Source organism: Eptesicus fuscus, chromosome 1 (assembly GCF_027574615.1).
Source record: "Eptesicus fuscus isolate TK198812 chromosome 1, DD_ASM_mEF_20220401, whole genome shotgun sequence".
NCBI lineage: Eukaryota > Metazoa > Chordata > Mammalia > Chiroptera > Vespertilionidae > Eptesicus > Eptesicus fuscus.
Genome location: NC_072473.1, coordinates 90,477,684 through 90,549,580, shown reverse-complemented (window position 1 = coordinate 90,549,580; position 71,897 = coordinate 90,477,684). Strand labels below are relative to the sequence as shown.

The window sequence follows — 71,897 nt, the reverse complement described above, 5'->3', positions numbered from 1 at the left end:
CATGAAGCCTGGCCCTATGTGAGCTTGCAGTTATGGAAGGCAAATATAGGCTAGCAGAAAGCACCAGAAATATGTAGCTGCATCTACTCAACCTACTAGCTCAGACCCAACTTCCACTCCTCACTGTAATTAAGAGCATTTAATGTGGTCATTAGAGATCCCTATTGCACGTTGCTTCCTTTTCTTCTTCTCATCTTCCATGTCCCCCCCGCCCCCGCTGCCCCCCGATTTTAGTTTTAGAAGAAAGGCTGTTAACTCCAGTTCCCTGGCCAGGGGCCCAGACTGGTTATTGCATTTTGCTAACCTGCACTCACTCTGTGGCATCTGTTCGAAGTACTTTCCCTTTCATTAGAACACATAGGAGAGTGGATGGAGTGGCAGGTGTACCCAGGTCCCCAGCCTCACATTTTGCACGGGGTAGGGTAGGAGTTTGGGAAGGCCCACCTTTGGGAAAGCTCTTGAATAAACTATTTGCTGTATTTACCAGTTTACCAAAAGTTTGTCTCTTTTGACTATAACACAGTTAAAATATTTAACTCTGTAAAAATTCATTTAGGGGGAGTGGTTTTAAGATCTTTTGGAGATTTCTCTGAAGATGTAGTTGACAGGTTTCATTTGAAAAAGTGTGCCTTATGTTTAGTTTTCTTGGGAATACATTAAAATGTGGAAAGATAGATGATTTCATCAGCAACCAAAATTTCAGCATTTTATATGGGAATGTTTCCACTAGTTTTTCTTGAATCCCTTAAAAGCTCTTTTTCTGTTGGATCAACTTTAGCAGTTTGGGATTCTTTTCCCAATTTCTGAAGTAGCGTAATTTTTGTTGTTTGTTATTTCTAGAAATTAGTAGCCAAAATGTAGTATGCGATTTGGTTGCTCCTGTCATTTACTCATTTATTTTCAACGTTAACATTCAGTAAACCAATTCATTTTTATCCTTCACAATTTCATAGTTATAGTTAATGGATAGGAAATTTGGGCAGCTAATTGAACACTACATTAGAGTAATCCTCATTAGCATCTTCACTCTCATTTTGCTGCTTTAAATTTCATTTAATTGATTTTTTTACAGAGAGGAAAGGAGAGAGAAAGCAAAATCAATTTGTTGTTCTACTTATTAATGCACTCATTTGGGCTGAGATCACCCCTGTAAACTTGGCATATCGGGATAACACTAACCAACTGAGCTACTTAGCCAGGGCCTCATTCTGCTGCTTTATTTTATTTATTTACTTATTTTTTTCATTTGTTTTTAAAAATGTTATCTTTATTGTTGAGAGTATTACAAATATCCCCCACTTTTCCTCATTGCCCCCCTCCATCTGGTTCCAACACCCCCCCCACCCTAGGGAAGAACTAATGATGGGAAAAAGACACACTATTGTCTGTGTCCATGGGCTATGCATATATGCATATACATTCTTTGGTTAATCTTGCTTTATTTTTTAAATTATTTTTTGACTGCAGAAACTATATATATTTTTTACTTTAAAAAAATATATATTTTCATTGATTTCAGAGAGGAAGAAAGAGAGATAGAAACATCAATGATGAGAAAGAATCATTGATTGGCTGCCTCCTGCACACCCTTTACTGGGGATTGAGCCCACAACCTGGGCAGGTGCCCTTGGCCGGAATCGAAACTGTGATCCTTCAGTCCGCAGACTGACGCTCTATCCACTCAGCCAAACCAGCTAGGGCGAAACTATCATTTTTTTAAAAAGTTGATTTTAGAGAGAGGAAGGGAGAGAGAGAAACACCAGTCGAACCCGCAACCTGAGTATGTGCCCTGACGGAATTGAACCCATTGCCTTTGGGTATAGGGGATGACACTCCAACCAACTGAGTCATACTGGCCAGGGTTCATTCTGCTGCTTTAAATGGTTTTTACTCTTTCATGAAATCTTCAATAGCTATTAAAACCACCCATTTAATGCAAATTGCTGTAAACTATGATTCACTGGAAGAAATGAAGACCAAGTTTAGGCAGTGAAAAGATTTGCTGTTTGATTACTTCAAATACATAAGCTAACCTTAACCCAGAGGTTTTCAGCAGGGGTGTGGGACTTTTGGCAATGTCTGCAGACATTTTGACATAGCACAAAACTAGATGGAAAGTGTGCTACTGACATCTAGTGGGTAGAGGCCAGGGATGCTGCTCAACATGTAGGCTCTTCTTACAATGCACAGGAAGAACCCTCTGCAACAAAAAATTGTCCAGCCCCATATGCCAATTGTGTCAAGACTGAGAAACTCTGCCTTAAACTAAGAACACTTTACCAAAGTAGAAGTCTGAAGAGGACCACCAGTGTTTTGATCAGCACTGTTCAATAGAAGTTTGTGGTGATGGAAGTTTCTGTGGTTTGCTCTATCTGTGCTGTTCAATACAAGAGCCACTTAGCCATGTGTGGCTATTGAATGCTTGCAGTGTGGCTAGTGTGACTGAGGAGCTGGCTTAAAAAATTTTATATTATCCTCACTAGAGGATATGTTTCTTTATTTTAGAGAAGGAGGGAGGAAGAAAGAGAGAGAGTGAGTGAGAGAGAGAAACATTGATTGGTTTCATGCTCCAACTGGGGATCTATGTGCCTTGACTGGGAATTGAACCCACAACCTTTTGGTGTATGGGACAATGCTCCAACCAATTAAGTGACCCAGCCAGGGCAGGAGCTGGATTTTAATTTAATTTTAATTAACTTAAAGTTAAATAGCCATATGTGCCTAGTGGCTTCCATATTGAACTCAACTTTAGAGGCACTGCAGACTAGTGAAACATGGATCTAGGATCAGACAGTCTTAAGTTTGTGTCTATAGTCTATCAATTCCTAACTTTATGGTCTTGAGTATGTCCTATAAGCCTTCTAAGCCTCAGTTTTCTCATCTATAAAATGGGAGTAATAATGGGACCAATTCTCAGAGGATTATGAATATTCAATGAAATGTTGCATTAGAAATAAGGCATGTAGCAAAGTGGCCAGCACAGTAAGCATTTAAAAGATGGTAGTAATAATTGCCAGAGATTTGTGATTAGTATAGTAATTGTCATCATGTAAATCAGTCTTCAGTAGGGCTTACAAAGGAGATCTCCCATGGGATATTTAAAGGCCACTTCAGAGGTAGAACACTAAGTCTCATCCCTCATAGTGTTACCATAGGCATGTCCCCATGCCTCTTCGGGCCTTGGTTTTCTCATCTGTAAAATAGGAGCAATAATAAAAATAATAAGAAGAATGTTGCCACTTCCCTAAATTCTACATCACAGAATTGTTGGGAGAATCAAATGGCTGCAGAGGAGCTTTGAAGAGGCCAAAGCTCTCTGTAAGTGTAAGGTTTATGTTACAAGTTGGCACACAAGAGTGCATTTTGCATTTATTTAGATTCAGTGCAAAAGTTCTGTCTTAGTAGAATGGTCTTAAATTCAAAATAAGAGTGTCTGAATTGGGAGGTTGTATTAGAGAGCAGCAGGAAGCCAAGAGCTCTTCAATGTCAGGTCCACCTCTGTTCATCATCCAGCCAGTGGTGTTACAGGAGAGCCCAGGCACCACTTTAAAGATGCATGGAAGCTTGGCATTTGGGGTTGGGAAACCAGAGCAGTGTCTGGACCAGCCTGGCTCCCAGGCTGCTAATGAAGGAGCAAGGCATTTGGCCCACTGGGAGGGAAGAAGGCCCCTCCCAGGAGCTTATAGTGTGCTATCAAAGGTCATACTGCCCAAGGGCTCAGCCACTCAGCATAGTGTTTGGCCTGAGAGATACACATGTACACACCCTGAAAATATTTGGCACCATGTAATGGAAAGAGCATGGGGCTTTAGAGTCAGACATAGGTTTGAATCTTCATAATGCTACTTACTAGCTGTGTGGCCGTGGGCAAATGCCTTCATCTGAGCCTTTGTTGTCTCATCTGTTAAATGGAGATAATGATTCCTACCTCAGAGGGTTGTCACAAGGATTAAGTCAAGTAACTGACAAGGACATAGGCTGGTAAACGTGAGTTCCTTGCCACCAAATGCTGATAAACAAAGAGCAACTTTTAACCAATTAATTAGTCATAATCCCATTTCTGTTTCTCTGGGATGGAAAAAGTAAATGAAAGTTTCTGCTGATGGTATGGGAAAACCATATACTAGTAATTCTTTCTTGAGAAGAGAAAAGGGGGGAAAAGGTTCTCCTTGCTGTGCCACTATCATGTCTAGAAGAGCAGTCTGAACTATTTATGGATAGACTAGGTTGGAAGATAAAGCACAGGGTTCTGAGTTAATAACAAATACAGTGTTGTGTTTTTTAAAAGTATATTTTCATTGATTTCAGAGAGGAAGGGAGAGAGGATGGCTGGGGAGAGAATGGATACCTGGAGGAAGTCTCATCCCCTACTTTTGAGAAAGCTATGAAGAGCAGGGAACATAGTACATTAACACCAGGGGAGAGTAGTAATGGTAATAGCTAACATGTATTGAGTGCTTCCTATGTGTTATACTGTATGCCAATAGCTTTATATAAGTTAGTTCACAAAATTGTGAGAGCAGGGACCTTCTCTTTTTTGAGCACTATTCTGATCTCTTAGCACCCAACAGGTACTCCACAAATAGCTATTAAGTGAATGAATCTTCACAGTTAGCCTTTGTTGGAGGTACTACCCTTAGCCCCACTTAATAGATAAGGAAATTTAGGATTTGAACAATTCAGTGACTTGCCCAAGATCACAGGCTAGTAATTGACAAAAACCAGGAGTTAAACCTAGATTTGTCCAACTCATAGCCTAACCATTTTGTAACTATGCTTCATCCTCAGAAGGTCAAAATGACATGATATTGTGACATTCATACCATCTTTATCCTTGGGAGAAGGGAGGAGGTTCATTTTGTGGATAAGGAAACTAAAGCATAAAGAAATCATATGGCCCTAGCTGGTTTGCTCAGTGGATAGAGCGTCAGCATGCGGACTGAAGGATCCTGAGTTTGATTCTGGCCAAGGGCACATGCCCAGGTTGCGGGCTCCATCCTCAGTGTGGGACGTGCAGGAGGCAGCCGATCAATGATTCTCTCTCATCATTGATGTTTCTATCTCTCTCTCCCTCTCCCTTCCTCTCTGAAATCAATAAAATATATTTATATATAAAAAAGAAATCATATGACTTGTCCAAGGTCACACAGCTTGTAATGATATTAATTGGTTAGATGTTCTAGTCTTCAGAAGACTCAGAGTCTGATAGGGAGAGGAAGACTTTCATCTATTGGCTCCAAGGCTAAATGAGAAAAATTTAACGAAGGGTCCCATATTGTTAAAATGGCTTCCTTCAATTTCTTTGATAGTAGAAACATAAACTATTTACTCATCTAATCTGAACATTTGGAACTGTATTCCTTATTACAAACACAACAAATTATAACAACATAGTTCAGTTATTTACTATAGCACATAAGGGAGATGTTCAAAATGAGGAAAGGAAAAAAAGAAGGAAAAGAAGAGATACAAATATGGGAAAGTCTAGATATAGATTTATTAAAAAGTAACAAATGTAGGCACTGTTATTTCAGAAAAGATTGCTACTAAAAACTGGTAAAGTCATTTTGTACTTTTATATCAACAAGGTCATTACGTCCTATTTCTCGTCCTGGGAACTTCATGGGCCAAGGACCAGCCCATCCGATAAGCTGTGGATTATGTTACTAACCTTTCCCTTATTGTATTTACATCTCCCCTTTCCATAAGCCCAACTGTCCTGGAAAAATGAAGAGGAAATTAAGTCAAAGGGAGACTTCTGAGATCCCCAGGGGTTGGAGAAAGGAAAAGGTCCTGGGAGCCCAGGCACATCTACCTGCCCACATTCTGAGCAGAGCCCAGTAGATAAAGCAGGAAAAGTCTACTTTCCCGAATTTGCATAAAGCGTATGGATAGAGATGTCTACATTAGTTCACTATTCATTTATGATAGTTGGACAGGGTCTCCAGAAGTCCTTTAAGAGAAGCAGGTGTGAAAAATATCCCCACTAAACCTCCAAAACCTATTTTTGAAGGACATAATTTTACTTTTCCATGTGAGGAATGTTTATTTCTTCTGTGCTTGTGGTTTCAGAAGCCAAATATCAGTGATCCAAAAGACTTTACCTGATGAAGAAATGCCTGTTTGCTTATTCAGAGTTAGAGGAGGGAGGAAAACCTCTGGGATGAGGTAGTTTAGTTTTCTGATAGAGATGAACTCCTGATTTGAAGAATTTTTTTTTTTTTAAAAATTGCCTTTGAAAGGGAAGAGAAAATGAGTGGGGACTTTTAAGTCAAATCTCCTGAAATCCTGTACATTTCTTAAGTGGGAAAAATAGCTTAGGTTTCTAAACCATCTGAAAGTAGAAGAGTTTTCTAAAAATACTGGCAGGTTTCTGAAGGGCTGCTCTGAAGGTTGGTCCCCTGTTGGCCAACTCAAGCAGGGCTTGTAGTAGGCCTCTGAAAAGTCTGGCCTCTCTGGGAATGAACTGAGAACTTTCAAAGATTGCCTCAGTGACTCCCAGAATCTTAGAACGTCTGGACTAAAGGGAACTTTGGGCTCCAAGTATAGTTCAATCCCTTAGTTTTTAGGTGAGGAAACTGAGGCTTAAAGAAAGGACTTGGTGTGTCTGAGGCCTCACAGCTAATTAATAGCAGAACAGGGGTGTCAAGTCTCCAAAAGTTGAATTGGTCCCATTGAAAGCTCAAGTCTGAGATGTTTATTAAAAAACACACAAAATATCTTCTTTTGTGATCACAATCCTCTCTAGATATCAGTCAAGTTCCTTTTTCTTTACCATCCTTGCCCTGTCACCTATTTTTTAATTTCCCCAACACTTTCTTATGAAAAATCTCAAATATATAGAAAAGTTTAAAGAATTGTATATTATACAATGTTGTACAATTGTACATTGAACACTCCTAACTCACTATTTATTGATTGATTGATTTTTAATATATTTTTTATTGATTTCAGAGAAGAAGGGAGAGGGAGAGAGAGAGAAACATCAGTGATGAGAGAGAATCATTGATTGGCTGCCTCCTGCACACACCCTACTGGGGATCAAGCCTGCAACCCGGGCATGTGCCCTTGACTGGAATCAAACCTGGGACCGTTCAGTCCACAAGCCAACGCTCTATCCACTGAGCCAAACCAGCTAGGGCATAACCCACCATTTAATTTCAACAATTCAAATATAGTTTCAGACACTTAAATGCTTCACATACATATAAACTGAAATTTAATATTTTTTCATTTTCCTTTACAGTTCACTTCTAATATTATTTTGTATTAGAGGCCCGGTGCACAAAATATGTGCACAGGTGGGGTGTCTCTGCCTGGCCAGTGATCGGGGCTGATCAGGGCCATCTCGCCTAGTCCCGGTGGCCAGGGAGGGACCGCGGGAGGGACCACAGGAGGGCTCTAGGGCATGTCCAGCCCAGTCTCACCCAGTCCCGATAGGACGGACCCCCACAGCAAGCTAACTTACCCGTTGGAGCATCTGCCTCCTGGTGGTCAGTGCACATCATAGTGACCGGTCGGTCGACTGCTCAGTCAGACACTTAACATATTAGGCTTTTATATGTATAGATTGTAACTCATGGCGTGGAATGCTCGACACGCACTTTCCCTCTAGCCCCTGGTCTTGGAGACCTCATGTCCTTCCAAAGCTCTGCTCACCCTCTTTATTTTTTTTTAATTATTTATTTATTTATTTTTTTAATATATTTTATTGATTTTTTACAGAGAGGAAGGGAGAGGGATAGAGAGTTAGAAACATCATGAGAGAGAAACATTGATTATCTGCCTCCTGCATATCCCCCGCTGGGAATGTGCCCGCAACCAAGGCACATGCCCTTGACCAGAATCTAACCTGGGACCCCTCAGTTCGTAGGCCAATGCTCTATCCACTGAGCCAAACCAGTCAGGCTCTGCTCACCCTCTTTAGCTGCCGCACAAGTAAACTGCATCGTGTGCGTGGAAACCCTTTGCAGGCTCAATGGGTGTGTCTTTACTTCGCTGCAGTTCCAATTACCCCAACATAAGGAGAGACACCCTCATTATCAGGTAACACCGTCATGGTAAGACCCCTGCTCAGCCTACTGTAGTGGTTTTAAATAGGCCATGGGTCGCCCTAGCTGGTTTGGCTCAGTGGATAGAGCCACGGCCTGTGAACTGAAGGGTCCTGGGTTCGATTCCAGACAAGGGCACGTTCCTGGGTTGTGGGCTCAATCCTCAGTAGGGGTGTGCAAGAGGCAGCAGATCGATTCTCTCTCATCATTGATGTTTCTATCTCTCTCTCCCTCTGCCTTCCTCTCTGAAATCAATAAAAATATATTAACAAAAATAAAAACAAATAGGCCATGAATCAAACATCGCTGCTATCCATATATCCAGTCCCCTCACACCATCTTTTGTCTTCGCCCCCCCCACCACCGCCACACTCTGCTGGGGTCTGTAAAATGGGGTCAGGATTTCTACTTCAACCAAGGGTGACGCTTCTGCATGGCCCTCCTTCCCCGCCCATCTCTGTCCCAGTGCTGTGGGGCCTCTCCCTCCCTCCCCTCCATCTAACTTGGTGGGCCCTGCTCTGCCCCTCCCCCTGCAACCTCCTGTCTGCAGCCTCCCCTTTTCTCCTCTGGGGGCAGAGCTCCCCAAAGGCTGTGTGTGTGGGGGGGGCAATGAGGGGGAGGGCAAAGAGGTGCAGGCGAGGCAGTGCAAGAGGGGATGAGGTGGTGTGGAGCTATGCAGGGCGAGCCCAGGCGGGGCCTTGGAGGAGAGCTGGGGTGACAGGTCACAGGGAGGAGGAGGGAGGGACATGGAGCCAGTCCTGTGGGAGAGGCACCGGGCTCCATGGCTGCCCCCACCCAGCAGCTTTTCCAGGCCCCTGCACAGCTGTCACCCTCTGCCCCTCGCTGCCTCCCACTTTTTTTCAAGTTTTGGACTCAGTTTCTCTGACTCAGCCCCACCCCCCTCTCTGCTGTGTCCCCGGGAACCCGAGGCCGCCCCTTGGCCTTGGGCAGGTGCACTTGGCCCGTTCCCTCGTAATGGTGCTACCCACTGTCCTGGAGTACTTAGTGAAACTTAACAAATAAAAAGAAGCAGCTCTAAAGATTATAAATTGCCCACTGAGAATGCCACTGGCTGCAGAGGGCTGCACAGTCCACGGCTCTCAGATCACTGTAGCAGCCTCCTGCGCCACCCGGTCCCTCCTGGCTCCCACCCCCACCCACCTCCGCCCAGGGCTGGGGCCAAACCCTGGGAGCTTCCTGATGGCTCTCTCCTCATACCTCACTTTCCAGTCCAGCCCACCAGTGTCCACAGCAAGCGAACCTATTGGTTAGAGCATCTGTCCCCTGGTGGTCAGTGTGTGTCATAGCAACTGGTTGGGAGGTCGAACTCCTAGTGGAACTCAGGTTGAGGGGACAATCTGCATATTAGGCTTTTATCATATAGGACTAGAGGCCTGGTGCATGAATTCTTGCACTGGTGGGGGCCCTAGGCCTGGCCAGTGATCAAGGCCTATCAGGGCCAGGCCAATCAGGGCCAGGCCAGAGAGGAGGCAACTGTCGTCAGTCCGGGCGCAGAAGGAATGGATGCCGGATGCCAATGTGGCCATCATCGGTGCCCTGCCACCACACAGTTCCCTGCCTCTCCCCTGCCTCCTTCCCTTGCTTCGGTGCTGCCACCGTGGCAGGCAGGTGGCGGGCCAATCGGGGCCAGCCAGCATGAGGTAGGGACAGGGCACGGGAGGTTGGCTGCCAGCCCCGAGAAGGGAGCTAGCCCTTGGCCCCCTGGGAAAGGCGCTGTGTCTGCAGCCACCTACCCCAGTTCCCCGTCCTAGCCCAGGGCCAAAGGCCCCGGCAGGGTCGGGAGAGAAGGCAACGGTCGTTGGGCCAGGCACAGAAGGAAGGGACGCTGGACGCCATTGATGCCATCGTTAATGCTCTGCCACCACGTGGTTCCCCAGCTCCCCTTCTCCTCCTTCCTTCACTGCCATGCCACCACTGTGGCGGGTGGGCAGTGGGCCGATTGGGGCCTGCGGGCCGGGGGGAAGGATGGACCACAGGAGGTTGGTCACCAGCCCCAAGGAGGGAGCCAGCCCTTGGCCCCCCTGGGAAAGTGGCCGCGTCCACCACCACCATCCCTGTTTCCCCATCCTAGCCCAGGGACCGGCCCCAATCGGGCAATTGGGGACTTCCAGCGGGGTGGTGGGGAGGGGGCGAACCGCAGGAGGTTGGCCGGTTGGGGGATGCTGGCTGTGGGAGTGCACTGACCACCAGGGGGTAGCTCCTGTATTGAGCATCTGCCCCCTGGTAGTCAGTGCACTTCATAGTGACCAGTGGTTCTGGTCGTTCCTGTCGCTTGGGCTTTTATTTATGTAGATTGGTTTCAGGTGAACAGCATAGTGGTTAAATAATCATAAACTTTCCAAAGTGTGCCCCCTGATATTTCCAGTATCCACCAAACCACCAGTCTGCTGTTCACTGTATCTATGAGTCTTTTTCTGTTTTGTCGGCTCATTTGTTTTGTTCTTTAGATTCCACACATAAGTGAAATCATATGGTATTTGTCTTTCTCTGACTGACTTATTTCACTGAGCATAATACCTTCTAGGTCCATCGTGTTGTCGTAGTGGTAAGATTTCATTAATTTTTTAAAGCTAAATATGTTCTTTTTAATTTAGTTTAGAGAGAGGAACGGAGAGGAAAAGAGAAATAGAAACATCAATGATGAGAAGCATTGGTCAGCTGCCTCATGCACGCCCTCTACTGGGGATTGAGCCCACAACATATATAAATATACATATACATATACATATACATATACATATACATATACATATACATATACATATACATATACTAGAAGCCCGGTGCATGAAATTCGTGCACGGGAGGGGGGTCCCTCAGCCTGGCCTGCACCCTCTCCAATCTGGGACCCCTCGAAGGATGTCCTACTGCCAGTTTACAGGGATCGAGCCTAAACCGGCAGTCGGACATCCCTCTCACAATCCAGGAATGTTGGCTCCTAACCACTCACCTACCTGCCTGCCTGATTGCCCCTAACCACTCTGCCTGCCAGCCTGCTTCCCCCCAACTGCCCCCCCCGCCAGCCTGATCACCCCCAACTGTCCCCCGTGCCAGTATGCTCGCCCCCACCTTCCCTCCCCACTGGCCTGCTCTCCCCTAACTGGTCCGCTCACTCCAAACTGCCCCTCCCCTGCTGTCGTGATCACCCCCAACTGCCCCCCCCATGCTGGCTTGCTCGCCCCCACCTTCCATCCCCACTGGCCTGCTCCCCCCTAACTGCCCCCCTGCTGGCCTGCTCACCCCCAACTGCCCCTGCCCCGCTGTCCTGATCACCCCCAACTGACCCCCCATTGATGGCCTGCTCACCCCCAACTGGCCCCCCTGCTGGTCTGCTCACCCCCAACTGCCCCCCCCCACCAGCCTGATCACCCCAACCCCCCCCCACCAGCCTGATCACCCACAACTGCCCTCCCCTCTTGGCCTCTAACCTCCTCTACCTCGGCCCCGCCACCATGGCTTTGTCCAGAAGAATGTCCGGAAGGTCTCCTGGAAGGTCTCCCAGTCTAATTAGCATATTACCCTTTTATTAGTATAGATAGAGGCTTGTTGCACAGGTGGGGGCCGGCTGGTTTGCCCTGAAGGGTGTCCTGGATCAGGGTGAGGGTTCCCTTGGGGCCTGTGGTGGTTTGCAGGCCGGCCATGCCCCCATAGGGTGAGGGTCCCTGCTGGGGGTGTGTGGCCAGCCTGGGTGAGGGGCTGAGGGCTGTTTACAAGCTTTCCATAGCCCCTTCAGGGTGGGGGGTACCACTGGGGTGCCTGGCCAGCCTGGGTGAGGGCTGAGGGCCATTTTCAGGCTGGCCACACCCCCTTCAGGGTGGGGGTCCCCACTGGGATGCCTGGCCAGCCTGGGTGAGGGGCTGATGGCTGTTTGCAGGCTGGCCCCACCCCCAGGAGGACTCTTACTCCATGAGGGCGTGGCCAGCCTAGGTGAGGGGCTGAGGGCCATTTTCAGGCTGGCCACACCCCATTCAGGGTGGGGGTCCCTGCTGGGGTGCCTGGCCAGCCTGGATGAGGGGCTGATGGCTGTTTGCAGGCTGGCCACACCCCCAGGAGGACTCTTACTTCATGAGGGCGTGGCCAGCCTGAGAGAGGGGCTGAGGGCCATTTGCAGGCTGGCCACACCCCCTTCAGGGTCGGGGGCCCCACTGGGATGCCTCGCCAGCCTGGGTGAGGGGCTGATGGCTGTTTGCAGGCTGGCCAAGCCCTCCAGCGGGGACCCTCATCCCATGGGAGTGTGGCCAGCCTGGGTAAGGGGCTTTTTTTCTTTTTTCTTTTCTTTTTTTCAGCGCCTCCTTGAGTGGAGGCCAGGGCCGGCTGGAAGCAGGTATCTGGGATTTATTTATCTTTTATAATTGAAACTTTGTAGCCTTGAGAGGAGGCCAGGGCCTGCCAGGGCAGGCGGGAAGCTTGGCTTCCTCCATTGCCAGGGGCAACGCAAGCCTACTGCTTGCTCCAGCTCTGTGGCCGCCACCATCTTTGTTGGGTTAATTTGCATACTCTCTCCTGATTGGCTGGTGGGTATAGTGGAGTGATGGTTAATATGCATGTTTCTCTTTTATTAGTGTGAATATATATATATATATATATATATATATATATATATACCACCATTTTTTTATCCACTTGTCTGTTAATGGAAATTTGGGTTGCTCCCTGCGATACATTTCTTATGGCTTCCCATTTCAGCTTCAATGTTCCAGCCATGCCCAGTACCCAACATTACTTACAAAAGGGTTTCCTTAAAGCACAGTGTCTGAACTCTACCTCAGAATCACCTGGAGGCTTATGAAACATGCAGATCTCTGGGCCCCACCCCCCAACGAAGAATCAGAATCCCTGGGGGTGAGGGCAGGATGTTGACTTACAGCCTTCCTTCTCACCCATTTCTCATGCCATTGTCCATACCTATAGCAGTAGTTTGTGTTTTTTTTTTTGGTTGTTTTTTTTTTTAACATCTATTATTGCCCAGTCAACATTTCTCAGTGGTTGGGTGTCGACCTATGAACCAGGAGGTCACAGTTCAATTCCCAGTCAGGGCACATGCCTGGGTTGCAGGCTTGATCCTCAGTAGGGGCCACACAAGAGGCAACCGATAAATGACTCTCTCTCTTCATTGATATTTCTACCAGTATCTCTCCCTCTCCCTTCCTCTCTGAAATGAATAAAAACATACATATTTTTTAAAACCCTATTATTTATTGAGCACTTAGTTTGTATCAGGCACTTTGCTATTTTTCATGCTTATCTCACTTATTCCTCAGATGCTGGCTGTATGCTTCCTTCTCACTCTTAAATGGACAACAGAGCAATGTTCAGCCAGGGTAAGGGGCCAGTCACCTCCCACCCTCAGTCAAGTTCTCCTCTTGGATTCTACTCCCAGGGTGGCATTTTCTTTCCCTAGGCCATTCTGACTAGAGATCCTTATGCCTTAAAGTTTAAGGAAGTCTAATAGATTTCTACTCTCCTGGTTCTCACTGCCACTTTTCTTTTCCCCTTGAGGTGCTGACTCTAGTGGGAAAAGCTTTGCATATGTCATTTACTCATTCAAATGGACAATCCTGTTTCTCTTCCTGCAAAGGAATGATGTGGTTTGAATGTGGATGAGTGTGAGAATGCTTTGAGCACTGTGTGTTGTGATCCTTTCCATTTCTAAGCCTGAGGTGAACACGGGAGGATGGTACCAGGAATCTTCTTCCTGCCCTTGGCCACCTGGGCCTTTCTACCCCTCACCCCCATTAGCCATCTTCCAGCGTCGCCCAGTTCCAGGCCCTCTTGTTTCTCCATCCTTTTGCTCTCCTGTCTAACCCCAGGCTCTGGGGCACTCCATTTTCCAAGACATTGCTATGTGGTGTCCCTTGCTTTGGAGCCTCCTTCCCGTGTCCTTCTCCAGAAGCTTATTTTCTAGACAATGATCAAAGAGGAATAAGAGTCAGGTGTGAGAGCAGACTTGACTTTGGGCAAAAGGGATGTAAGTGAGTCAGGTGCCACTCATGCCTCATTGCTCCAAGAACATCATTACAGGTCAGAGTTCTCAGGCTCTTCCTGGTCACCCAGGATTTGTGGCTATCATCTGCCCTCTCTGCCTCATCCTCCACTCACCTATGCTGATTCTCAGTGCCTCAGTCTTCAAGCTGTCAACAAACTTTCCTACCTAGCAAATGGCTCATCTTACGGTGGGCTTCCTCTACCAGGCCTTTCATTATTACTTTATACCCAGTAGTTCCTTTTGCTGCTTTAAATGAGGCCACCCAAAAAAGCACCCTCTAGGACCTCCTGTGGCTAGACTACCTCCTATCCCCCAATTCTCCCATCTGCTGTTCCCTTCCACTCTCACCTTCCCTTGTTCTTTGACCTCATTTACATCTAGGTCTCAGCTTTCTAGCCTTGCTTTACCACTCCCTGACCAACTTGGCTTTGCAATGTATTTTGTTTTTGCAATGTATTTTGGACACACTTCTCTGGCTTACACTTGCCCTCTTCCTCATTTCTGTCCTCTGGCCCCCTGTACCATATATGCAAGCAACACACTCCAGTTTCCTGTTCTATAACCCTTGTGGCCTATAGGCCCCACCCATATACAATTTTCATGTGTATTATTATTAATTTTGTCATTAAGGAGTGGGTGATTTTAGTGTAACACTTATGGGCTCTGGAGTCAAACTGCCTTGCTTCAAATCCTGTCTTCACCAGGTACTTCTATGTGACCCTGGGCAGTTATTTAGCTTTGCACTTTTCTCATCTACAAAATGGGGGGTGGAGTAATAACAAATAGTGTCTACCTAGGAGGATTGTTCTGAGGATTACATAAGATGATATATGCAAAATACCTCAAACAGTGCCTGCACATATTAAATATTCAGGAAATGTTAACTGCTTTATTTTGTCATTGCCTCCATATCACTAAAACAGGTCTGATCACAAAGTAGGTTGGCATAAAGACTTTAGGGTACTAAAGAGAGAGGCCCTGGGAAAAAATGTTCTGACTTTATTGTCTGGTTGAAGGGGAATGATTCTGATGGTGAGTATTTTATGAGACTGACGCGCTACCTACTGCGCTAACGAGGCACCTCTGATGGTGAGTATTTTAGGCCATATAGAAAGAGAAGGCAATTCAATGGCTAGGGTAAAGGAATAAATTTGGGGACCAGGAAACATTTGGATAACTCTTCTTATACCTCCAGATAGGCAGTTACCTCCCTTATCATTCTTGCCTCCCCTGCCAGGTAATGGCTGCTGGTATCTCCTTTTGAATTTTAAGGCCAAGAAATATCTGTGTCATAGTCTGCATAATCCAATAAACCATGTAGCATTCACACACCTTACACCAGCAACCTCCTTCTTCATCTTTGCCTTTTCCCCCCTTTTTGGACATTTTTCACCCCCCAGTTCCCAACTGATGAGTTACTGACTGCCAGGAGCAGTAATAACAGCAACCACAACAAATACATAAGAAAATAAAAAGCCTCAGATACGTTGCATGAGATGGACTTGAGAGCTGGTGGAGAGGTTTGGTACAGAACTCTTGGCACCAAACACATACTCTTAAAGCTGTGAAATCCATCCTTAAGTCACCCCAACTCAATTCTGGATCTTTCTTGAGACCCCTGAGGTCGTCATGCTTCCTGCTTCTTTTGATGGTACCCTACTTCAGCCTGGCCACCAGAGGGGCCCATGCTACAGACCTATTCCCTTTAATATTGTGTGATCTTTCACCACAATATACGTGCCCAGTGAGCTATTTTTGGCAGAACTCTTCAGTGTTGAAAAGAACAAGGAATCTTTGCAAATATGTTAGAGGCTGATAATGACCTAGCAAGTTATCCTATTTTTAGGTCATATAATATAGTACAGTGTGTGAGATTCTTCGTGGCAGGAATGGGTGGGAATTTAATACTTGCCAGATTTTGCCAAGTAAGGAGGGTAAAATCATGAGCTCTAAATGATTTTATGTAATGGTAGAATCATGAGCTCTAAAATTCTTCAAAACTGGATATGAGTCCTATTACTTGTATGACCTTGCATAGATTACCCAATTTCAGTGAGTCTCAGTTTCCTCATCTGGGAAATGGGAATAAAAATAATAAAATAACAATGCTTACTTTTATAGGGCTCTTGGGAGGATTCAATGAAACAATGAATATAAACCCATTTTTTCACAGTGCCTGCCTGTCACAGAATAAGGACTGAGCAATTTCATTCATTTTATTAATTATATAATATAAATTGCCTCTGACTACAAGAAGAGATCCTTTAATCATAGGGTATGTGGATTGACAAGACAGTAAGACTCCCCATCAGCTAGGCTTTGAGGCTGCTAGAGAGATAGCAAAAATGACCTTTTAGGCCAAGTTCTCTGCATTTTTAACCCTGTCCAGGATCTAAGGTGTTAGGGGTGGCACGAGTTGGGTCTTTCTGAGCTTCTACTGGTTTACTCTGTGGGTGAGGTATAATGGGGAGAAAGGGAAAGCAGAACTGGAGGCAAAGCTAAAGACTATTTATTTATTTAAAACCTTATTATTGGAAGTATTACATATGTCCCCCTTTTTCCCTCATCGACCTCCTCCAGGCCATCCCTGCCCCTCGCCCCAGGCCCTCACCACCCCACTCTCTATGTCCATGGGTTATGCATATATGCATACAAGGTCTTTGGTTGATTACCTTCCACCCACCCACCTTCCCCAGCCTTCCCTCAAAGATTCCACACTCTGTTCCATGCTTGCATGTCTCTGGATCAGTTCATCAGTTTATTTTGTTAGATTCCACATACGAGTGAGATCATGTGATACTTGTCTTTCTCTGAAAGCTAAAGACCTTTTAAATGGAAGCACTGAAGGAGGAAAAGACACAAAGAAGAAAGAAGAAGAGGAGGAAGAGGGGAATTGGTAGCTAGTATGACTATTGCAGCCACTTCTCTAAGATAAGAAATAGATCTTTTCCTGACCAGGACTTGAACCATAACCTCCTGGTTCGTAGGTCGACACTCAACCACTGAGCCACACCAGCCGGGCTCGGCTTGATGGTTTTGGTGGTCAAATGCCCATTGGTGAAGGTATGGAATGTAGAGAAGTGACCTTTTAGCCCTTGTATGCCTTCTTACTAACACCCATGGGCATTTTGAGGATTGGCTTTGCATAGGTTGCTGAAGATGTTTTTAAAACAATGTGCCACAAAATCCATGTTACAGTTACTGCTTTGGGCATATATCCATCAGGGCTCAAGGAGCCAGTATGAATGATCATCAAATTGGTCTCTTCTATCTAGGATCCCATGAAGGCATTCACATCTGTTCCTAGGAACTTAAGAAAACAGAAGTTCTAGAGGTAACTAGTTGGTCTCGAGCCTGCTAAGAGCTGCTGCTCTTGGACCCTGCTGGGAAAATGCCAGTTATGATGACTAACACAGAAAGCCCTGATTTTTGCATGGCAGTGGTTGTATCCTGAGTGGAACATGGTATCAATCCCCCCCCCAATGAACTCTGTCATGCAGTGGGGTGATTGTACACATCAGAGCCATTCTGATTGATGGTGGCTCATGGAGTGGGACTTCTGGAGCTCACCGTGTGAGTCCAAGATCTGGTTGAACCTCTGGTGCCTTCCTGCCAACTTCATGCAAGGAAAAGATGAAGGGGGACTGGTGGCTCTTCTGCACTGGAGGTTAGCTTATTTTATGATTAATAAGGGGAATGGGAGCCCTTTCTGGTATTTTCATTTCTGGGAGAAGCTCAGGTTCCTCAATGAGTTGACTTCCTGGGAGCAGACATTTCCTTTAGAATTGGCTGGGTGGTTTCAAGGAGGAAGGTATTTGCCATCATTCTCTCACCCCCGCTGTTTCTCAAAATGATCAACTCCAGAACTCTTCATCAACTGATTGGCATATACACACACTCTGGTTGAGGAGGACACTACTATAGCAATATCTGAAAGGGGTTGGAGACATTCTCGTGCAGGTAGGGAAAGCCATTTCTAACACGGTGAGCCTTCAGGAGGCTTTTGCATGTTCTAACATTTTGGCAGAGCCTAACCTGCTCAGCTGTCAATTCACTTGAAAGAGCGTCAACTTTTGTTCTTCAAAAGAAGTGTTTGTGGTGGGGTGGACTGGGGAAGGGAGCCAACAATACCCTCATTGGCTTTTCAATGAGTTCTGTGTTGCAGCTTACATGGTTCCAAACTTACCCTACTTTTGGCTTCTTGCTCAATTAGAGCTAGGGCCTGGAGGACTTGTATCTGTTTTCCATTGTTGTGCAACGAGTGCAAAAATTTTTAGTGTCTTACAACAATGCAAATTATCTCTCAGTTCCAGGAGTCAAGAGTCCAGGCACGGTACAGCCAAGTCCTCTTCTCAAAGCCTCACAAGCCTGAAATCAGTGTATCAGCGAGAAATAAGGGCTCATTTGAGGTTCCAGGTTTTCTTCCAAACAGATTGTTGTCAGAATTCAATTTTTTGAGGTTGTAGGGTGAGGTATCTGTTTTTTTTGTTTTGTTTTGTTTGTTTGTTTTGATAGCTGTCAACCAAGGGTTGCCCTCAGCTACTAGAGGCCACCTGCCATTCCTTGCCACATGGTCCTCTCTACAACCTAGCAGTTTGTTCCTTTAAGGCCAACAGGAAAGTATCTATTATAGCTTCAAATCTCTCTAACTTATATATCTGAACTCTAGACACTCTTTTAAAAGAGCTCACCTGATTAGACCAGGCCCACCCACACTCAAGGGCCAGGGATTTATAGGGCATGCACACTGGAGGTGGGGCAACAATCTTGGGAGCCATCTTAGAATTCTGACTACCACAGATTTTTTTCTAAATGAGGCCAACTGCTTTCCATTAGCATTCTCCATTCTGGGAAGGCAGCAAAGTTGTCAAGCAGTCTTCTGAATCCTTGAACCTGAACCAGATGTGCTTAAAATTTTTCAACAACCTTGGAACACAGGCCTCTCTCTCTCTCTCTCTCTCTCTCTCTCTCTCTCTCTCTCTCTCTCTCTCCCCTAGAACTCTTGTTGAGCCCTCAAGTCAGACAATCTGAGAAGGAAAAAAGCAACTCTGGAGCTTAAGCATCTCGGGTTGACAGAGAGTGAGAGAGCAAGCATTTAAATAATAGCTGATAATGCAGCTTTATGTATCTGCTGGGCCAGACTTTCTGATGACCATTATTATATGACTTTATACTCTTTGAAAGTGGTTCTGAAGGCCTCTCATCATTTACTGGTTAAAAACCTACATTATTTCCTCTTTCCTTGCTCAGCTTGCCAGCTTTTTCATAGTATTTAATGCAGAGGGATCTTTTACTGAAGTGTGTCTCAAATTTTTTTAAAAAAGGGACTACTTTTCCAACTGATCCCTATTCATCACTTCACCCCTCTTGCCCACTCCTGCATTCATGCATCTATAAAAACACCTAGCGAGCACCTTCTGTATGCCTGGTATCCAGGATAGGTGCTGATGATAATCTAGATAAGCAAAATGTGGTCCCTGTTTTCAAGGTGATAATAGCTATGACAGAGACATGTGAAAAGAGCTGAAAGCATGGAGCATGTGTGGTAACCTTTGATCTGGGTCCTAAAGAATGTCTAGGATTTCAAGGATGTGGAGATTAAGAAGTGGTATTACAGGTCAAGTGGACAGCCTTTGCAGAGACCAAAGAATGCGAAACATGGTGTGTTTAGGGAATGACTGGTGATTCTGGGAGATCAGAACATGAGGGTGGGAGTGGGGTGGACTGCTGGTAGAATGTAGGAGGGCAGGAAGCACCAGATTGCAGAGGGCCTTGAGTGTTAAGAACTTGGCTTTCATCCTGCAGGCAGTTGGTGAACTAGTTTAAGCAAGGAAGCTCATAGTCAGATTAGTATTTTGGAGAGAACATTGTAACTTTTTTTTTTTTTTGAGATACCAGTGAGGTGACAGTAATTTTTGCTGAATATCATAAATAAAAGTGCAATCCAAAAGCTACTGTTAAAGAGCCCTGGTACAGTTAAAAAGCAAATTAACTGAACTTTTATTAGCCACAGTGAGACACATGAAAGAAATATAGTGGTGCCTCTATGAGAAGATACTTGGGAAGCAAATCTCTGGTTAATAAAGTCAGCTTGTGGGCAAACAGAAAAAGGTTGTGCCAGTGATAGTGGCTGTAAAGTAAGAGAGTCAGGGTGTCTGTTCCTGAAACCTCCTCCATAAGGGTCAGGGCCTACCCCACCTGAGTGGGGTCCCACATTAAGGGGGTCTCGTGGCTAGGACACTTGAGAATGGACTCTATGCACCAAGGACAAGAGAGGCTCAAGAATACTTGGTTCTGCACAGGTGAATAATCTTGGGGCAGGGCCTACCTTGCTGGGAGAGAAGGCAGGTCCTACTAAGTTGGGAAACAAGGAGGTTCCTCTCCCAGGACAAGTCTTCCTCTGCCTCCCACAGCATGCCTCTACTTCTAAGAAATTGCCGACCACAAAGATGGCTCTTATATTACTTCCCCTTCCTTTTTGAATTTGGGCACTCATTCAATAAATATTTATTAACTGCTTGCTATGTGCCAAGTACCATTCTAGGTGCTAGGAGATCCAGTGATGAACAAAATATGCAAGGTTCCTGCTTTTATGGAGTTTACATTCTGGTAGAGGAGACAGACAAGAAACCAGTAATGAAATTAGTAAAGAACATACTTTTAGGCAGTGGTGAGTGCTGTGAAGACGTTAACAAAGGATGATGTGATGAGAGAGACTGGGAGGGGCTTTAACTAGGATGATCATGGAGGTCCTCTCTGGGAAGTAACATTTGAACTGACTTGAATGCTACAAAAGAGTCAGCTGCATAGCTAATTTGGGGAAGAACCCTCCAGGCAGAGAAAGCAGCAAATGCAAAGACCCTGAGATTGAAAGGGGCGGATGTGTTGGGAGTTAGTAAGAAGGCCAGTGAGGGGAGAAAGTAAGAGGGTAGCAGGATCAGTGGGCAGTGAGGCATTGGCATTGGGGCCAGATCACATAAGGTTCAAGGTAAGGAGCTGGGATTTACTCTGAACATGATGGTAAGCCACTGCCGGTGGGGGGGGGTGGAGGAGGGAGGGTGGTGACCAGAGGGCTGACATGACTGATGTGGGTGCTGTGTGCAGAATAGGGAGGCAAAGATGGATGCAGTGAGATCCATTATTGCAGTAACCCAGCAACAAGATAATGGTAGTTTAAACATGGCAAAAAAATAGTTGCATTTCAGAAATACAACAAAGGAAGAGTCACAGGATTTACTGTTGGATTAAATGTAGCATGGGAAGGAAATAGAGGAATCAATGACTGCTAGGCTTTAGTCTGAGGATCTGGCTAGTAGCATTTCCTGAGATGAGGAAAATGTGGGGAAGACAGTGTGAGGGGAACCAAGAAGTTGACATGTACTGTGAGGTGGAGATGGTGGCTAGGCAGTTGGTTATAGGAATATGGAGTTCAGGGAAGAGGTCTAGTCTCAATAGAAAGATTTTGGAGTCCAGAATGTAGGTAGTATTTAAAGCCTGAATGAGAAAATCTAGGATATGGTAGCCACTAGCCACATGTGTTTATTGAGCACTTGAAATGTGGCTAGCCCAAATTGAGATGTACTATATATTTAAAATGCAACCCAGATTTCAAAGACTTAATAAGAATGTAGTAAAATATTTCGCTTATATTATTTCTATAATGATTACATGTTGAAATGACAATAATTTGGTTCTATTGAGTTAAGTAAAATATTAAAAGTAACATCACCTGCTTCTTTTTGCTATTAGAAAATTTAAAATTACAAATTATGTGGCTCATAGTAACATTTTAATATAATGACATGGGTCTAGGAAGTGATTGTAGATAAATGAGAGGGAAGGCCCAAGTCAGAACCCTCGGGTGCTACAACATTTCAAATTTAGTAGAGGAGAAAGAGCCAGCAAAGGAGATTAAGTAGGAACAGCCAATGAGGAAAATTAGAGGAGTGCTGTTCATGATAAAGGTAAGTGATACAATTATTCAAAAGGAGGGAGTGTCCTGCTGCTGTGATGTCAAATAAGTGTCTGTTGAATTTAACAAGGGCGGTTTTGGTGAGGTGGTTTGGAAGCCATTCAGTTTGAAAGCCTGATTGGAGAGAGCATAGGAGAATAAGTGAAGACATAAATATAGTAAGTATAGATAATTCTTGAATTTTGCTTTAAAGAGATGCAGAGAAATGGGGTGGTAACAGGAAAAGGATTTCCCATCAAGGGGAGACTTGTGTGTTTTGTTGTAGTTGTTGGTTGGTTTGTTTAGAAGAGGAGATAGCTCAGCTGATGGTGGTGCTGTCTTCGGGACCCCAGGAGTCAGTTGGGGAAATAAGGCAAGTGTGCCAAAAAAATTTTTGAGACAGTTTAAACTCAAGAGCTAGTTAAATGGAATGATAGTTAAATTGAATTATTCTATTAGTGCTTCTAGGGATTCAGATGCTGCCAAGATGCTCCTTTCTTTGTTCTCCCTTTAATCTTCCATATAGGGTGGGGCAAATGTAGGTTTTCGGTTGTGAGTATGAGAAACAGTTTATTCTTGTATAAGTAGTCATTAATTATTGCATTATTTTTCATATGAATAACTGCAAACCTACTTTTCCCCCACCCTATATATTTTCTCTTTGGTTGTTGTTTCCCTTTCTTTTACTCCTGACAGTGGTGGATCAAGGACAATGTTAGTCTGCTGTGGCCTGGTATTTTGGAAAACAGGCTCCTTTTTCACGTACTTCTCTAAAGCTCAGAGATAGTTTATTTCTCCAGTCTGAAAAGTCTTCCTCAACTCTTACCATTTGCAACAGCATGGAGGGACCTGGAGAGTATTATGCTAACTGAAATAAGCCAGTCAGAGAAAGATAAGTACCACATGATCTCACGCGTATGTGGAATCTAATGAACAAAATGAACTATTAATTAAATAGATCCAGAGACAGAGAATCATGGAACAGATTAACAACTGTTAGAGGCAAGATGGGGGTGGAGAGATTAACCAGGGAATTTATATGCATGTATGCATAACCCATGGAGACAAACAATAGTGTAGTGAAGGCCTGGGAGGGGCAGGGGCGGGGTGGAGGGGGTCAATGGGAAAAAACAAAGAGGACATCTGTAATATTTTCAACAATAAAGATAAATTTTAAAAAATAAAAAAATAGTTCTGAAAAAATAAAAATAAAAAGCCTTTCTTAGTGGCAGGGGTGGGGTGCTGCCATATTTATTAAGATGGTCCAGAAACTCACCAGTGATGGTCCAAGCAACTTTTCTGTTCTTCTTCTGAATTTCTGAGGGGCTTCTGAATTGCCCTATCCCTTTGCTTCTTCCAGATGTCCAGATGGAATGTGTGTGTATGTGTGTGCATGTATGTGTGTGTAAACTAGTGAGCGCTGTGTAGGCCTGGGGCTTAGTCATCTTCAGGCAGAATTGTGATATTGGCTGATAGTGTTTGAGTGACTTGAACAAAGTGTCAACATCAGCCAAAGCTCACCAGGAACACACCTGTTGTTGAACAAGTTGGGTTTATTATTCATTGCAGCGAGAAATAATTCACACCATAGGACTTTTCAGTGAGAGAGTCTGAAGCCATCCTGACACTAGGACCCTGTCAGCTCTCACTGCGGTTTGGAAAGCCTTTGCTTTCCAATTCCAAGGCCTCAGTCACTCTTGCTGGGTGACCTCTCAAGTTCACCTTAACCTCAGAGCCTGTGATCACCCCTCTCTACTTCCAGAGGTGTAGAAGGGGCTTACGGCTATAAACAGCAGTACAGATGGGCATGGAGCTTATCCACGAAGCTGCAAGGATAGCCTGGGAGCAGAGAAGATCTGGAGGGGGGACACCCCAGAACCTACTTAACCCCACTTGATGCCACTTGCTTCTCTACAGCCCTCTTGTTGTGTGTATGAATACAGCACCCTTTCTCTGGATTATGGTGCCCATCATATCCCCCCACCCAAAACTCCCATAAAAATGTCAGCATCCTATATAATAAAATAGTAATATGCAAATTGACCATACCTCCGCTACACCCACAAGCCACACCCACCAGCCAATCAGGAGCAAATATGCAAATAAATCCAACCAAGATGGCTGTGGCCATGGAGAGCAGGAGGGAGGCTTGGGTTTCCCCAGCAATGGAGGAAGCCAAGCTTTCCGCCTGCCCTTGCAGGCCTAGGCCTCCACTCAATGCTACAAAGTTTCAATGATAGAAGATAAATAAATCACAACAAAAATGGCGGCAGCCATGGAGCTGGAGAGAGCAGGAGGCTAGGGTTGCCCCCGGCGATGGAGGAAGCCAAGCTTCTGCAGCCCTGGCCAGCCTAGGCCTCCACTCCAGGCTACAAAGTTTCTATTATAGAAGATAAATAAATCCCAACAGAAATGGCTGCCGTCATGGAGCGATCAGAAGGCTTGGCTCTGCTCCAGGCTACAGTTTCAATTGTAGAAGATAAATAAATTCCAGATACCAGGGCCTCCGCTTCAGTCACCGGGGGTCATGGCCGACCTGAAAACCATCACAAGCCCCTCGCCCAGGCCGCCCCACGCCCCAAGGGAACCCCCACCCTGATCCGGGACACCCTTCAGGGCAAACCAGCTGGCCCCCACCCATGCACCAGGCTTCTATCCTATCTAATAAAAGAGTAATATGCAGATTAACCATCACTCCAACACACAAGATGGCTGCCCCATGTGGTCAAAAATGTCTGCCCCCATGTGGACACAAGATGACCATCACAAGATGGTCAGCAGGGGAGGGCAGTTGGGAGGGACCAGGCCTGCAAGGGAGGGCAGTTGTGGGCGATCAGGCCAACAGGGGAGGGCAGTTGGGAGGGACCAGGCCTGCAAGGGAGGGCAGTTTGGGGCGATCAGGCCAGTAGGGGAGGGCAGTTAGGGGTGACCAGGCCAGCAGAGGAAGGAAATTGGGGTGACCAGGCCTGCAGGGGAGAGCAGTTGGGGGGGACCAGGCGTGTAGGGGAGGGCAGTTAGGGGTAATCAGGCCTGCAGGGGAGGGCAGTTAGGAGCATACAGGCTGGCAGGGGAGCAGTTAAGCATCAATCAGGCTGGCAGGGGTGTGGTTAGGGGTGATCAGGCTGGCAGGCAGAAGCGGTTAGGGGCAATCAGGAAGGCAGGCAGGCAGAGCAGTTGGGAGCCAGCAGTCCTGGATTGTGAGAGGGATGTCTGACTGCCCGTTTACGCCTGATCCCACCTGGTTCGGGCCTAAATGGGCAGTCAGACATCCTTCGAGGGGTCCCAGATTAGAGAGGGTGCAGGCTGGGCTGAGGGACACCCCCCCCACACACACACACACAAAATTCGTGCACTGGGCCTCTAGTTAATTTATAAAAGCTTGAATATCAACTGACATGCTTCCCTAGACCTATCATTCCTAGCTTTTGCTAGAAGGATAGATTGAGTTGAAAATTCACAGTTGACTCTCAATTGATTATCTGCACTAATGGGAAAGAGCATAAGGATAGATAATTTTCCCACAACATGGAATCAGTAAAGGTGGGATTTTTCTTTCGGTGGTCACTCTGATTGTTTCCCACTTTTGGCTGTGTAAAACAATGCTGTGATAAGCATTCTTGCATGTATATTTTTATATACAAGAGTGAGTATATCCACAGGGTAAAGTTCTAGCAGTGATGCTACTGAATCAAAAGGTATATGCATTTTTTATTTTGATACTGTAAAATTGTTCTTTACAGAGCAATTCACATTCCATGATGTATGAGAGTGTCTATTTTTCGCATACATTCAGCAATGGAACGTTGTCAAAATTAAATTTTTTTTGACAACCTGAAAGGGGAAAATGCTAGCTTGATATATATTTTTTAAATATGATTTTATTGATTTTAGAGAGAGAGAGAGAGAGAGAGACAGACAGACAGACAGAGAGGAACATTGTTGTGAGAGAGAAACATCAATTGGTTGCCTCCCAATTGGGGCCAGGATTGAACCTGCAACCCAGATATGTGCCCTTGACTGGGAATAGAAACTGAGACCCTTTGGTGCACAGGCCTATGATCTAACCATTGAGCACATTGGCCAGGGCTAGATCAAGTTTTTTACATTTGCCTTTTTTGGGGGGTGGGTAATAGCTTTATTGAGATATAATTCACATACTATACAATTAATCAATTTAAGGTATAAGAATCAATGCATTTTAATATTTTCAGTGTAACCATCATGACAATTGATTTTAAGACATTTTTCACTACCACAAAAAGAAACCCTGTTTGCCCTGGCTGGGTAGCTCAGTTGTATATTACACATTTTGCTGATTTGACAAAAAATAGGTATAATTTTAATTGATTTACAACAAAATAATAATAATTATCTACCTTTTTTGCTCCAAAGTGGCTTTAAAAAAATAAGGTACCTATACTTCTTTATAAGGATTTCTGGTACCAAGAATTAACCAATCAGACCCAACCCTATTATGTGACATGACCAATAATATGAAACTCTATTATATGACCTATATATTTATGATTCAAGGCAGGGCATTTACACCGGACACCTATTGTTGTGATGACTGCTGTTATTTTTAATTTGACAATCTAAGGGAAAAGAGGTCAGTGCCCCTGACTAGTCAGGTATTGTATGTTTTTAAAATTCTTGTGGTACACTGGTTAAAAATCGCTGCTCTAACAGAAGGATAAGGAGTAGGGTAAAATGATTGTATTATGTTCTAGATATCAAAAGATGATCTTTTGCTTTTTTTACTCTATATTTTACTTTAGTGATCCTACTATGGCTGCATCACTAAAGGAAGCTTCTGCCAATCTGGAAGTTCTGGAGGCCAGTGATGAGGGTAAGTAACTCAATAAAATCTTGATAACTAGAACTAGATTTGTTTGCTATGTTTAACAACCCTAGAAAAGAAAATCAAGTCACAAGCAAACAAATTCATATCAAATTTCTAACATTAGGCTCAGTCCACATTTACTTTTTAGTCTTCTAACCTCTTCACTTTCATTTCCAATCTGATACTCAAAAGTTTGCCTGAGGCCTTGCAATCTTATTTGGGGATGGTTAATAAGTTCTACTTACTAAGGCAGGGGAAGTATTTCTGTTTAATCAGGAAAAAAATCAGAGCAGCCCATGATCAGAGAGATTCAACTGAGGTTTTACTATAGTTAGTAATCCAGATTTAACCAAGAGTAAAGGGAGGATAGAAACAAAAGATGCCACCATAGGCCTCTGTTAAATAGGATTTAATTAAAACTTTTATTGTTGCAAAACTTACTCAGATGTTTATCATTGCCTAAATTATGGTGCCAACTATGAGTGATGGGTGTTCATGAGTGACAGAAAGGGAGGCAAAAGTCACTAAACAATGATAAGCTTTATTGATACCAAAAAAAGGAAAAAGAGGAATCTAAGACATGAAATGAGATATTGAACTTAAAAACAAAACTGATTTTAACAACTCACTGAGTTGTTCTCAATTTTTGCTGCGCTTTCTTAGTAGTGTATGGTGTAGAAAGACTTGGTATGGAAGGACAGAGAGAGGGGAACCTTTTTGGGGCTTCCTGGAGGCCTGACTTCACTAATGATGTGGGGTGGAGGATACTGAGCATGGTGCATGGATCTTTGAGGAGAGAGTTTGGGTATTCATCTCTGTGTCACCATTGTTTAGTACTGGGCCTCAGAGAGAGTGATTAGACAGTCAAAATATATACCGAATGAAATAAATAAATGAATGATAGGCCCCCTCACCTAGGCAGCCCAAACACTAAACCAACTGACCTATCTTTTTGTATATGAGCTAGACATAAGCCTACAAAAGAAGATGACAATGCAATGCAGCTTGGTGAAGAATGAAGGTAAGGAAATGCTTTTTCTTTATTCCCAAGATTTTTTGTTGTTAATCCTCACCCGAGGATATCCTTCCATTGATTTTTAGAGAGTGGAAGGGAGAGGGAGAGACAGAGAGAAACATTGATATGAGAGAAACATCGATATGAGAGAGACACATTGGTTGGTTGCTTCCTGCATGTACCCCCACCAGTGCCAGGGATTGAGCTTGCAACCGAGGTACGTGCCCTTGACCTGATTCAAACCTGGGACCCTTCAGTCTGAGTGACAACGCTCTATCCACTGAGCCAAACCGACCGGGGCCCTAAGATTTTTTTTTAAAAGTCTAAACATTTGGGTACATTTTTAGTATTAGTCATTGCTAGCCAGAGAATAAGGTGGTTATTGGGAGGTTGAAGGGAAGAAAAGCTAGTTAGAAATGTTTTCTTTCCAAGCAGCAGTGCAAGAGAACAAGGTCACCATTATGTGATGCATTTTTAAAGCTAAGTTCAACTTAGATGAGCTGCCTGTGTGCATGGTGGATAAGCAAATATACAATCCAGCAGCAATGATTCCATCATTGGATTTAATGGTGTTTTCTTCTCTGGGGGGGAAACCTTACTGCCATGGGCCATTTTCTGGCATGTGACACACTGCAGGCCCTCATTGAATGAGGATGTTGAAAGCTACTGCCTGTTTGAGAATACATAGTCCTTAGGCTTGGATAGAGAAATGAATGGCTCGGTTATAGAAGTCCAGATATCTGTCAGCTCTCAGTTGTCAGCTCACTGACCACCACTGCTGTACCTTATGGGGCATAAAGTACCCAGTGTATAGGTGACCTACATAAACATTGCTGGATACAAGTGTGGGTTTTGACCCAAATCTGCTGTATAGGTCTATCTACCCTTACACTTTTAGCAAATCTTGAAACCAACCCTCACAGGACTCAGCTGCTGGCAATTTAAAGGCACCCCTTTATAAAGAAAGCTTGAAAGACCAATTTATACACTTGAATACATGGCAACTATCTCGGATTCCATTAAGGGTTCAAAAGTAACATAACATTTGGACAGTTCCCAGCTTTGTATCTCACACCCAGGGCTGGTCTCCATACATGGAGTCTGATGTGGTTCATGATGGGGAGGTCTCCTAATCCAGAGTAGGCTTAAGACTTGGCATCTTGCAGCTTGCCTTGCACTGTGCTACTTGTTAAAGGGATTTTAAAGAGGGCCTGCCTACAACCTTGATGAGGGGCAGTAGCTAAGACTTAGAACTATATCTTATTCCTTTCACATGATACCCAAAATGTAGTGTAAGTGCTTGATGTTAATAAATATTTGTGGAATAGATGAATAGACTAATTAATGTGCAGGCTAGAGAGCATTCAGATACAAATGCTTTTTTGGTGCTAACACTCAAGTTTTAGGTATGCAGAGAGAAGCGTGAAATTGAGAGAAAAGTGAATGCCTAGTGAGTTAGGCCTAAACAGAGGCTGCCCAAACACCACACAGAAGCTGGGGCCTGAGCTTCTGCACTTACCAGCAAATCAGATACTTTGTCACACCAAAAAGTTGCCAGGTCGATTCCAGGTCAGAGCACATGCCTGAGTTTCGGGCTCAATCCCCAGTAGGGAGTGTGCTGGAAGCAGCCTATCGATGTTTCTCTCTCTCCCTCTCCCTTCCTCTCTCTAAAATCAATTAAAAAACATATATATTTTTTAAAAAGAACAAACCAGCCCTGACTGGTTTGGCTCAGTGGATAGAGCATCGGCCTTTGAACTGAAAGGTACCAGGTTCGATTCCGGTCAAGGGCATGTACCTTGGTTGCGGGCACATCCCCAGTAGGAGGTGTGCAGGAGGCAGCTGATCGATGTTTCTCTCTCATCGATGTTTCTAACTCTCTATCCCTCTCCCTTCCTCTCTGTAAAAAAAATCAATAAAATGTATTTAAAAAAAGAAAAAAAGAACAAACCAAATAAATGGTGCTGTGGTCCCTGGTAGCAAGAGCCAAGATCTGCAGGGCACCTGGGATCATAGTCCTTCTTCATATCACGGAGACCCTGTTTCCTCTCTTGTCTTCCCTTCCACCATCACACTATGTATCACTTTCATTCCTAACTTCTAGGAAAGAAGAAATCTAAATTTAAAGCCTTCAAGAATTTTTTTGGCAAGAAGAAGAGAAAAGAGCCTGAAGCTATCCAGAGAAGAAGCAGCAGCAGCCTGAAACCAAGCTCGTCCAACAGCAGTATCAACAACTCTTCTCTGAATCTGGTTCAGGAAGGTCAACAACCTACATTTAGGAAATCTCTGAGGTACTGGTGTGAGGGGGTTAGAGGGGGATGAGGACAGGGTAAGGGGAAGATTGCTAGACCCAGGTCCCCCTTTGGTAGCCAATCACTGATGGGCCTTTGGTTCCAGGGACTTTTGGCCTCCATGACTGTGGAGGCTGGGTCGGTGGCCATTGTCAATGCAGCCATTTCCCAGTGCCCTTTCTCTGTGCTCATGTGTAGACTTGTCGTCTGGGCCGCACAGCTCAATGGGTTGGAGCATGGTATATGCACACCCCATTCCCCAAGAGCTCTTGGTGGAGGGCGCAGTAGATCAAGGAAACCCTGCCCTGTCATAGCTACAAGAACTTGAGAAATGGGGTCCACCACTAGAGCTGCAGGCCTCTGTTTTATAAGGTAATAATAGCCTACATTATTCAGGAAGCTTGGTCTTGTTTGCTTGCCTGGCCCTCAGACTGCAGATCTGTGATTACTGGGTGAGGGGAGCTAGATCTCAGAATGCGTGAATAAAGTATCAGTGAAGCCATCTAGCTGAGTTGGGGGTATAAGTGTGAAGTCACTGTATTAATGTAAAAATGAACAAATAAGTAAGCAAGCAAGCAAAGAACCCAAATCCATTTCTCCCTCTATCCCAGGAGACTAGGGGAAATGTTACAACTGTTCACAGAAGGGATGGGGAAAATTGTTTCTGCCCCTGCCACCCCTATTCAAAGTTTCATCTGTGATGCCCCATTTTACATATCCTATTGTGGGAAATCTGGACACCCAGTACCACCAGCTGTTCCTAGCTCAATTGGATCCCCCTCTATGGAGTTGCACTTGGGCCTGTTCTCCTGACCTTAAACTCTAGACTTATTTGAACTCCCCACAGAGCTCACCTGTGCTGCTTCTCATTCTCTTAAGGCTTCGCTTAGTGGTGATGGGACAGTTAGCAAACATGTTATACTGTCCCCTAACAGTTAGCAAATAAGGGTCCTTAAGGAGGACCTTAATGAGTGCAATGAATATGAGGAATTTCAGATAGCTTTGCTAGTGGGAGAGATGGTTTTGGACAAGGGTTTGTTTCATACCTCACAAATCATACCATTATAGACCATGGCCTTATAGCTCCAAATAAGGCTAAGACAAGCCCTGCTAAAAACAGAAGGGTGGAGTGGGGAGGGGCATTTGGGTTGACTCTATGCTGTCTCTACAGATTGGCAAGGGCTGTCTCCACTAAAATTGTATATTTTCCCTTCTTACTTGCCCCTCCCCCTCCAAAATGGTCCATTTAGTCTTCCACATTCTCCACAGGTGCATCTCTCTGAGGTGGGTGGGGAAAGGAGGGAGGGAGAGAGAGTAAGAATGAGAGGGAAAGGGAGTGCATATAAGTGCATGAGTGAGTTCATACATGAGTAAGGAACTGAGATAGGTCTTTATTTTGCAAGGAGCATAAATTAATTGAGTATAACATGGGATGTCTGAGGATCACTCCTGACCCCAGTTTCTTGCTTAATGCTATATGAATTTTACCTCAACTAAAGTCTACATATTGAAATCCAAGAGTCACTTACTTGCTTGTAAACAATTTTGGGTGAATGATTAACATGTGATTACACAGCATCTCCAGCAGTAATTGGTTCTGTTGTCACATGATGTGACTTTTTGCAGCACTTTTAACGTGTGCAAATGTTCCACAGATGCTAAGCCACACCCCAGCCTTGTGCATTTGTTAATCGCAGTGACTGGTGAATGCACACATTTACTAGGTCTATTCAGTATAAATTTAAAATTACAGTAATACATATAGAAAACTTTTCTGTGAAATTAAACTTTTTATATATTCATAATTTTAACTACACAAACATGTCTACATAAGAAAAACAGGTAAACTAATTTTTCAATTTTTAACATATGCATTTGGAAAACCTAACTTTATTATATAACAGACTTTCCGCTTTAACAGACATCCTTTTGCTTGAATTAGTCCATTATATTGAGGTTTTACTGTATTTAATTTTTATGAAATCCACTTATCTATTTTTTCTTTTGTCGCTTAAGCTTTTTGTGTCATATCTAAGACATTGCCAAATCCAGGTCATGAACATATACCCCTATGCTTTCTTCTAAGAGTTTAAGCTGTCATATTTAGGTTTTTGACCAATATTGAGTTAGTTTTTATATACAGGGTGTCCCAAAAATGTATATACATTTTGAGTGATTATAAAGTCAGTGTTTATGAACATACAGTTCATTAAAAAAAAATTAAAACTATCTATAGAAATGAATACTTTCTTTTGCCAATGCCTGTTTTCAAACGGATGACTGTTCTGGTCCAGGCACTACTGATAACGAAGCAATGGAATCTCAGACATCAGGAATCATTTTGTTCAGTATTTTTGTGTGCTCAATTCGTTGACTGTTGCCAGTTTTATACTGTAAACTGTATTTTTTATGAATCCCTATAAAAAAAAGTCTAGTGGCACTTTAGGATTAATTTTCTTTGTTCAAAACTTAATCTGGCTTTACCCATTATTTAAAATCAGTTAAACCTGAAAAAGAGTGAAAATTAAGTGAGTTATCAGCTGTTAAAATGTGTATACATTTTGGGGGGATACCCTATATATTGTGAGATAAGGGTTCAACTTTATTCTTTTGCATGTGGCTATCCAGTTGTCCTAGCACTGTTTGTTGAAAAAACTATTATTTCCCCCACTGAATGGTCTTGGCACCCTTGTTGTAAATCATTTAACCAGAGGTGAGTGAGTTTATTTCTGGATTCTCAGTTCTATTCCATTGATCTGTGTCTATTCTTAGGCCAGTGCCAAACTGTAGCTTTGTAGTCAGTTTTGACAGTGGCAAATATGAGTCCTTAAAATTTCTTCTTTTTCAAGATTGTTTTGGCTATTTTTGTTCTCTTGTATTTCATTGTGAATTTTAAGATCAGCTTGTTCATTTCTGCAAAAAAAAAAGTTTAAAGGCAGCTGGAATTTCATTTAATATCTTATGAACAACTTTCTGTGTCAGCATTTATGCATCTCCACCCTCCTTCTGTGATGTCTTCCATAGGCCATATTATAGATATACATGTGTCTTTGGTTCCTATGGCCCTTGGGCTGCTTTTACAAGACTGTTTCCTTCTTTTCTAGGGTCAGGAGAAGCATGAGCAAATCCCTGTCCCATGAAAGCATCTTCATGTTGGAGTCTGAGCCTGAAAGCCCACAACGTAAAATATACCCCTCTCCAGAGCTCCAGAGTGGCAGATCTCTGGAGGTAATACTGAACTTGAATATCAGTGCCTATTTGGATTCCTCCTCCTCCATTTCCTATTCTTACCCCACCAAAAAAGGAGGGAGGAATTTGGCCTTACTTCTCTGCTAATTCTACCCCTACAGGGCTCTTGTAAACATTGAATGAGAGAATGTACTTTAAATATATGATGTGCTTACCTAGTGCCTGGCACATAGTGTTGACTAGTGTTACCATATTCACTTCTTTTGACACACCCAAGAATTTAAGTATTATGACAGTGACATCCCACTGTTAATGTGCAAGTATTCCAACCTCCATGTTTTTTTTTCTTCCACAGAGATCTGTTTCCAGAACTCTGTCTATCACTAGTAGTGTGCATAGATCTGTTTCTGGAACTCTGCTTGGAGTTATGCCCCATTATGTGCACAGAAGTGGAATCTGGATTGGAGGATCCAAGATCACTGAGGTAATAGAGTAGAATTGTTCAAAGTATGGCATCTGAGTCAAATAGACAGACCTATACTTGAATTCTTGATCTGCTACCTATTGGCTCTGTAACCTTGGACTGATTGCTTAACCTCCATGAACCTTCCTTTCCCCATTTACAATGAGTATAATATTAATATCTACCTCAAAGAGTTGCTTGTGAGGCTTGATAAAGACTCATAGAGGTTTAAGAAATTGCTCAGGATCTCCCAGTTAGTAAGTGATAGACCTGGAAATTGACCCAGTTGTGTTGACTTAAAAACCCGTGGTCTTTCCATTAGCACAGTCTCTAAGATGCTCAACTTCTTTGTACCTGCTTCAAGAGGGAGAAGGTTACACATTTAGTCTTCACAAAATGCAACATGTGAGTTCAATCCCCAGTCAGGGTACATAGAATAATCAACTAATGAATACATAAATAAGTGGAACAACAAATTCATGTCTCTCCCTCCCTCCATCTCTGGGAAGGCCACACAGGGAAGAGACCCTTCTCCACTGGAGAGCTGATTATTCTGTATTTGGCAAAAGGTTACTTTGGTTTATTTTTTATTTTTTATTGATTGATTGATTTGGGAGAGGGATGGAGGGAGAGACAGAAAGAAAAGGCTATTGGTGTGTGAGCTAAGGCTATTGATCTTCCGTTTGAATAGGTACTAAAAGTGAAAACAGGGAGGTAGAAGATTCTTTCTTTGGCATGTTTTTTAACTTTTGGTTCTTAGTCCTTTAACCATTAAGCAACAAGAAAACACCCAAATTTTGAGGAAAGTACCCAAGTTTTAACTTTTTTCCTTTTATACTCCTCCTTAACAGATTCCACCACTGCGCGCACGCCAGCCCAACATCAACCCATCCCTTACACGATCTGACACAATCTCTAAGGACTTTGAAGAAATCTCTGCTGATGATGAGTCACCTAAGACCCCACGAAAGAAGGCTTTTCCACCGATGTTGACAATGAAGAAGGTTAGCCCCATCCTAAGTGGCAGGTTGTATGGGGTAGTGGTAGGTGGAGCACAAGTCAGAGGCATAGTTTCTTCTTGAGTTTAATTTTCTCCTGCTGTAGCTCAATACTAGGAAGATTTGGGGGAAAAGAGAGGCCATTCTTGGTGTTTTATTTACATGGTGTTTTACATTTTCTATCCAATTCTAAAAGCCAAATAATTAGTCTTCAATTTATAAGCAATAGAAGGCAGTATCTGAACAAAAAATAGTTTCCAGATGTTTTCAGTTATTTCGGGAAGGAAACAATGGAGATTTTGATGGAAGTAAAGCCTCTACAGATTTAAATGCCAAAATCTTAAGGTTAGGGCATTATTTGAGAGACACATACCCATATGAAAAAAATCATTTGACATATGAGAGGTCATGCATGTGTATTTCATATATCTAAGTTTGTCAACCAAATAATATTCATCAACAATTGGAATATGAATAGATTGTGCCCATATCAACATTTTAATTCTCAAACTAATACATAGTTAATTTAATTGTTTGTTATTGAACTTGAGAGGACTTTTAAAGTGAAGTAGAATTTTGAACAATTAACATTGGGAACTAAAAAGTCAACAGAAAGGTAATTTATAATGAAGATAATTTGTCAGTCAGCAAAAAACTATGTTTTGATGTTAAAAGATTCTATATAGAGACGTAGCCTTCAGTTAGATATGTCAACCAAACAAAACAAAATACCAATTAGGTTAGGACCAAATGTAAAGCACAGGCTGGTGATAGGGGCATGGATGCTCACTGATTTATGGATTTAGACTATGATTATAAGTTTTTTTTCTGCAGAATACCACAAAATCAGATGACTTGGGACATTCAGTCTGAATCAGTGGAAGGATTGAATTAGATAATTTTTATTGAAGTAAAATTCACATAACATAATTTTTCATATTAAAGTTGTATGATCCTTTGGCTTTAAGTATATTCACAACATTGTGCAACTATCACCACTATCTAGTTCCAAAATAGTTTGTTTCCCCCAAAAGGAAGCACCATACCTATTAAGCAGTCACTCATCATTCTTCCCTCCTCTCTGGATTTGTCAATTCTACATACTTCATATAAATGTAATCATACAGTATGTGGTCTTTTGTGTCTGGCCTGTTTCACTTAGCATAATGTTTTAAGGTTCATCTATATTATAGCACACTAGAGGCCCGGTGCACAAAATTCATGCATGAGGTGGGTCCCTCAGCCCAGCTTGCACCCTCTCATAATCCGGAACCCCTCAGGGGATGTCCGACTGCTGGTGTTTAGGACCGATCCTGCAGGGATCTCTGCAATATCGGGCCTAAACTGGCAGTCAGACATCCCTCTCACCATTTGGGACTGCTGGCTCCTAACTGCTCACCTGCCTGCCTGCCTGCCTGATCGCCCCTAACCCCTCTGCCTGCCTGCCTTATCACCTCTAACTGCTCGCCTGCCTGCCTGATTGTCCCTAACCACTCTGCCTGCCTGCCTGCCTGCCTGATCACCCCTAACTGCCTCTGCCTCGGCCCCTGCTACTGTGGCTTCATCTGGAAGGATGTCCAGAAGGTCATTCGGCTGTCAGGTCTAATTAGCATATTACACTTTTATTATTATAGATATCAATACTTAAGTCCTTTTTATGTCTGGGTAATATTCCATTGTATGGATGTACCATGTTTTGTTTAGCTATTCATCTATATCTGCATACTGGTTATTGTAAATATTGCTGCTGTGAACATTCATGTATACGTTTTTGTTTAAACACCTGTTTTTAATTATTTTGAGTATATACCTCAGAGTGAAATTGATGGGTCATATGGTAAGTCTATGTTCAACTTTTTGAGGAGCCATTAAACTGTTTTCCCTAGCAGCTACCCCACCTTACATTCCCACCAGCTATGTATGAGGGTTCCAATATATCCACATTCTGGCCAACTCTTTTTATTTCCTTTTCTAAAAAAAAAAAAAATAGTCATTCTACTGGGTGTGAAGTGGTATCTCATTGTGGTTTTGATTTACATTTCTCTAGTGACTAATAACGTTAAATGTTTTTTGATGTGCTTATTGACCATTTGTATATCTTCTTTAGAGAAATGCCTATTCAAGTTCTTTACCCATTTTTAAATTTTGTTGTTGTTGTTGAGTTGTAAGAGTTCTTTATATATTCTGGATAGTAGACCCTTACCAGATATATAATTTGCAAGTATTTCCTCCTATTCTGTGAGTTGTCTTTAAACTCTATTCAAGAGAACAAAATTGGTCAAAATTTTAAACATTTTGATAAGGTTTATTACTTTTTTTTCCTTTTGGTACTTATGCTTTTGTGTCATATCTAAGAAACCATTGCCAAATCTAATCATGAAGGTTTACCTGTATGTTTTCTTCTAAGAGTTTTAGCTCTTATATTTAGGTCTCTAATCCATTTTGAGTTATTTATATATGGTGTGAGATATGGTCTACATAACTTCATTCTTTTGCATATGACTGTCCAGTTATCCCAGCACCATTTGTTGAACAGTCTATTCTTCCTTCCATTTAATGGTCTTGGCACCCTTGGTGCAAATCAATAGATGAATGGGTTTATTTCTGGACTCTCAGTTCTGTTCCATTCCTTATGCTAGTACTACGCTGTTCTAATTACTGTAGCTTTGTAGTAAGTTTTAAAATTTATTTTATTTTTAATTTAAAATTTTTATTGATGAGAGAGATGGGGCGAGAGAGAGAGAGAGAGAGAGAGAGAGAGAGAGAGAGAGAGAGAGAGAGATTTGTTGTTCCACTTATTTATGCATTCATTGGTTGATTCTTGTATGTGCCCTAACTGGGGATCAAACCCATAACCTTGTATTAGGATAATGCTCTATCTAACTGAGCTATCTGGCCAGGGCCAGGTGTATTGTTGACTGAACTATATTATTTTACTGGGTCTAGAAACATGACAGAGGGAGGAAAATACTAAAATGTGTTTTATTTTTCCAAAGAGCAGCCTTACTCCAATTAACAACAAAGGAGTGTCCAGCACCCCTATTAACCAATGCTACAGACCCCTTCCCCTGGCCTAAGGCCTAATCCTGGTTCCTCCCCCAGAAAGATTCTAGGTTAGTAGGCGCCAGGCCTGGCATATCTCACAGATGTTGAGGTAAAAGGACCTTATTTAACTCCAGCTGTTAACCAGAAGTTGTCTGTGCCAACCTCCCTCGAAAACACAGGAGAAAGAATGAAAACATTTGACATTGGGTACATAGAGGGTGCATTGGTTCTCAGCATGCAAGGAGGGAGGAGAGGTGGGGAAGAAAAAGTAGAGAAAGGAATCCCATTTTCTTCTCTCAGTTTTCTTTCAGAAACCTGCCAAAAAGGATTCAGTTTGCTTTTCCTGAATATCTCATAAAATCCTATGGTTGGCTCCTGTGGTAACTTTTCTAGGTTTCTCCTAACCAATATGGCTAAGGGAAAAGGTAGGGCCTTAGAAAGAGCCCTACTTCCCAAAGGGATTTCAGATATTTCTGGTTCCTGTTTTAAGGGAACTGTCGGTTAATCACCTGGCCTTCAAAGGGGCTTCTGCTAACACAAATATCTGTAGATTCTTAGGAATGAGAGGTGTTCTGGGGTGTATTTTTGAGGTGTGAAAAATGCTATGTCAGGAATCCCAGAGGATACTTTTTTGAAGCCCCTACAGAGGAACTCAACTGTGAGCTCCGGGATCAGATAGTTCGCAGAGGTGGAAGCCAGCCATAATGAGGACAAGGTGACATGCTCCATATCCACACCATTGGGGGTGGGAGCACTCAGTTCCTCAGGATGCTCCCATTAGTCTTGTATCCATGAACAGTAATATAAGTAAAGGTAGTGTGTTGTTTATGTAAACTTAGCTTACAGGCAAGCCCTCTTCCAACCTGATTTTCTTCCCTCCACGGAGCCCTCTTATAAAGAAATACCAGAATGCTGATGGGTTTTACTGACACAGATTGTGCCTTCATCCCAATCAGCCCCTCCTGTTAATAAAACAGGGGCACAGGACAAGAGAACATGCACACCCTGTCACCTTGTAAACTCCATTAAGTGGTTGGACTCCTGTCCCAAGGGCAAAGGGGAGCCACGGAATACTTTCTAAGCAGAGGAGCAACCTGAACTTCTAGTTTCTTGTTTTCACCTGCCAGGGAACAATCAGAAATTGTTCCCCTTGCCACTAATGAGCCTATTGACCTGAAGTGACAATATTACCGTAGCAAAAAGGGACAGTTGTTCATGAAGGATTTCTGCTTTAGGAATTCTTCAGCCAGAAGGATGTCCAACTTTGGAGACCAGTGATAGCGTGCAGAGTTGACTCGTTTCTTTTCTTCCACTTTCTTCAGAGCTCCTTTGAGCCCTCATCTATACCCATGCGTGCACAGTCCTTGACAACATTTGCCACGCTCACCTCTCCCAGCAGCCCCCAGCTATCCGTTAGTTTCAGCACCCCAGCTACCACCCAGGGCTGTTTGGATTCTTCAGCTGCTCGACACAAGATGGCTTTAAACCCCCGAAAACAAAAGAAGTACCTTCAAGCGACTGTAAGTCCTTCAAGAGGCCTGGGGATAAACTCCTATGTGATTAAGGATGAGTTCCAAACTTTGCAAACTGCACCTAGGGAAGTGGTATGATTTGGAGGATCCATAGTCTAAATTGGGGTGGTAAAGTCAAGGGCACTGTCCCAGGATTGACACCCCCAGAGAGGTGACCAAACTTAAATCTAGTGATCGGGATGTCCTAAGCACGTGGAACTTACATAAAAGAGACTAAAGAAAAGAGAAACAGTAACCTAAATTCCTAGAAACTGCTTGTTGTATGAGCTTCGGGAATTCACTCAACCCTCTTTGTAGAGGATATTCAACCATAGCCCAAAATTAGGATTCTTTTAATTATTAATCAAGTAAGACCTGTGTGTTACAAATTGCAGCACTGTTCCACTTATTTAGGACAACTCCAAGCATTCAAAACTCAGCTATTAAGCTAAACCCCCAAAGATCTCTCAGTATCACATTGATGTCACAAATTACTGTTTTATGACTTTCAAGCAGGTAGAGCTACACTTAGTGAGCCAATTCTGTTAAAAACATGGCCACAGATCAGATTCAGAGATCTGATAGCAAGGAAAAGTAACAGTTGATAGCAGAGAGGGGTCATTTAATACAGGGATCAAGAACCTTGCCCACCTTTTCAAGTCCCTCACAGACCACACTGTATCATAATCCAATGTTCATTATTTGCCCGAGTCATTAAGAAAAGTTAAACTATGTTCCCTGATCTCTGTTTAGGAAGGTAGGGAAGTAATGTCTTTGGGAAAGATTTTTACTAAAAGCTAAGAATTAAAATATGCTAATGTTTATAAGGATGTGTCAGTTAGCTGGAAGATTTGGTCAAACACCTAATTTCTCAGTGACTGTGGGCTATAAGTAAAGGGCTGTAAATCAAAGCTGAAAGAGTCTAAGTGATTTCATAGTTTTAGTATTTTACAGGAAGGAAATTAAGGTCAAACACCTTATTGGTGGCAGATCTAAGGCCAGAACCTAGTCTTCTGACTTCCAATCCAGTACTCTTTTCACCCCATCATGTTGCTCCTTGATTAGATATCTCAATTTAGCTTTAGAAAAAGAACAAATACATCTTTAAAGAACAGTAAGCAGGGTAGCAGGTCCCCCTGGGCCTCTGGTGGACCTGAGAGAATTTCCTTGGTTCAGTGTCAAGCAGAGGATGACCAATTTCTATGCACTAAACCCTGTATATGCATTATCATCTTGACACTTCACAAACCTGGGAGATGGGGAATGTTGGTTAAGGGAAACTTAGTGTGACCCTTCTGACTTCCTTCTGCATCGCCTAATTGAGGAAAGACCTGGGTATCACTCTTTAAAAAGGCTGGAACATCTACTTCTTCCTTGTGACTTTCTACCTGATACTCAAATGAATATAAAGGGGTACAGGATCATATATGACACAGAAGCTGCTTCCACTTGCTCCCTGCTTTAGAATTTCTTAGGTCTTCAAGTCCCATAGGAGGTTTCCCTTATCTCTAATTTATAGATGTGGACACAGAGATTTAGATAATAACTTGCCCAGGGATCTACAGAGAGCAAATGATGGAGCAGAGATTTGAACCCAGGTCTCTCTGACCACATTTACTCAGAAGTAATTTTGAGCTGCGCTTGAATAGGCATGTCAGATGGGAACATAAAGAGTTGTATTTTTGTCTTTAGATGCATGTCATAAAGGCTTACGTTAAGCAAATCCTGACACTGTTCAATACAGTGCTACTCTGACATGTCTACAGCTGCACTGTAACTATATGAAAACATTGTTTATTCTAAACCAATTTTAACCCCTTCAGTATAAATGCTGAGTCCTTCATCTTTTCCTCTCTTCCTTCCCAACAAAACCCTGATCCTCTTTCTTCTTTTGAGCTGGAAAGACATAATTCATGTTCTTACTAAATTCCCTGGGGATGAAAAAGCCAAACAGGATTTGAATTTGGCTCCCAGGTGTGATGAAGCAAATTTAATAATTCCAGTGTTGCCAAGAATATGATTGTTGTCAGGCACAACACCCCATTTTCAGATTTATTGCCTAGCAGTGTGTTGCAGTGGTTTCTGGGGTTTTAGAAAGTTCTCTGTAGCATATCTCTCAGAGATAAGAAGCTTCAAATGTAGGTGAACCACTTCCAATAGGTAAAATGATCACCAGGTGATGAATGCCATTGGAAATAATTTTCATTATTAATGGTATTGTTGTGTTCCCATCAGAGCCATTTGGATATCAGAGATGTCTTTCCTGATTCCTCCCCCCCACTTTGGCAACCATGCAGGGAAGGGTGAGGACTTTAGTCTGATTCAAGCTCTTTCTTCTCTCTTTTAGATGAAGCCAAAGCAGGAGGAGCCAAGCCTTCCACTGGTTTCTGAAGAGAAAACCAAACCAAAAGCAGTTATCCAAAAGAAGCTCAAAGACAGTGCAGGTTGGCACACTTCACCCTCACCCAGAAGCATGTACTATGAGCTTAATTGCACAGTGCTATGTGATGGGAGTTACCCAGGCCAGCTGTCCGTGGTCCTCAGAGAGCTTTCAATTTAAGATGCATACTAATGTGGTCCAGGTTTCTCCATCTAAACTGCTTAATTAATACAATTGCCACTTGCAGGGGATTTAGGTAAAGGCTCATATTGATCCCTCTTTTGTCTAAATGAATTTACAACCAGAGGTGTTTTGTGTTTGTGAGTTTCTTCAATCCTCTCTAACTCTACTATACATGATGAGTTCCTTAGTGAGCCCAGATATTTGACAGCGGCCAATAATTTCCCTTCAGCATTCCCCCTCAGCAACAGAACCAGATAATAATTACAGAATTGTCTCCAAACTAGTTTTTTTAAAAAATATATTTTTATTGATTTTAGAGAGGCAAGGAGAGGGAGAGAGATATAGAAACATCAATAATGAGAGAGAATCATTGATTGACTGCCTTCTGCACTCCTCACACTGGGAATCGAACCCGCAACCCAGGCATGTGCCCTGACTGGGAATTGAATTACGACTTCCTGGTTTATAGGTTGATGCTCAACCACTGAGCTATGTCAGCCAGGCCCAAAACTAGTGTTTTAAAGTTGCTGTTCTCTTCCTGTAGAGCAGTGGTTCCCAATGTGGGGCATATCCCCCACAGGGGGCAATTCGATTTTTAAGGGGGCAATTTGATTTTTAAGAGGGGAAATTTGAGAATGAGTTATTAACAGTGAACATTTTCATTTCTTATGGTTCTATGGACCTCATATACAGTATATAAATATATTGACATATTTATGCATTTCAGTTCTCTATTGTATGTTTTGAAACTTTATTTGCTATTTTTTCATATTACTTCGTATTATTATTATTTTTAAAAATTTTTTAGTGATTTCTTCCTCAGTACTTCAACTGTTCTTTCGTTCTTTTATTTTTCTCTTTCATGGATGCCATGTTCTTTGGAAGCTTGTTTAGACCAAGTTAATGGCCTTATAGGCTTCCTCCACATGAATAGGAGTTCACTTTTTGAATAATAAAAATTATATGTCACGGGGAAGGGCATCAGAATTTTAGAGATGCTTAGGTGGGGCATGGCCAAAAAAAATTTGGGAACCACTGCTGTAGAGAGAAAAGGTCTTGCATTAACAGTGAGACCAGTTCCCATATCCATGGGCTAAGAGGGCTAGGGCAGCTGCAGACAGATGTCCTTTATAGCTGACACGCATCAAGTCCCATAATAATACCATGGGAGTGAAAATATCTGTGTGTGTGTATATGTGGATTTTGGCTCCAGCTGATGGCAACCTAATTTCAAGCAATACTTGATAAAACAAAGTCTCAGTTCCATAAATTAAGTCAAACAATTATTTCATATTTTTCCACAAATGAGTTCAAAGATAGGATATTCCTAAACAATTTTTTCATGAAAACTAACAAAATTGTTCTGCAGAGAGAAATAGAAAGAAATGAGTAATTCCTTTTTACTTTCTTTTTATTGTATTTTTCATATTTACTTTTAATATTTGTCCTTTTATGAACAGAGGACAGAACTGATTCAGTGTCCATGGGGGCAGATACTGATTGGATTTTCACACAATGGGAATAGTTTGGAGTGCATCCAGCTATGCTCAGTGCTGTATGCTGGATATGAAGCCACCAGGTGGAGCTAGGGATGCAGTGTGTGATGGGGGAGGGAAGGCAGTGAGGGCCCTCCCACCTGGGCATCAAGCTGAGTTCCTTAGTAAAAAATATAGCGAGGAGCTCAGCTGGTGTAGTTCAGTGGTTAAGCATTGACCCAGGAACCAAGAGGTCACAGGTTCGATTCCCAGTCAGTGCACATGCCCGGATTGCAGGCTCAATCTCCAGTAGGGGGCGTGCAGGAGGCAGCAGATGGATGATGTTTCTCATCTCTTTGATGTTTCTATCTCTCTATCCCTCTCTCTCTAAAAATCAATAAAAACATATTTTAAAAAAATAGAGGAGAGATCTGTACAACTGTTACCTTGTGCTTGACCTGAAGCCTATGGACTAATGCAATTAAGGCTTGCAAGAATTTCTTTGCATGTATATTACATCAGATTAATTTAATACAAGACAGTAGCCCTGACTCGTGTGGCTCAGTTGGTGGAGTGTTGTTCCATCCATTGAAAGGTCCTGGGTTCCATTCCCAGTTAGGACACATGCTTAGGTTGGAAGGTTGGAGGTTTGATCTCCGGCCCTGGTCAGGAGACAACCAATCAATGTCTCTTTATCACATCTCTCTCTCTCTCTCTCTCTCTCTCTCTCTCTCTCTCTCTCTCTCTCTCAACAACAACAACAACAAAAATCAATGAAAATGTCCTCAGGTGAGGATTTACAAACAAAAACCAAGAGAGTAGGAAACAGAAGAAAAAGGAGCTATAATTTTACCTCCAGATAACCCCTGCTCACACCTTTCTAAAAAAAAATAAAGCATTACCTGCATATTATATGAAAATTAAGTAGAATTAAGTAGAAAATACAAATACTAATTAGGAAGTAAAATTTCCCCTTGCCCTGCCTCAGTTGGTTTCCTAAAAGATAATTATTGCTGCAGGTTCAAAAATTGTCTTTTGATGTGTCTCACTCCTAATGGTGGGCAAGACTATTGATATAATGGTAATGAGCCAACCTTAGAATCAGTTCATAAAACTGGGATTTTTACTTCACTTTTAGTGACCAGTTGCTCTAGCTTCTGAATAGCTACTTCTTCATGCTAGAAAATTCAATACCAAATAGGTACCCATTAGGCCAAGGCAAATTGTTCTTATTTTAGGAAGTCAAAAGCACACATATTTTTCCTTTTCTTATTTCTATCTGGTACAGGTCCCTCAAGTCAGGAACAGAGCATCAAAACTGAGATTTATATGACAACAGACCAGGCTGCAAATGCAGATGCTGCTGAGAGTCAGGGCTGCTCATGGCCAGCAGCATATGGAAAACGACATGGAAAAAAAGAATCAAGTGTTTCAGAAAAGAATGAGTGTGGATCCATAGGATGGAGCTTTATACAACCTAGTCGAGGGCTTGACTTAGGTAATAGAGCTGGGTACCCATCTGCCGACAAAATTGACAGGGATAGCCCTTTCTGCCACTTTTCCTTGGAGACACAAGTCATGAAGCAGCCCAGAGCTCCACAAGTAGAAAACACTACTCCTCAGGAGTTGCTTTCAGATGAAAATGACACGAGAAGGAGAATGGCTGGTTTAGATGTTAAAACCAGAAAAGCATCAATATCATATATCAGACCTAATGACATGAAAGAGTCCATGGATAGTGGCCCATCACAATACCTTGAAGATGGGGTTTCTGGAACTAAGAAGTCAGAAGCCATAACTTCTCTTTCATCAATGGTGGAAAACCCTTCTACAAGCCAAGAAGATACCATGTTCTCAGTGGCAGGGGAGGCTCAGGTGCATATGGATCCCTCTCATATTCAGTCAGAAGAGGAAGAAGCTTCCAGCTTTGATTCAAAAAGTGACCAATTTGAAATGAAGTCAGCTCAGGATATCTCAACTATCTGCAAGGAAACGCCTTCTGGAAATGTCATCCAGGCCTTTCCAGCAAGTGTTTTGGATATGGCAAGTGCTTTGACAGAGGGAGGAATTTCTGTAGAGAGGATGCCTCCCAGAAGCCTTTCCCAATCTTTGGGGAAGCCGGAAGCTGAAGGAGTCTCCTTAGATTCAGACAGTATTTCAGAGCTGGAAAGTGGTTCTGATCAACAGCTGACTCCTGGATACGTTTTTCAGTCTTCGAGGAAGCCCAAAGATGAAGAATTACTCTCAGATTCAGAGAGTGCTTCTTCAGAGAAGGGCAGTGGTTCTGAACAGGAGCTGGATCACGAATATTCGTTCCAGTCTGTGATGAAGTCCAAAGGTGATCAAGAAGCCTTCCCAGATTCAAAAAGTTTTGTTGGGAACTTGTGCAGTTCTCATGAGCAGCTGGCTGCCAGATGTGCTTCCCAGGCTTTGGAGGAGCCTGAAGACAAAGTGCCCACAGAATCAAATAGTAATTCTGCAAAACACAGTAATCCTAATGATTGGAGCAGTTCTGAGGAAGATATGCCTCCCAGACATCCTTCCCCGGTGTTGGGGGCGCCCACAGCCCAACAGGAAATCTCGGTTTCAAAGAATACACTTGAGGAGGAGTTGGTTGTATCTATGGAGCAGACTCCTCCCAGACACCTTCCTCAGCCCTCTGTGAAGCCATCTGTTGAGCAGCAACTCTCCTCAGGTTCAGCGAGTGCTTTTTCAGAATGGGTGTCAACACCTCCCATGAACTTTTTCCATCCCTGGCTGAGCCCTAAATCTGAGGAACAAGCCTCTGAAGGTCAAGCAAGTATTGCTCCTGAGTGGGGCATTTTTATGGAGCCACTACCTCCCAGAATGCATTCAAGGCGCCTGATGAAGCATAAAATTGAGCAACCAATCTCCTCAGGCCCAGAAATTGAAGGGATCACTTCTACGGAGCTGAAGCCTTCAAGAAATAATTCTCAGACCCCAGTGAAACCAATAGCTGAACAAGAAATCTCTGCAGGTCCAGAGAGCACAGCTGTTAAGGGGAGCATTTCTATGGAGCCTCCTTCTCCTAACGTTTTAGCCCAGCCCATGATGAACCCAAAAGTTGAACAAAATATGTTCTTAGGTTCAGAGGGTGCTGATAAGGTCATTTTAGTGGAGCCAACACTCCCTGAATGCTCAACAAATCCTCAAGACGAGCATGTCTTCTCAGAGAACACTGCTAGTAATAAGGACATGTTTGTGGAACCCCTGCCTCCAAACTACCCTGGCCAGCCATTGGTGAAGCTTACCTTCCAGCCTCAGACTATTCCCAGTGACCCAGGGAGTGCTTCCACAGAATGGAGCGATCCTGTGGAGCTGATGCCTCCCAGACATACAATGGACTCCTGGGTGAGCACCAGCTTTGAACAACAACCCTCTGCAAGTCCAGAGAGCACTGCTGTGGAGTGGGGAAATCCTACAGAGCCACTACCTCCCAAAATGCCTTCTCAGTCCCTAAGGAGACCAGTTGCTGAGCAAGAAGTCTTCTCAGGTTCAATGAGTGCTCCTGAAGAATGGAGTGGTCTTGTGCAGCTGAAGCCTCCTCAATACACTTTGCAGCCCTGGGTGAGCCCTAAATTTGAGCAACAAACCTATGCAGGTCCAGAGAGCACCATGACTGAGAGGAGCATTTCTATGGAGCCTCTGCCTCCCAGAAAGCCTTCACAGCATTGGATGAAATCAGTAGTCAAACAACCAATCTCTGCAGGTCCAAAGAGTGTTGCCATTGAGAGGGACATTTCTACAGAGCTACTGCCTCCCAGACATTGGTCCATTGTGAGACATAAAATCCAGAAAATGATGCCAACTTCTGAGAATGCTGCTGTTGGGTGCATTTCTGAGAGGCCACTGCCTATCGAATATCCCATCCACTTCTCAAAGCCTAACATTCATGAAATATCCTTACATCCAGAGAACACTGCTGTTGAAGGAGGTATGTCTAAGAAATCACTACATCTCAAGTGTCCTTCTCAGTCATTTGTAAAATTTATGGCACAGCATGTCTTTTCAGAGAGCCCTAATATGGAGGAGCAGGTTTATGTGGATCCTCTGTCTTCTAATCAACCTTCCAAATATTTGTTGAAACCTGCAGTTGAGCACCAAGTTTTCTCAGGTTGTGAGAGTGCTGATATTGAGGGAGGCATTTCTTCAAAGCTGCTGCCTACAAAACACCCTTTACAGTCCTCGGGGAGGCCTGAAGACCCACAAGGAGTTTTCTCATATTCAGAAAATGCTCCTGTTAAGTGCAGCTATCCTCAAGAGCAGCTGCTTCCTGGATACCTTTCCCAGGCATGGAGGAAGTTTAAGTATGAGCAAGAAGTAACCTCAGTTTCTGAGAGCTCTCTTAAAGAATGGAAGAGTTCTGAAGAGCAGCTGCCTTCCAAATGCCCTATTCAAGCTGAGGACGGGGCTGAATTCCAGCCACAGATTTCCTCAACAGGCTCAGTGAGTGTACCTGTAGAGAGGAGCAGTGCTGAGAATCGTCTGCCTCCCAGACACCCTTTCCAGGCTTTTGCAGACCCTCAATATAAGCAACAAGTTTATTCAAGTTCCATGAGTGCTGCTGCCAAGGGAACCATTTTTGAGAGCAATCCTAGCAGCTGGACCCTCCCAAGAGGTCCAGCTTCTCCAAGCAAAACTAGGGGACACAGCCAAGACTCTGAAGACCTCTTCAAGGACATCTCAACTCCTGCTACCAAACCTGTGAGGTTCACCCTTGCTCCTGCCTGGCCACCATCCACTTCTGGGGACACTTACTCTAAGGAGGATGTTCTTGAGAGTAGTGATCAAAATAACGACTATTCAAATTTATCCACCAGTGAGGCTGATGTTGAAAACGTCTTTGGAGTTCGACTGAAAAGGATCCCTTCCTCACAGAAGTACAAGAGTAAGGAACAAAACAATTCTACCAAGCTTCCTTCACTCTCCTTGGGCCCAGTTTCATCTTACACAGGTAGAGAACCACAAATCAGAAGTGCTTCCCAGGGGCTCCTGGGCATCGCCAAGAACCTTACCACAACATCTGACGTTGCAGAGAAGCAAAAGAGCAAGCCCAAATCTGACAGCATGCCCAAGAAGAAACCTGATTACAAGATCCCAGGTGAGATTATCTTTCCAGATGGCACTTAGGTACCAAGTGGAGGGAAGAACTGTAAATCAAAGTCTTGAATGGGAAGAAATCTGTTCTAGCCTTGCCTGCTGAGTTTTTCCTTTGATAGGGCTGGTTTGTTGATTTGGGGGCAGGATAGTGCCCCATTCTAGATTAAGGGATTCTCTAATGGACACATGACCATCTTCCCATTCCCTCTCTCCCACCCTCTGTACACCTTACATTTGAATGAAATGTTATGATTTTCTCAAAAACACTTTTACATGTATTATGCTACCCTCAACACCATGTGGATTTTTAAAGACAGATCATTAATAGAGCACTATGTTTAGACTCTCAGCTTGAAATCTTAATTTACTGTAAGTGGTTGTACTTCCAGAGCTTCTTCCCTCACCTGAAATGTCTAAGAATCCAGAACTAGGTGATCTTTTGAGCACTAATCTCTCACAAAGTCTTTGCATCTTCAGACTCACCATCACATAGTCTAGGTATATGCCTATAACCACACCCATGTACCTACACACTTGCATGAGGAACTATGAAGTAACAAATACTGTAAGCATTTCCTTGGAGTTAGAGGAATGGCATTAATGGCTAATGGCCCGAACCTCTAGCCTCCTAAGAATTTTTCTAGGCCACCTGGCAACCATTGTCCTATCATGATTTAGAGATAGGAAGAGGGATGGACAAGGAAGGGAAAGGTACCAGTAAGAGAATAGTATGTAAACTTCGAAGTACAGCTTCTTATCTACCCAAAGAACTCCTACCTTACTAGGTTGTGGGAGGGTACAAAAGAAGGGGGCTCTTCTCTATGTGATATCTATTTATTTTCACTGGGCAATTCACAAGGATCCCACTGGGACATTATTATGGGTAGGCCCCAGCCTTGCTTCAGTTCTAACTTCTTTATTTCCCTTCTCAGGAAAGGCTCCTGGTAAACACTCAGGTTATGCCACCTCAGAGCCATCTTGGATAACCATGGTCAAACAGAAGCAGAAGAATTCCACGACCCAGGTTCCTACGAAAGAGCTGAAAACCAATAATAGAGCTGGAGCAAAGGCTGGCACTAAAGTGCCTAGATATGAGGTAGGACCTGGAGCAGCCCACAAAACACTCCCAAAGGTTGCATTGGGAACTTTGCCAGACATGCAGCTTCCCACTTCTTTGGTTGCATTAATCAAGACAGGAGGACTCTTCAAAGGAAAAGACTTGCTTTGTACTCAAACAAATTTGCCCTGCTTAGTGCTCTTAAAGAGTGTATGAAAGTAATGCATGTGAAAAGATTCTACAAATCAAATCGTGTCCTAAATATTCTAAAGCAGATTCCATGAAAGGATTTTTTTATGACGGGGGTGAAAGTTTTTTATGACTGGGGTGAAAGTTGAAGAACTATCCTTACAGATATTTTACACACACACACACACACACACACACACACACACATTAATTTAAATCAGTATGGAGAGGTTCATTTGAAAAGCTTAAACTGTACAATTTTGAAAAGACCTATAGTTATATTGTTTTCTAATGCAAGGACTGCAAGTCAGATGTCAACAAGTTTTGCTCAATAGAAATCCTATAGAACTCACTTCAGTTAATTGATAACACTTGATTATAACCACCACATTCTGCTAGCTTGCTGTTAAGTGCTAGGGAAAAGGTTGTTCTCAAGATAAATAATTCTCATGTCAACCTGTTTACACTATTTGTATGATTATACAACCTTTTTTCCAGATCTTAAAAGTGGTAAACTTGAACCAGCTTAGGTTTTGTGAACCTAAATTCTGAACCAAGGGGGCTCTCACTGCTATTTCTTTCCTTATCTTTTTCTATCTTTATCACTCCATATCTTTTCATTTTATTAATTTTGGCCTCATAATACCCAGGACAGGGCTTATACCTTGTGATCATCTGAATAAGTAATTTGCTGTTTTCATGTTAGGCCTTACAAGCTTCCTGTTTTCATTTTTGTATTAAAGGGAGCTGACCTTGCAAAACAAAGCCAACAAAGAGAGATTTCCATTTCCAATGTCAATAGACAGCAGAAGACGGCACAGATAAAGCTACTTGACTATACCAAAGCAGGTAAAAACACACACATAACACCCCCCCCAAACATCCCTGGCAGAATGCTGTGAAACTCTTGCAATTTCAAGCTCTGACAATATATATCTTCCCACCCCCAACTCCAAATCAGCTTCATTGAGTCTCTCATGGCTCTTCTATTAGATACAGATATTGACTTGATTTAGGAAAATCCAATCATTATTGCTGTTATAAGTCCAGTGTGTAACTTTCAGAGTAGCTTCCATTTTTTTTTACCCTACTGAGGAAATTGTGTAGGTACAAAATTATGATCGTGTACTAAAATGTTCCTGAGGCTAGTATTCAAGAGAAAAGAACCAAGTTACTTTTCAGTTCATAGCAAAGCAGTGTGTTCTCACCTTCTCTGTTTACAATGAAACTATTAAGAATGACCCACTATAAAGACCCAATGGTATTGAATTGTTTTTTAAAACTTTTTAAAAGGCTTGTTTTAGCCCCTCTATATTCTAAGCAGAGGTATAAGAGGTGGGGAAATGTTGAAAGTGGAAAAAAAAGTTATGCTGGAATAGAATAGAGTGTAATTTCATCAGCAGAGTTATATGCCAGAGGGTTGTTTGTTTGTTTTTTCAGCAGGAGCAGGGGCCCGGGACAATGGATTTATATTGAATCATCTTTGTCCTTTCCCTTAGTCCCTTTCATGAAGAATTAAACTAGGAATTTGGTAACCCATTGTCTGGCCATAAAATAGTAGCACCTGACCTGCTCATAGTTATTAATAATCTCATGGGCACTATACTCCTGCCAAGTGGTTCTCAACTGACTGTTTTAGAATCACCTGGTAAGCTTTTTAAAAAATTACAGATGTTCCTGGCTCCATTTCTAGACATCCTAATTCAGTTAGTTTAGGAAATGACATAAGCTTTGGTATTTTTATTTATTTATTTTTAAAGAATAGTTTATTGATTTTTAGAGAGAGAGAAACATCAACTTGAGAATGCAGCATCAATCAGCTGCCTCCTGCATGCCCCTACCAGGGATTGAGCCAGCAACCTAAGCATGTGCCCTGACCAGGAATTGAACTGGCAACCCTTTGGTGCACTGAACGATGCCCAATCAACTGAACCACACTGGCCAGGGCTGGGCCTTTGTATATTTAAAAAGCTCTAGGAAATTCTAATGTGTAGCCAGGGTTGAGAACCACTGATTGAGTCTAAGCCACTAAGTTAATCAACCATAAAACAGGATGAGGAAAGGAGTAGAATTGGGGAATAGGGAGGTAAGTCTGCTTGGTTAGAGTAGTTGGTACAGTGTTATTTAGCATAGACTTTTACCAGGTGGAGCTACTTTGTCATCATTTATATTACACAACATCATGGATTAGCGAAAGAAGAATAATACTAGAAATTTAAAAAACTGAAGATACCATATAATATGATTTCTCTCTGATCTCAATTCAAAAGTATAAGCCAATCCAGTAATAACCACCCAAACATTGGCAGTTACAGCTGTAAGAATTTTCTCTCAGACCTTCCCTTGTCCACATCCCTGTGCCATAGCCATATTGATTTTACCCTTTTGCCATACCACCCATGGCATTGTCCATGCATTAAGTTTTAGAAAACAGAATAAACATGAAAGAAGGAAAATTTTATTGTATTCTTTAAACATAGCTCAGTACCTCTGGGTCTTCTTACTGCTTGTGTATTATTTGCTGTGGTTCCAGTAGGATATGAAAATGAGAAGATAATTCAAGTGCCTGCCATGAGAAAAGAAACCAGACAATCTTCAGCTCACCCAGCCATGTTCCAAGAGCCAGCTGAGCCAATCTGGTTCTCCATGGCCAAGAAGAAAGCCAAAGCATGGAGCCAAATAACAGAAACCATGCAATTTTAAAAAGCTCCTGGGTGGAGCATCAGCATTTCGAATGATAATTGCCAAGAGCTTTATTAATGCTATGCACTGAATTATTTAGAAATGTAACAATTTTCTGATAAGCAAAAAAGCCTTATAACGGGAATTAAAACTAATAATTAGGTGAGTGAAACAAATGCCACAAATGCCTAACGTTTAGTACAGTCACTGCCAGCATCTGAAAACCCAGCATTTCCTCTATAAAAACTATGTAAGATGTTTGCAGTACTATCGAATTTTGAAATCTTTAACGTTGGACAATGTGCTTTAGAAGGGCAAAAGTAAAAACATTTTGTTGGAGCAACTAAGATAGGGGTCATTTCCCTTGATCAAATAAATTAATTCTAGTGGAAATGTCCAGATGATTTGGCCCAAGGATTGGCTTTTAGATTTATGAGCCTAGTTAAGTGCTTTAGTTTTTGGTTGCTGCTCCAAGCTTTGCAAAAGCCCCTAGAAAAGGTGGTGGAAGTGAAAATCCTGGTCTCCAAGAAAAATTTTGCACAGCCCGTCCCTCAGTCAGCCCAGTGCCCTTTAAAACACCTTCTTTGTATACCTGGGAAATCCCAATGCCTGCAATTTATTCAGAGCTCTCTCTTTACACATTCACCATATCAGTCTGTCATAGGTCTGGCAGCAGTGAGCACCTCCCTGTGAGGCAGAATATTGCTTGGAGGTTATGCTCCTCTGGATGGTTAGTTCATCAGTCTTTGACTGCTTTCCCCAACGCCACTGTGACCCTCTCTAGTTGCTCAGAAGTGTACTAGATATCATACATATCCTGTTTTTATTGTTGTTAATCCTCACCCAAGGATATTTTCCACTGATTTTTTTTAGAGAGAGTGAAAGGGGTGGGGGAGAGAGAGAGACATCAGTGGTTGCCTCCCGCATATGCCCCTAGCAGACCAGGGATGGAGCCTGCAACCGAGGTACATGCCCTTGACAAGAATCTAATCTGAGACCCTTCAGTCCGCAGGCAGACACTCTATCCACTGAGTCAAACTGGCCAGGGCCATATCCTGCTTTATAAGCACTGAAGACCCTGTTGAAATTCAAAATTCTGTAGATGCCAAAACATATACTTTTAGCCAAAAAGCCTTCCATGAAGGAAGTCTGGGGCCAGTTGAGAGATGCCTTACCCCCTGGCTCCAGATTTAAGGTGGAGACCTCTGCATAGCCTACTTTCTTTTCCCTTTCCCTCAGAAAACTCTGTTTCACAAGATTTTAGCCCAAAGCAAGACTGCCATAGAACAGTTAACTTTCTGGTAACTGGAAACCTTGAGTGATTAAATCAGCCTCTTCCTGCCCTCTTTCCTAAAGACACACACCTCAAAAGTTTGACAGCCCTCACCTCCCCAGTGAGCCACTCACCCTTCCCTTCTACTCCATTCCCCAAATATACCAAATACTAAGGGAGAGCTCCATTTGGATGCCTGCACAGTATCTAGCTCATTTTCTTAGGAGACCCAGAAGTGTCTTAGTATAACTTTCGCCGTGTCTGCCTCTACCACCTTGGGGCTACTTTGCTTAAACAGAAATGCAGGGATAGATATAACTGCACCTTTAAGTTGTGAGTGGGGTGTTGCTTCATGGAAAAGAGATTCAGATGGGCAGTGAGATGCTAGAGCTAATTTAAACGCTTTCAGAGCTTGGTTTTGCTGATGGTATAGTGTGACATAGTATAATCATATGCTGGATTTTGCATTTTCTCTATAAAACTTCTATCTTTCCTGGTACTGTATCTTTACCCTTTTGATAATGTTAGGTTTTTGATTGATTTGGTTTGATTTCCTTTGTATTCCCATAGTGAATAGTTCATTAGGATAGATGCTCTTTACCCAAGTAATCATGTAGATAAGTTGCTATACCTCCCTCCCCCCCCCCCCCGCTTTTCTCAGGGTCCGTGGTCGGCAAACTGCAACTCGCGAGCCACATGTGGCTCTTTGGCCCCTTGAGTGTGGCTCTTCCACAAAATACCACGGCCTGGGTGAGTCTATTTTGAAGAAGTGGCGTTAGAAGAAGTTTAAGTTTAAAAAATTTGGCTCTCAAAAGAAATTTCAATCGTTGTACTGTTGATATTTGGCTCTGTTGACTAATGAGTTTGCCGACCACTGCTCAGGGTGGACCACTATTAGGTTATTCTCACTCTAAGAACACTCCATTAACAATTTCTTTTCCACAGGTAATAACAAAACTCTGTTTTAAAGTAGATGTTAAGTTTTTTTAATGCCTACAGGCACATTTTGACAAGTTTTCAGTTTTTAGCATTCTTGATTTTGCCTATATGCAAAGCAAATAAAGAAAATAAAGCTTGTTCTGTAGTCATCTCTGTCTGTCACATGGGGAGAGAAATCAAGTAAAATATTGACTGTTCAGACCAGAGGGTTATCAGAGAAGCAAAATTATCTTAAGAAGTTGTGTATGGCATAACCAAGTTGTGCCTGACCAAGCTGATGGCCTCTAGTTGGGTATTTGTACAGGAGAGGGTGGTATTGAAGAAGAGGTTCTCATCTGTGTAAACACCTGGGGAGCAAAGAGACTGGTAGGAGAAAGAATGCTGATGGGGATGAGTGTGTATGGGGGGTGGGCAAGATGGTGGTACTCCAGCCTGCCCAAGGGACTGGGTTCAAGTCCTAAAGCAATATGGGCTATTGGAACGAGCTACTATCGAAAGGAAAGGACCCTGCTGTGCTCAGGTAACAACTTGTAACATGGAGCAATCAAGGGAAAGGGGTGATAGATCAGATATTTAACCTGGCCCTCCTGAAGCATTTGTAAAATTTGTGGGGTTCAGTAAAAGAGTTCAATTAGGGATCCACATACCCAAATGTATAAAAAAATATTTAAAATAACAAATAAACCATTAAGTAAAGTAAATTGTATCTTCTTTATGACAAATGTACCCTCATAACCACCTGAAAAGCTAGGTTGAGATTTCGAATTTTCAGACTCCTGTAAGTCCTGCTCCAATGGTGTAGGAAGAGGTGTCCCTCTTCTCAATCACCTAGACCAGACCCATCCTTAGTTCTGGGTATATACTACCACCCCTTAGGCCTGGGAGCACAGGCCCCAGCAATGTAGTCAGCCCTCCCAAGGACAGCCCCAAGAGAAGCACACAGGCCCTGGAAACAGACTTGGGACTATAAAGGGGTGCCAGGTACCTGGAACATGGGCTAGCAGGGGCACACCCCTTCTTCCATGGGCTGGGCTCCTGGCCCTGTAGGGAGGGGCATGGTTGGAAGAGGACAAAAGTGGGCACTCTAAAGCACGGAGCTCAGGACAGAAATTCCTTTTGCCTGGGACTAAGAGCAAGACTATACTATCAACTTATACAATGTTAAGCACTGAAAAATCAAAAACAATTTGAAGGTGCTCAAATCACTATATAGAAAAATGTCTATTGGCCTGCCCTTTCATTTTAAATAATGATGACAAGGGGCCTGTGCCTCTCTGTTTCACCATGTGGTTCCAGCCATACGGAATACATAACACATTTTAAAACATCAACACATACAAAAAGTGATTGTGGGCATGTGAAGTTTGCTTCACTTTAACAGGCATTAGTAGAACACCTACTAAGTGAAAAGCTCAGTAGCCTTTGGAAAAGAAAGATAAACACTTTTATAGTCCCAACCATTCAGAAGTTCACAGTCCAGGTGATCAGGGGTTGGGGGGCAGGGGAAGTAGATACACACACACACACACACACACACACACACACACACACACACACACAATGCACAAATAAATACTAGGACATGAATATTCATATTAGCACTATTCATAATAGCCGAAAGTAGAAACAGCACAAATGTCCATCAATAGAAGAATGGATAAACAAATTGAGGTACATGCGTACAATAGAATATTATTAAGCTGTAAAAAGGAATGAAGTACTGATACATGCTACAATGTGGATGAATCCTGAAAACATCATGCTAAGTGAAAGAAGCCAGACACAAAAGGCCAGATATATGATTTTATTTATATAATATGCCCAAGAATAGGTAAATTCATGGAGGTGGAAAGCAGATTGGTGGTTGCCAGGGGGTGGGGGGATGGGGAGATGGAGAGTGACTAATGGAAACAGGGTTTTGGGGTGATGAAAATATTTTGGAACTAAAGAGTTGATGGATGCACAAAATTGTGATTGATACAGAATTGTTCACTTTTAAACGGTTATTTTTATGTAAATTTCACCTCAATTAAAGAATGACAATATAAGTTAGAATATGAGATGTGCTACCATAGAATATAAGAGAAGGTATCAGTGTAATCAAGAGAGCACTTAGGAAGCCTTAACTAAATGCAAAAATGAGGCTGTCTAGTTTCACCCACAAGAGCCCTGCCCCTTCTCCGATCCTTTGGTCAAAGAGGACTCCACCTTTCCCCCCTTTAAACAGAGCCCACAGATTAAACACATTTTCTCCCTTTCCTTTTTTTATTTTTCTCATTTTTATTAGGAAATATCTCAGACTTACACAAAGATATAGGGAATAATACTATCAACATCTATGTATGTACCACCCAGCTTAAGATATGTAACAATACATTTCTTAAGTTGAAGCCCACTGTGGAACCCTTCTCAATAAGATCCCTTCCTTTTCTTTCCCCAAGAGGTAACCATAATCCTAAATGAAGTGTTTTATCTTTCCCACACATGCACCCATTGTGCACACATTGGTACACAGCTCCCATGAGCATGCTTTTTATTCCAGATACATGTATCCACAATCAATATATGGTGATCAGTTTGCACGTTTTTGGACTTCATGTACGTGATATTATGTTTGCATCCTTCTGGAACCAGCTTTCCCCCTTATGCATTTTTCTGCTGCCATGACCTGCTCTCAGCCCCCCTATCTCTCAGCCCCTGTAAGTTGTGCTCTCCCCAGTTCAGCCCTTGCCATCCTGTTCACTTTACCTGCAACAGTTCCAAGTCAGTGAGTTAAGGCTGGTCCTACCTTGGGTGAGTCTCAGCCTCTTCCCCTGTGGCTTTAATAGCGCTTCTCAAACCTTTAAACTAGTCCTTCTCAAGCCTGCACTGCATCAGAATCCCCTGCAGAGCCTGCTAAACACCGGCTTCTGGGCTACCCTTAAGAGTTTCTGATTGAGTAGGTCTTGGGTGGAGCCTAAGAATTCCTGGGTGATGCTCATGGTGCTGTTTTGGGGACCAAACGACGAGATCCGCTGCTCCAAATCAATGTCTGGGCCCAGGCTCAGCAGCACCATCTGGCCTTCAGGCATGCTGGGCCATCTATGAGGTTTCCTTCAAAACTGCTCTAGAGCCCCTCTGTCTAGCAGACATTAATGCAAGTCATATGTATAATTTTAAGTTTGATAGTAGCTGCATCAAAAAAAACAGGCAAAATTCACTTTAATAGTATATTTTACCTCAATATATTATCATTTAAACAGGTAATCAGTATACAGTTTATTAGTGAGAACGGTAACACCTTTTATAGTTAAGCACATCTCAAATCAGACAGAGCAGCTCTAAAGGCTTGACATCATCTCTCTCTTTCAAAAATTGTTTTCAACTTGACATTTTAATTTATTTTGGGCTGCCATAAAATAATTTTAAACAGGCTTACAAAATGTGGAAAGTGGTATCTTTCGAAACAAAGAGGTGAGAGAGATATGAGTTGAGATTATTTATCTAAATAAACTCTGCCTGCATTTCAGTTTATCAATTGAAACAAACTTATTTTTAACTAAAAATGCTATCAAATATAGGTATAAGAAATAAAAGATATCATTGGACAACATTTTTGGGTGATGAATTTTGAAATTATATCAGTGTTTAATGCAATTAACATGGATTTATGAAAATGAAAAACCTAAAAAGAGGGAACAATACATTCTTCTTTATCTTCTTTCTAGTTTTCCAAACTGCAGGATGAAATGAGAGAAAATTAACACTTACAAGGCATTAACCAACTCCAATGACTTTCTAAATCTAAGAAAATAGCCCTGTGTGTACCTGCTGCATTTGTGCACTCTATCTCAATAAGGAGAGAAGAACAACACGCTTCCCTCTTGAAACCTGCCTTGCAGATCATTTGGTTCTGTCCAAGAGATCTATTGTGAAATTTGGTCCACACTAAAATGCCTTGATATTTGGTTCTGTCCAGAATGCCCATGCTTAGGAAACATCCTGGATTCAAAAAGCCCATAATGTTTATATGCACTTCTGATTTATAGGGTTAATACATAAAAATATCATGTTTTATTGGTCCAAAAATTGTATTCTGGCCTTATTGCCAATAGTAAACATTCTTGCTTCAGTAGCCTAGCTTGTAATGGCACATGGGGTTAGGTAGATGGCTCAGGGCTCCAATCTTGCAGAAAATCAGAATTTAAATATCAAGGACCTTTTGGCATAGACCAAATGTCTCTGTGGACTTTTGGACAGGACCAAATATCTGCTAATTGTAACCTGCACCTTTGGATATAGGGCACTCCTATAACCTATGGCTTCAATTGTGATCATACCACCTTTTCTCCCTCTTGCCTAACACCATAAATGCCTTTTCTTTCTCTTGTGAGGCCACACTCGTATTTAAATAAATCTCTCCACCTTAAAAGCCTGTGTTCATTCCTCAAGTGACACTCCCTTAACCACCCAGGCCCTCAGTTTTCCATATCTCCCATACGAGAGGCTATCTATATATCTAAGAGCCTAAGCAACCATTGTGACTGGTCAAGCAAACAACCAGTTGCTATGATGCGCACAGACCACCAGGGGGCAGACGCTCAACACAGGAGCTGTCCTCTGGTGGTCAGTGTGCTCCCACAGCCAACCTCCTACAGTCTCTCCCCCAGCCAGCTGGGCCTGATCGGGACTGGGCAAGACGGCCTTGATTGCCCTATTGTCCACCAGGCTGAGGGACCCCACCCACGCACAAATTCATGCACCAGGCCTCTAGTTATAAAATATACAACTATGAAAGTGGCAAAAAAAGAAAGAAAATTTTAATCATTTAAATAATATACAAAGATAAGATAAACCTTGAGACTTAATTACCAATTCAATGATTAACAATAATCATACTATGACTAAGTTTCTTTTCTTTTGACTGTCACACAAAATACAAAAATCTACAACCAAAAGTTTAGGTGTTAATCATTAAATGTGGTCCTACTTGAAATTGTTAACTTTTTGCTGTTTGTAAGTAGTCCTTGTCTCCTAGTTCATATAGGAGACTAATTTCTTTTTTTTTTTTACTTTATTTTTGTTGACACGATTACAGATGTCCCCATTTACCACCCCCCTTTGCCCACCTCCACCCAGTCCCTGCCCCCACATCCCTCTGGACATCACCACATGTTTGCTGTGTCTATGGGTTAAGCATATATGTTCTTTGGCTAATCCCTTCACCTTTTTTCATCTAGTCCTCCCCACCACCCTCCTCTTAGACAGCTGTCAGTCTGTTCCATGTATCCATGCCTCTGCTTCTATTTTGTTTGTCAGTTTATTTTGTTCATTAGATTCCACATATAAGTGAGATCATATGGTATTTGTCTTTCTCTAACTGGTTTAGTTCACTTAGCATAATAATCAGACTACATTTCTATGGCCAAGCAATGAAGGCCCAACCACACAGCCCAGCAACTTTAGCTGCTGCATCTAGTAACTGTTTTCTAAACAAATATTGGCCTTAGGTACTGATATATTTACCATTCGTTAGTCTTTACAGGTAGAGGACAGAAGACCTCATGAGAACAAATGAGTAGCCATGAAGTATAGTTCAGTATATAATGTGTTTTATATTACTAGGTGTACTAGAGGCCCGGTGCATGAAATTCGTGTATGGGGGGGTGTCAGCCCAGCCTGCACCCTCTCCAATCTGGGACCCCTAGAGGGATGTCCGACTGCCCAATTTAGGCCTGAAACGGGCAGTCTAACATCCCTCTCACAATCCAGGACTGCTGGCTCCCAACTGCTTGCCTGCCTGCCTTCCTGATTGCCCCTAACCACTTCTGCCTGTCAGCCTGATCACCCCCTAACCACTCCCCTGCCAGCCTGACTGATGCCTAACTGCTCCCCTGCCAGCCTGTTTGCCCCTAACTGCCCTCCCCTGTAGGCCTGGTCACCCCCAACTGCTCTCCCCTGCAAGCCTGATCCCTCCCAACTGCCCTCCCCTGTTGGCCATCTTGTGGCGGCCATCTTGTGTCCACATGGGGACAGCCATCTTTGACCACATGGTGGCAGCCATCTTGTGTGTTGGAGTGATGGTCAATTTACATATTACTCTTTTATTAGATAGGATGAGTAGTCTATTAACGTTTTAAGTAGATAAATTGAATTTTAAAGCTAGTTTTAAACAAACGTTTTTCTTAATTTACTGGGAGAATTGCTGTCAGTAACAGGTAAATGCCAGGAATGGTTATGTGATATTCAAAGCTACACACAGATACCTGGATTTTCTGGACCTGATCTCTGCTGGATCCACATCCTTTTCAGGTTCCTGTTTTTTGTTCAACACCTCTTTGTCTTCCTTACTTTCAGCACCCTGAGCCTCTTCTTCAGTTGTTTCTTTAGTGAAGAATAAGACAGACTTTGGGATGAGACATTCACAGAAGAAAATCCCAATTCATAATGAATGGAGACACACATAAACCCTCAGGAGAAGCAGGACGACGGAAGTAACTAGCAGGAGGATGGAAGTAACTAGGAAAAGACTAGCTAGGCATCTTCCTACTAGTTGCTGCAACACTCCTGTGGCCCTCACATTTCTGCTGCTTGTTTTCACAGTGACATTATTTCTCTTTTTCTAGTAAACCTGTGCTGTTGATGACTTCTGTCTGGCCTTTCAGAGAAAAAGGGATCAGAATAACCACGGTCTAGGGTATTTTGTATGTTCTAATCCGAACTGTCTTGGGAAAATATTTTTGCCTCAGGGACAAATTCTATGGTTAAGCCTCAGGGACAAATTCTATGGACAAATTCATTAGTTCCTCAACCCTCTGAATATTTCATTTTTACCAAGTCCTTGGCATCAGTTCTTAATGTTTGGGGATCAACTTTCTAAGAATCTTGACACTTTCAGAAGCCAAGAACCAAACACCAGGTATGCCATTTGCTTGTTCTTTTCCTTCAGGCTCCCCTCCCATGTCCTCCGCGGCTCCCTCCTGAACACCTGCCCCTGGGACAGTCGGACATTGGTCTGTGGGTCTTGAACTGCACTGAGCTCAGATTTCTTAGCAGAGGTCGGGAGAGGGCAATGTACTTTTCCCCTCGAGGTGGGGAAGGCCATTATGGAGTTGGGCTTCTCCTCGGCCTGCAGTGTGTTGAGGGCCCCGACCCAGCCGGGAGAGCATGACCGGCCAGTGCGCCAGCTGTGCCCACCGCCTGCTCACAGGCGCCCCCCCCCTCTCCCCCCACCCCCTGCCAGGGGCCTCCCTGGTCCTGGGGCCTCCCGACCAGACCCTATCCGCTCCGCCAGATCCTCACCCAGGGGGGCTTCAGCCTCCTGCATGGGCTCCTCCTGTGCCTCCTCTGCCATCTCCCCAGCCGCAGACTCCTCCTCCACCTTGGCCTCCACCTTGTCTTCAGGCTCTGGGGCTGGGAACCCCTCTCCAGAGCCTACGGCTCTGTTGCTGAAGCCCTCCGGCAGCACGGCTGCAGCACCCTCTCCAGAGGCATCTGGCACCGAGAGCATGCGGATCTGGGCCGCCTGACCTGGCAGGTGATGTCTGGGCAGGATGATACTGCGGCCGCCGTGGGGACGCACGAGGATGTGGTCATTGTGGTACAGGCGGCGCAGCATTGTGCGCACCAGGTCCAGGAACACGATGTGGAAGCCCGCCAAGGGTAACTGGTTGGGGTCCATCACCATGTTCCGGCCTGGCACCATGTTTTCCTCCTCCTCTTCCTCCTCCTCCTCCTCCTCCTCCTCCTCCTCCTCCTCCTCCTCCTCCTCCTTCTCCTCCTTCTCTTCTTCCTCCTCCTCGGCTGGGCCAATGTCAGAATCCTCCTCACTCGTGTTGCTCTCAGGGTCTCCCACTGCCCCGGCCTCCTCCCCAAGGCTCTCCATGGCCTCTGCTACTTCTGCGGCCACCATGGCGGCAGCTGCGTCATTCCCGTCCCCCTGGGGCCCGGAGTTGAGGATCAGGGCATCCTGATCTCCATCTTCCCCAACCCAGGCTCCCACCATGCCCACGGGACTCTCCCGGCCACCTGGGGCCTGGTTTCCATCATCACTGTCAGACATGACAGCGGACAGTACCTCTACGGGGCAGCGATAGGGCTGTGGTGTCGCTGGCCAAGATGGTGGCCAGGGAGAGGAGTCCGTTGACAGGGGGGCTCACAGGAGGGGGCGGGACAGTGGAGGAACTGTCTGTCAAGTGGGCAACGGCCTCTGATGGGCAGGGGTGGATGGCCGGAAACACCCACCAAGGTTTCGCCACAGTACGGGGGTGGGACTAGATGAGTCAACAAAGGGACACGTCTGCTCCTTACAAGCTTCAAGCTCATTGGCTGGGAAGTGAGGATTGACATGCCATGTGTCCAATGAATGACTTTGAGGCCTTAGGGTCCTGAGCTACCTTCACGCCCACACAAGTCCTGCCCTCTCAATTTTTCGACTGTCTGAAATCTATAGTGGTCCAATATGGAGGTACCCTGGGTGCAGCAATTTTCAAGGGTGTCATAAGAATTTTAAAAACATGGAATACCTGACTAGTTAGGGGCACTGACCTCTTTTCCCATTAAAAAAAATGACAAAATGACAATGGGAGATATCTGTAATACTATCAACAATAAAAATATATTTAAAAATTGATAACAGCCAACACACTAGCTGTCAGTGTGAATGAATCAAAATTGGACCTATTTTTTTCTCAGATCAGTCATAAATATATTTTTTGGTGTGCCACAGAATTTAAGTAATTAGTTTATGTGTGTCATGAGATGAAACTGGTTGAAAATCACTGCTGTAAAGGGCAGAGAGTAAAAATTTTGGGTTTGGTAACTCAGAGGTACATTTGAAACCACTATGTAGATACTCATTTAACAAGAGAGAAAACAAATGTCCACAACTATTTTATTCTTGAAACTAAAAGTATAATGCTAATTGCATACAATTTTTATAATAAAGGTCTATTAATAACAAGGGTGTAAGTCTTTTGGGAGAATAACATTTTGCTTAATTGGGGTTCAAAGTTAGGGATCTCTATCAAAATTGTCTATGCTCATCTGTTGAACTGTAATGAGGTTTTACATAATTTATCTTTTAAAAAATATGCTGAGTGTTTTTAAAGGGTTTAAAAGCATGTTCAATTAGCATACGGGTTTTTCTCATTTATATAATAGATGAATTTTCATCTGCTTGAGTACAGCAAAGGGTTAGACTCTGAATCAATTTATGACTTCAGAGATGTGCTATTTCAAAATATATTCTATAGAATTTACTTAACTGCTTCTACCATTGATTCTTTAAATAAGCAAAGCAGATGATATCATTCCTTGAAATTGCTTTTAAACACTAACATTTTAATTGAAATACAGGTAAAAATCTAGAAATTCCTGGTACAGTGCCTGCACTTAGTCTTATTTAATATGGGAATTGAATGTACAATGAAAAAATTATCATTTTCTTTATCCTTGGAGCAGAGGGAAGGAGAGAAAGGAGAGGTGGAAATATGGTTGCAGTATTTAAGAGCTGAATAGGAGAACAATAAATCTTTCATAATGCCAACAACTGCACAATGAAGAACAACTTTGTATCTCATCAATTTTATAATTCATTCTCGATCCAGAAGTTAGGTTCCCCTCTATGTACCTCAATTAATTCAAACCCCATACCCTCCAAAATACAAAGATAATTTAATTGGTATTTCCTAAGTAGAAAATCAAACATCAAAGGGAATCCCTCCTTCTGACATCTGCTAATATGATTTCACCAAAGTATAAATGTAACACTTAAATATGAAATATCTTGGCCAAGTAAGAAACTGCAGCTGTTAGGGGTATTACCCCACTATATGTATTACATATTAAATCAAACCCAGCATTAAATATGCTTGCACAATTATGCTGTGAATTAGATAGTAGTGATGATGCTAGTGAAAAAGAGCTATCATTAACCCTAGAAGAATAAGGGGGAGAATGTGAAAACAAGTAGAAAGTCAATGAAGAGTTGGTCATTTTCTGATTAGGAAAGGTAATTTTAAACATATAAATATAAAAAGGAAAATATTACCTTATTCCCTCTATAAGTAAATAATATGAAACATTTATTTTATATATCAGACAACAACAGAGCTAAGTAATTCAACTCTACTGCAGCATTATAAATATCCTGTTCCCTCACTCACTGCCAATGGCCTGTCTCACAGCTTGCCTGCATTGCAGCTACCCCACATAAATGCCTTGATTACACAAAGTCCTTGTCAGATTAGGCCAGCTTCCAGGGCACTGGATCCTCATCTCACTCAGGCTTATGCCAAAGATGTAAATTTTGGTGCAGGTGCCCAAGCCTCAGTGTTTCAAGGTATAGACCTTTTAGCTGATGCTGTACCATTACTATAGGGCCAAAGAGAAGAACAGTGATTATTGAACAGAGTTTGGGCAGTCCAAAATTAACAAAAGATAGTGTGATATTTGCAAAGTCCATTGCCTTAAGTCTTAAGGCTTAAGAGATAAATATAAAAATATCAGTGCTAAACTTGTTCAAGATGTTGCCAATAATGCAAATGAAGAGGCTGGGAATGGCACTACCACTACTACTGTACTGGCACACTATCTTGCCAAGGAAGGCTTTGAGAATATCAGTGAATGTGCTAATCCAATGGAGATCAGGAGAGATGTGATGTTAGCTGTTGGTGCTGTAATTTCTAAACTTAAAAAGCAGTCGAAACCCATGACAACCCCTGAAGAAATAGCTCAGGTTGCTACAATTTCTGCAAACAGAGACAAAGAAATTGGAGACATCATTTCTGATATGATAAAAAAAGGTTGGAAGAAAGGGTGTCATCACAGTAAAGGATGGTAAAACACTGAATGATTATTTAGAAATTATTGACGGCATGAAGTTTGATTTGGGTTATATTTCTCCATACTTTATTAATACAGCAAAAGGTAAGAAATGTGAATTCAAAGATGCCTATGTTATATTGAGGGAAAAGAAAATTTCTAGTATTGAGACCATTGTACCTGCTCTTGAAACTCCCAATGCTCACCATGAGCCCTTAGTCATAATTGCTGAAGATGTAGATGGAGAAGCTCTAAGTACACTCATGTTGAATAGACTAAAAGTTGGCCTTCAGGTTGTAGCAGTCAAAGCTCCAGGTTTAGGTGACAATAGAACCAGTTTAAAGACATGGCTATTGATATTGGTGGTGCACTGTTTGGAGAAGAAGGATTGGCTAGAAATCTTGAAAATGTTCAGCTTCATGACTTAGGAAAAATTGGAGAGGTCATTGTGACCAAAGGTGATGCCATGCCCTTGAAAGGAAAAGGTAACAAGGCTCAACTAGGGAAAAACATATTCAAGAAATCACTGATCAGTTAAATATCGCAACTAATGAATATGAAAAGGGAAAACCTAAATGAATGTCTGGCAAAACTCTCAGATGGAGTAGCTGGGCTGAAGGTTGGTGGGACAAATGATGTTGAAGTGAATGAAAAGAAAGAGTAACAGATGCTTGTCTTCAATGCTACATGAGCTGCTGTTGAGTAAGACATTGTTCCTGGAGAGGGTTGTGCCTTGCTTTGGTGCATTCTGGCCTTGGACTCATTAATTCCAGCTAATGAAGATTTTTAAAATTGGTATAGAAGTTATTTATAAAGTATTCAAAAATTCTGCAATGACTATTGCTAAGAATGTAGGTGTCAAGGGATCACTGATAGTTGAGAAAATTATGCAAAGTTGCTCAGAAGTTAGTTATAATACTATGCTTGGAGATTGTGAATTTGGTGGAAAAGGAATAATTGAGCCAACTAAGGTAGTAAGAACTGCTTTATTGGATGCTGCTGGAGTGGCCTCTCTGTGAACAACAGCAGAAGCTGTATTGACAGAAATTCCTAAAGAAGAGAAAGACCCTGGAATGCATGAGAATGGTAGAATGAATGAGAATGGGAGGTGGTATGAGAAGTGGCATGTTCTAATCCTAGAATAGTGCTTTACCATCATTAATGAGAACCGTGAAAGGAAGCTCAAGGCAGTGCTATTCACCAATAACTTCAGAGAAGTAGATTGAAGGAAATGACTGAAGACAAGGCTGGCTGATGTTTAAGAAAATTGCTATTACCATCAGTTACTGCTTTCAGTTGACAACCTACAATGGTCTACTGTTGTCATTGTCCATGCCTACAGATAATTTATTTATTTTTTAATTTCTTTATTGATTAAGATATCACATATTTGTCCTCATCCCCCACATTCCCATCCCAAACCCATCCCCACGCATGCCCCCACCGCCCTATTGTTCGTGACCACTGGTTAGGCTTATAACCCAGGACCAAACCAGAGAGGGTTGGACCTGAATTACCACCATTTGTCCACCATCCAGAACTGAAATATCATTGCTGACATGTACACATGAGGAACTGTTTGACATTGAAATTGGGACTCAAAAGAACTGTTGGCCCAGAAAGAAACTCACTACACACTGATTCATTTGCCTCTCAGCATAACCATTATTGCTTGTCTCAGTTTTGGTTCTTATAAGTGTATTTCTAGTATCACATGATCTCACTCATCTAGGGGAAATAATGAACAACATAAACTGATGAACAAAAACAGACCCGGAGACAGGAAAGCATCGATCAGACTGTCAAACCTCAGAGGGAAGGTTGGGGAGGGTGGGGGTAAAGGGGAGAGATCAACCAAAGGACTTGTATGCATGCAGATAATTTATTTTGTATTTTTTTGTTTTATTTATTTAATCATTTTTCATTTTCAATTACAGTTGATATACATTAGTTTTAGATATGCACCCCAGTGACCAGGCATTTCATAATTTAATACTTAATCATCCCAATAAACCCTATATCCATCCAGAACCACACCTAGTTATTAGAATATTATTGACTACAATTTCTATGCTGTACTATATATCCCCATGACTATTATGTAACAACCAATTTCTACTTCTTGATCTCTTCAACTTTTTCACCCATCCTCCCAAACCCCCTCCCATGTGGCAACCAACAAAAACTCCTCTGTATCTATGAGTCTTTCTGTTCTGCTTGTTAATTTTGTTTGTAGATTCAACTGTTGACAGATATGTATTTATTGCAATCTTATTGTCATATTTTCACCTTATTTTGATCTTCTTAAATAAGACTGTTTAACATTTCATATAATACTGGTTTGGTAGTGATGAACTTGAGATTTTTCATGTATGTGAAGCTCTTTATCTGTCCTTCAATTCTAAATGATACTTTGTAGGGTAATCTTCATTGTAGGTCCTTGCCTTTCAAAACTATGAATATTTTTTGCCACATCCTTTTGACCAGCAAAGTTTGAAAAATAAGCTGATAGTCTTATGGTAGCTTCCTTATAGGTAACTGCTTTTCTCTTACTGCTTTTAAGGTTCTCTGTTTGTTTTGGCCCTTTTGCATTTCAATTATGATGTGTCTTGGTGTGGGCCTCTTGGGTTCATCTTGTTTGGGACTGTCTGTGCTTCCTGGATGTGTATGTCTGTTTCCTTTACTAAGTTAGGGAAGTTTTCTGTCATTATTTTTTCAAATATGTTTTCAATTTCTTGCTCTCTCTCTCTTCTCCTTCTGGCACCCCCATGATGCAAATATTGGTATGCTTGAAGTTGTCCCGGAGTTTCCTTACACTATCTTCAGTTTTAAAACTTCTTCTTTCTTTTTGCTGGTCTGATTAGGTGTTTTGTTTGTTTGCTTCTTCATATTTCAAATTGCTGATTTGATTCTTAGCATCATCTACTCTACTGTTGATTCACACTAAATTGTTCTTTATTTCAGTTAATGTACCCTCCATTTATGACTGGTTCTTTTTTATGCTGTTGAAGTTCTCACTAAGTTCCTTGAGCATCCTAATAACCAATGTTTTGAACTCTGCATCTATTAGTTTGATTGTCTCCATTTTGCTTCATTTTTTTTCCCTGAAGTTTTGTTCTGTTCTTTCATTTGGGCCATGTTTCTTTGTCTCCTCATTTTGGCCACCTCCCTGTATTTGTTTCTATGTACTAGATAGAGCTGCTACATCTTCCAGGCTTGGTAGTGTGGCCTAATATAGTAGACATCCTGTAGGGTCCAGTGGTACAGCCTTCTCAATCACCACAGATGGACACTCAAGGTGCACACCTGTGTGGTCTGTATACCCTCTTATTGTAGCAACTTGATTGCTGCTGGCATGTCAATGGGAGGATTTACCCAGGCCAAGGTCAGTCGCTGCCTGTGTTCTGCCCAGTCCACCAGGCATAAGCTACAAAGTGATATGCAGATGGAAGCTTCTTGTGCTGTGCTTGGAGGTAGCCAGGTGAGGCCAAGCTGTGAACCATGGTTGGCTGTTGCCAGTGCTGAGCCTGGAGCCACTTAGCAAGAGGTATGGGGCCAGATGCTGCTTGTTTGAGAGATTTTAGGAAAATCTGAAACATGGGCCAAGACAGGCCATTCCTATGGTAAATCCACTGGAAACAGCTTGGGTGGGCCCCAAAAGTGGGTGAGGCAGGATCTCATGGAATAATCATGTGGGGGAAAACAGTGTGATACAGGTTGATGGAGTCTCATATGGCCCCCGCCTGCTGGCTCTGTAGGGGAAGGGCTCATCAAAGAACAGTGGTTTCTGCCTGAACTTCTGTCTGGGAGAAAGCTGCCCCTCCAACTCTCACCCTGTTGCCAAACAATTCAGTTCCTCCCCGTATGTCTCTGGTGCCTTTCAAGCTGCTGTCCCCACACTATAGCTAAGAGCAAGTGAGTCCAAGTAAATCTGTACAGGGGCCCTTTAAGAGGAACTGCCTGGGACTCCACTAGCCTCATCCTCTCTAAGCCTCAATTCCCACTGGTTTTTAGAGTCAGAAGTTATGGGGACTTCTCTTCCTAGGACTGGAACCCTGGGCTGGGGGGCCTGGTGTGGGACTGGAACCCCTCACTCCTCAGAGGGGACCTCCACAGTCGAGATATCCTTCCTGATTTTTATCCAACACATGTAGGTGTGGAACCAACCTGTTCTATGCCTCCAGCCTTCCTACCAGTCTTTTTTAAAAAAATTTCTTTATTGATTAAGGTGTCACATATTTGTCTTCATCCCCCCATTCCCATCCCACACCCCTCCCCATGGATGCCCCAACCCCCTGTTGAAGTTAAACATCCCACACCCCTCCCCACGGATGCCCCAACCCCCTGTTGAACTTAACTCATATGCATGCACACAAGTCCTTTGGTTGATCTCTCCCTCCTCCCCCCCCCCTCCCCTATCCGCCCTCTGAGGCCCGATAGTCCGATTGATGCCTCCTTGTTTCTGGTTCTGTTCTTGTTCCTCAGTCTATGTTGTTCATCATTTCCCCTAGATGAGCGAGATCATGTGTCACTAGATATCTTATATAATAAAAGAGAAAAATGTAAATTGACCGTACCTCCGCTATGCTCACCAGCCAATCAGGAATGAGTATGCAAATTAACCCAACAAGATGGAGGGTTAATTTGCATACACAAGCTGCCAGATGGAGAGCAGAGAGGGAGAGCTGGTGGCTTGAAGGACTCTGCAGAGTGGGAGGCCGTGGGAGGGAGACAGAGCAGGAAGGGAAAACCAAGAGTGTGGGGAGCATCAGGAATTCTGGGAATAGTAGTTCTGGTGGCAGCCACAGGACCGGAAGTGGAAGCCCAGAGCACAGGGAGCACCAGGAATGCTGGGAATCATAGTTCTGGTGGCAGATGGATTTCCTACACACTAGAGCAAAGTGAGCTGGAGCAAGTTACTGTTGTGGTGGGAGAGGGAGGGAAAGCAAAGGTGAGAGGCTTAAGTAAAATCAGAGTGTCTAGGAAAAATTAAAGGGAAGATATCCTAAAACTTCCAGGAAATCTCCACCAATGAAGCAAAGAAGAAGAAGAAGAAAAAAAGCCTCTATTATTCTGTGAGCAACAAACCAAACTGGGTTGGGGTCTCAGACAATTCGCCCATTTGGTTGCAAAGACAAACAGAAATTCCCGGATTGGAGAGGGCTCCCCAGAGGGCTCCCAGATTGGAGAGGGTGCAGGTCGGGCTGAGGGACCCACCCCCTGTGCACGAATCTTCGTGCACTGGGCCCCTAGTATACTTATAAGAACTGAATGTGAGACGAGCAATAATAGTTATGCTGACAGGCAAATGAATCAGTCTGTAGTGAGTTTCTTTCTGGACCAACAGTTCTTTTGAGACCCAATTTCAATGTCCACCAGTTCCTTATGTGTACATGTCAGCACTGACCCCTCAGCTCTGGATGGTGGACAAATGGTGGTAATGGAGGTCCGACTCCCTCTGGTTTGGTCTCGGCCGGACTCAGGGGCATGGCTTCACCCGGACTCAGGGGCACGTGGCCTCACCCAGACCCAAGGGGTGCGTGGCCTCACCCGGGCCCGGAACCCAGCCTCACCCGGATCCAGGGACACATGGCCTCAATTGGACCCGGGGGCGTGTGGCCTCTCTCAGACCCAAGGGCGCGTGGCCTCAACCGGACCTAGGTGCTCGAGGCCTCACCCGGATCCAGGGACACATGGCCTCACCCGGACCCAGGGGCTCGTGGCCTCTCCCAGACCCAGGGGCGTGTGGCCTCACCCGGACATGGGACCCAGCCTCACCCGGATCCAGGGACACATGGCCTCACCTGGACCCGGGGGCGCATGGCTTCTCCCAGACCCAGGGACGCGTGGCCTCACCCGGACCTAGGTGCGTGAGGCCTCACCCGGACCCGGGACCCAGCCTCACCCGGATCCAGGGACACATGGCCTCACCTGGACCCGGGGGCGCGTGGCCTCTCCCAGACCCAGGGGCACGTGGCCTCACCCGGACCTAGGTGCACGAGGCCTCACCCGGATCCAGGGACACATGGCCTCACCCGGACCCGGGGGTGCGTGGCCTCTCCCAGACCCAGGGGCGCGTGGCCTCACCCGGACCCAGGTGCGCGAGGCCTCACCCGGATCCAGGGACACATGGCCTCACATGGCCTCACCCGGACCCAGGGCGCGTGGCCTCACCCGGGCCAGGTGCGCGAGGCCTCACCCGGATCCAGGGACACAGCCTCACCCGGACCCAGGGGCGCATGGCCTCTCCCAGACCCAGGGGCGCGTGGCCTCACCCGGACCTAGGTGCGTGAGGCCTCACCCGGATCCAGGGACACATGGCCTCACCCGGACCCAGGGGCGCGTGGCCTCTCCCAGACCCAGGGGCGTGGCCTCAGCCGGACCTAGGTGCGCAAGGCCTCACCCGGACCCAGGACCCAGCCTCACCCGGA

The 71,897-nt window shown here is 43.3% G+C and overlaps 2 protein-coding genes and 1 pseudogene across 2 annotated transcripts; 2 read left to right on the top strand and 1 right to left on the bottom strand.

Moving 5' to 3' along the window:
- Nucleotides 1-26,794: 26,794 nt before the first annotated feature.
- Nucleotides 26,795-52,472, top strand: KIAA1210 (KIAA1210 ortholog). The gene is made up of 12 exons (XM_054719450.1): nt 26,795-26,858; nt 29,972-30,158; nt 33,263-33,386; nt 33,703-33,831; nt 34,662-34,814; nt 39,176-39,373; nt 41,712-41,808; nt 44,691-45,581; nt 45,693-48,524; nt 49,456-49,619; nt 50,513-50,618; nt 52,303-52,472. Exons 1-12 carry the CDS (start codon nt 26,798-26,800, stop codon nt 52,470-52,472), a joined length of 5,112 nt encoding a protein of 1,703 aa, XP_054575425.1. The 5' UTR covers nt 26,795-26,797.
- A 5,804-nt stretch (nt 52,473-58,276) lies between these two features.
- CT47C1 (cancer/testis antigen family 47 member C1) lies at nt 58,277-62,704 on the bottom strand. The gene is made up of 4 exons (XM_054719440.1): nt 62,498-62,704; nt 61,945-62,407; nt 60,909-61,026; nt 58,277-58,379 (listed from the first exon to the last, which is right to left on the bottom strand). Exons 1-4 carry the CDS (start codon nt 62,702-62,704, stop codon nt 58,367-58,369), a joined length of 801 nt encoding a protein of 266 aa, XP_054575415.1. The 3' UTR covers nt 58,277-58,366.
- A 399-nt stretch (nt 62,705-63,103) lies between these two features.
- Nucleotides 63,104-66,611, top strand: LOC103299995 (60 kDa heat shock protein, mitochondrial-like; annotated as a pseudogene).
- The last annotated feature ends 5,286 nt before the right edge of the window (nt 66,612-71,897 follow it).

Bases quoted from the DNA above. Each gene is read 5' to 3' on its own strand.
- KIAA1210 (XM_054719450.1), top strand. From the start codon at position 26,798: ATGGCTGCATCACTAAAGGAAGCTTCTGCCAATCTGGAAGTTCTGGAG. The intron at 41,809-44,690 runs GTTGGCACACTT...TATCTGGTACAG, and splicing joins GAAGCTCAAAGACAGTGCAG to GTCCCTCAAGTCAGGAACAG. The intron at 49,620-50,512 runs GTAGGACCTGGA...TTTGTATTAAAG, and splicing joins CTAAAGTGCCTAGATATGAG to GGAGCTGACCTTGCAAAACA.
- CT47C1 (XM_054719440.1), bottom strand. From the start codon at position 62,704: ATGTCTGACAGTGATGATGGAAACCAGGCCCCAGGTGGCCGGGAGAGT. The intron at 62,408-62,497 runs GTGGGAGACCCT...GAGAAGGAGGAG, and splicing joins TTGGGGAGGAGGCCGGGGCA to GAGGAGGAGGAGGAGGAGGA. The intron at 61,027-61,944 runs GTGAGGATCTGG...TCTTCACTAAAG, and splicing joins GGAGGCTGAAGCCCCCCTGG to AAACAACTGAAGAAGAGGCT.